Source organism: Diabrotica undecimpunctata, chromosome 3 (assembly GCF_040954645.1).
Source record: "Diabrotica undecimpunctata isolate CICGRU chromosome 3, icDiaUnde3, whole genome shotgun sequence".
Taxonomy (NCBI): domain Eukaryota; kingdom Metazoa; phylum Arthropoda; class Insecta; order Coleoptera; family Chrysomelidae; genus Diabrotica; species Diabrotica undecimpunctata.
The window spans coordinates 23219977-23292065 of record NC_092805.1 but is presented as its reverse complement, the minus strand read 5'-3'; the positions used below and the strand labels follow the sequence as shown (position 1 = coordinate 23292065).

Below are 72089 nucleotides of genomic sequence, written 5' to 3'. Positions count from 1 at the left end.
ATCGACACTTATTCGAAAGAATGTCCTGAATTGTTATGTGTATTTTATCCTATTATATAGTTGTGAGACATGAGCAATAAAAACCACAATGCTTAACAAATAAGAAGAATTCTAATTGCGGTGCTATCGACGGATAGCAATTACATGAAGAGTCGAATGGGGTTTGTGGGGCCCAGTTTTTATTTTACAAAATACATTAAAAAAGATTAAAATAAAACTATTTGATATATGTACAATCTTTTTTATTTCATTTTTAATACATATTAACGATTTTAACCTCCCGCCTATAGTAACGTTTTTTTCTAAATTTAATATTTTTAGCTTTCAGGCTTACTTAAGGAAGTTTAAAAAGTATCTGAAAAAATTTTAATCCTAAAATATTGATTTTATTAAGGACAGATGCAGGGTGTTGATCTTTAAAATCAAAAATAATGTCCTTCTCATAGGACTCTGGTTGCCTACATTACGAAATTAGTTAAGATAAAAAAAATGATACAAAATTAAAGAAGTTAATATGTGTTTTATTTTTGAGACTACAAAAACAAGATTCATTGTTATAACCGAAAAAATGTACATTCTATCATCATCATCATCCAGCCTCAAGAGTCCACTGCTGAACATAGGCCTCTTCCTCATGTTTCCAACCCCGTCTATCTTGCGCCGCTCTCATCCAGTTTTTATTGAGTCTTCTTAAATCGTCATTCCATCTTGTAGGTGGTCGACCGACGTTTCTCTTGTCTTCCCTTGGCCTCCATTCCAATAACCTCTTTGTCCATCGCCCATCTGTCATTCTGGCTATGTGTCCTGCCCATCTCCATTTTAGTCTGGCTATCTTCTCGATGATGTCAGTCACTCCGGTTCTTCTTCTGATGTCTTCGTTGGTTATTCTGTCTCGCAGAGTTATTCCTAACATGGACCGCTCCATTCTTCTCTGCGTGACTCTCAGTTTGGTAGCTGCTGCTTTTGTTAAGGTAAGTGTTTCTGCTCCGTACGTCAAGACTGGGAGGACGCACTGATCAAATACCTTTCTCTTTAGGCATGTGGGCAGCTCACTTTTAAAAGTTTCTCTCAGTTTTCCAAATGCTGCCCACCCAAGGCCGATTCTTCTCTTTAGTTCATGAGTCTGGTTATCCCTGCCAATCATAATTTCATGTCCCTGGGACATGTACATTCTATAAATGTTTGAAATAATAAAAATATGCATTTTCGTGAAAATCAATAAACCAACAACTTGCACTTGTAAAACATAAGAAAATTGAACATTTTCTGCAAAATATTGTTGTTTTCATGGAGCAGCAATCATTTCTGCATCTGTTTTGTTTAGGGGCATAATCTGGCATATGTATTGCTTTTTGTTGCCTTCGTATAACTGATGGTAAAGGAGTAATAGGCGTTCTTCTGTGTTTATGTTTAGGCATTACTTGAACTATATCTTCTTCATCGCTGTCGCAATCGTTGTCTATATCATTTGTTGAATTAGTTTCCCTCCCAATTTTATTTTATAGTGTCTCAATTGCCAAATATTTTTACTGCCTTTACTTCTTTCACGTTGTCTATATTGAAGCCAAACGTTGACGACTGCTAAATCTATGAGGTGGCGAATAACCCGTATTGTCCATTTTTTGGTACGACTACGCGACGGACAAACGAGAAGCATACGATCTATAAATTCACCCCACCCATATTTTTATCATACTCCTTAATTACTTCTGACCAGCAAGCTTGTTCATAGGATTTATTTTTTTTGACCACCGCTTACAATAATCTATATTCTTCGAGGAAAAAAATAGTAGATAACATTATTACTGGTTTGTTGCCCATCCACCGTGTGATGGCTATTTTGCCATCATCTCTGTTTTTAGAATAACTACCCTAAAGAAATTCGTAAATTAATAAAAGAAAAAAGAAAACTAAGAAGAAAATGGCAGCAAACGAGAGCCCCTCGAGACAAAACTAACCTTAACAATGCCAGCCAGCAACTTAAAAGAGAAATCCAGAAAATTAAGAATGAATCTATTAAATCTTATCTGGAAGAGTTAACAAACGACAGCAGCACAGAGTATTCGCTTTGGAAAGCTACAAAAGAATTAAAAGGCCAATATTACATTCTCCTCCAATAAAACTGGAAGACGGTAGTTGGGCCAGAAATAATCAGCAGAAGGCAGAGAGATTTGCCACTCATCTAGAGAACACATTTAAGTTGCAAGATGACCAAGACGATGACCAGGATTGGCCTGAACCAAAGCAAATAGATGAGAATATCAAGCCAACTTCCCCAAAAGAAGTAGCTGAGTTAATTAAAGAACAAATCGACCCAAATAAAGCACCAGGTTATGACCTCATTACCGGAAGACTGCTAAAAAATCTACCAAGAAAAGTTATCGTAAAATTAACAAATTTAATAAATGCTGCCTTTAGACTACAATATGTTCCAGATTTATGGAAGATAGCTGAGGTGATCATGATACCAAAGCCTAGGAAACCCCCCAATGAAGTGACATCATATAGACCAATATCACTCCTACTTGTGATATCCAAGGTGTTTGAAAAACTCCTCCTGCGAAGAATCCTACCAATAATTGAAGAAAAGAAAATAATTCTAGATCATCAATTTGGATTTAGAAATAAGCATTCGACAATTGACCAGGTGCATAGAATAACTGCTATAATTGAAAGATCATTAGAGAAAAGAAAAGTCTGTTCTGCAACCTTCCTAGATGTGGCACAGGCGTTTGATAAAGTCTGGCATAAGGGTTTGATACATAAACTTAAATCATTCATGCCTAAACAATATTCAAATATATTACAATCATATCTAGCGAACAGACATTTTAGAGTTAAACAAGAAGATGCATACACTGATCTCAAGGATATTGAAGCAGGTGTTCCACAAGGGAGTGTATTGGGTCCAGTCCTATATCTAATATACACGTGTGATATACCTGAACTAGAAGACGACACCATAGCTACCTTCGCAGATGACACTGCTGTCTTAGCTGTAAGTGACACCGTCGAAGAAGCTACAGAAAAACTACAAAATTCAATAAATAAAATCCATGAATGGACCAAAAAATGGAAAATTAAACTGAATGAGAATAAATCAGTCCATATAAATTTTACCAATAAGAGAATTAATAATATTCCTATTAGAATAAATGATGTCCAAGTGCCTATTGCAACATCAGCAAAGTAGTTGGGGATCACTCTTGATGCGAAACTTCGCTGGAAAGCTCACGTGAAGAAGAAAAGAGAAGAACTAGGCATCCGGTTCAAGAAAATGTATTGGTTAATGGGAAGACATTCCTCTCTATCCATAAATAATAAACTCCTAATCTATAAACAAATACTGAGACCAGTATGGACCTATGGCTGCCAACTCTGGGGCTGTGCCAAGCCTAGTAACATCAAAGTAATCCAGATATTCCAGAATAAAGTACTGAGAAACATCGTAGATGCGCCTTGGTTCGTTAGGAACAACGACCTTCACCGGGACCTCAAGATGGAAGATGTCAATCAGATAATCAAGAAATTTGCAAGGAGCCATGAACAACGACTCCATCATCATGTAAACGTCGAGGCTATCCAGCTCCTCGATAATACGAACCTAGAAAGAAGGCTCAAAAGAACAAAGCCTTTTGAACTGGTATAATAAGTGAGTGAAAAGCAGAGTAAAGTGTTGTGCGAGTATGCATGCTAAATTTAATGCTAGTTATTAGAAATAATAGGAAAGATACTAGTGAGTAGACACCTAATTTTAAGATTTCATTAGTAATTTAAGTTAGAAACAAATTGATAATTGGTCTTACTGACCAGAGTTTAATGTAAGTACACTTCTGTGTCTTTAGTAAAAAAAAAAATCTCTGTTTTTGATTTCATAAGTACCCTTTAAAGATTCTGAAAAAAGCTTTTTTGGTTGCATAAAACAATCTTTAGGAATCCGGTTCTTCATAATGGTTCCATTTCCATAAAGTCCACGAGACAATAATTAGGTACAAAGCTTTGTGGTAGTCAAATATCGGTCAAAGTATATTTTATTCTCTGGTACCAGTAATCTTTGTAGATACAATACAGCTGACTCTCCTAATCCAAAACCGTCACTAGATAATTGTGGAAATGTTGAATCCCATTGATATATAACACATACAATTCCTTGTGGAGTGGCCAGAACAAAAGCTTTTAACCCTACAGGATTTGGTTTATTACAACAATACTGACGAATTGGACATCTACTGGAGAATGGAATAATCATTTCGTCGATACTTAATGATTCAGTGGGTTCTTGAGAGAAAGCAATACAACTACACCTCCCCTCAGAAGTCAGACGAAGCTTTAAGAGACAGTGGCCAACAGACTTTATTCACTAATGTCAAATTTAAATTTTAATTTTCATTGTAATTTTAGTTTCAAATTATAATCCTACATTAATTTAATTTGTTAGTGTTAGTATTGGGAGTGTTATCAGTGGATAATTTCTCCTCTCATGTATTTGCAATACTTACATTTACTAGTAGCTTGTAATAGCAGAGTGTAAATTTACAAATTTAATAAAAAAAAGAAGACTTAAACATGTACTGAATGTCCATGTTTTATAAATAGCTATGAAAAACATGTGTTATTTTATCTTTATGTTAACATTTTTGCACAACTCAAATGTAGTATCTGCTTATAGTATCTTTTAATAAACAATATATTTCGAAGACTAGTTAAAAACAAAAAATAATTTATCCGAAGCTTATATTCGATTTAATCTTAGAGCACTAAAGAATATTCCAGTAACAAGTAAGAAGCAATATTAGAGAAATATGCAAATAGCTTTACATACATATACTGCGTATATCGTCACCCACCCTCCGGCTGCTGACGATCGCCTCGTTTTGATTTGGATAAAAGACATCACGAAAATAAAGAAAGCCATTCCGCGTATTGGATACAACCATTAAAAACAGTCTGATATGCACAATAAAATATAAAGCCACTTGGTTTATGGCCCTTTTTGATATGCATGCGAAAATATTGGAAGATATATTTCGAAGTTCATCGTGTGCGAGACGCTGCGGGGGGCCGAAAGCTGAAAGGGGGTGGACTCGAACCGTTCGGAAAAGAGACGGGCAGGAACAAGGCCGGAACTTCGTTTTACACTTTTTCACTAGGGTAGTAGTCAATACGTCATGCTTTTTTATTTAAAAGGTTTTTGATATATTTTGATAACTATTATGTAAAAATTAAAACATGAAAAAATCGACAACAAAGTCGAAAACTATGGCATTTGCAGGTAAATACCGTATATGTGTGTTGTCAGTTTTCTTACTGTTGGCTTATTAATTAGCCGAACTTATTTTGCTCTAAAAACATTTTTATACTTACTTTAATATAGAACACACTACAGTAAAACCTATCAATAACGGCACTAAAAATAAAAAATATATTGGTCGTTATATAAAGGTGGCCTCTATTGTCAGGTGTTGCAGTTCACAGATACAAAGACATTTAATTTTATTAATTAAAGCAAATAAAATTCTATACATAAAGGGAAAACTACTAAAACTATTTTAATATACTAACATACATACAAAACTTCATACTATACTAGAAAAAAAAAACAGATGTTATGCTTTTTAAAGTATGTGTCAATATTTGTTTTACATTTTCTAGCTTTAATTCAAGAACCTCAGCTTCAGATTTAAGTAAAATTCGAAGCACATCTATAAAAATTTCACCAATATTTTGCACAATAAATAATTTTCTAGGTCCCTCTATTTTGCACACACTTTGCTCATATTAGATAAAGGGAATTTTGGTGTTTCACATTCGTCTACACTACTAATGTCAGAATTGTCTTTTTCATCAGTATCGCGCAGATCTTTAACGATGTCCGTAGTACTGAAGTTAGCGCTCTCTTTAAGTATATTACTGTCAATGGAAGCAAATTCATATTAATCTAAAATTTCTTGTGGATCTAAAATGTGGATCTTCTTGGATAACTTCAGAGAAAGCGGCTTTAGAAAAACATTTCTCAACTGTAGCAGAAGATACTTTGTTCGAAGCAGCTGTAATTCAGATAAATTGAATAAATTGGATCAAAATAAATTTATATTTTTTTCGCAATTCTCGTGATCACATCCACTGTCAATCAACACCAGAAGTTTGAAATTCTAAATTATTCCTTGATCTAAGAGCTGGCAATTTGAAGTGGTGTTGGATGAAAGGAAGACTATTTTAACATTTTTTATTTAAACTTTAGAATATGACGTGACTTTATCCAGGAAAAAAGCACTTTTTAATTTTGTTTTATGAATTCAAACTAGGAAAGTCCAACGAATGTCTCCTAAAACTTCACCACCGCAGTGGTTAGCCTACAGAGGCGCCACCTGCTTTGACGGCCATGAACGAAAACTATATAATAATATCTGTTTCTGTCCTCTGGGCTATGCGAAATGTGGAAAAGATTAAATCTTCTAGCAAAAGCTGCTATCGCTTTGTTGAATTAAATTACCAAATATATGGCCTAGGAAAACAGAAAACCAAAAAAGGTATATCGATGGAAGGCAACCGTATATACGTATTTCTGACTATTGGTCGTCTTCAGTACGGTGCAGCCAAGCTAGAAAAGGAGAATGTTAACTTGGCAAAGGGTCACTACAGGAGCAATGCAACTAATTTGTGGCATTAGAGTTAGAAGACCCTGATGGCTTCCTTCGTGGCTATTGTTAGTTGTTGCCCTGGAAACCATATATATATATATATATGTATATATATATATACAGGGTGGTCCTTAAGTAATTGTACAAAAAGAAACAGTAGATTCTACACTTTAAAATATTACGATTTAAGCTAAATTGCTTTAATAAAATGTTGATATTAAGAAAGATACAGGGTGTTAAAGTGCAAATTAAAAATTTTATTTTTGGCTATAACTTTCATGTTTGTAAACATTTATGCATAAAAATTTACAACTGGGTACTTTTAAATATGAGAAATTATAATTTGATGCACACTTTGATGTAGCGGATAGAGGGCGCCACATATGCCACATAGGTGGCATAAATTTGCACTTAACTTTTTTGCTCTTTGAGTAAACTGTATTTGTGATACAAAATATTAAAGATACATTATTTCAACAAAAAAAGGTATACCTGTTAATAACTTTTAAACTCAATAGTTTTCGAGATAATCGCATTTTACAAATCAGCTGCATATTTCTGAGTTAAGGCAATTACCCCAGGCAACGAAGGAAAAATAGACAAAAACATTAATAAATCTAAATTTTGGTATAAAATACCAATAACTAAAGTTAATAGTTAACGAAATATTAAATAAAATAAATATATCAGCAGGATAATTAATAATAGGATATGACAAAAAACAGAATAATAGGATTTTACATCAAACATTTTATATTTTATGTTAAATTAAAGTCGTAATCAAAACATTTTGTTTACAAACCAAATTAAGAAATAGTTAAACTAAATTACTAAACTTTTTGTTAAAGTAAGTGTTCGATATGTCTACCATTTTCATTAATTCATAAAAATCATCTCATATTAAATAGCATCATTGGTTCTAAAGAAACTGTTGCAGTATTTATTTCTTCCCATATTTGGTTGCAAATGTTTATGACATTCTTATAGACACGTTGTTTTAATACGCCCCATACACCAAAATCAAGCGGATTAAATTCTGGGCTACGTGGTGGCTATAATGTATAATGGACGAATCTATATCCAAATCTTATAGTATATTATGTCGCAAAGGTTAAATAATGTATTAAACTGTGATGTATCTCATTCATTGGTTACTTATATACACTCATATAAGCTTACGAGTAACTATAATTACATATCGAACAAATGGACTATTATGATAATGATGATAATATTATGAACTAACGAACTAATATTATGCTGAACTAAATTGCCTGTTTGTTTACTATATTTATAACAATATCGGTTATTAGGCCAACGATGATGTTTTTGTAAAAATGCTGAGTCTTTAAGGTAAGATTTGTAGCAAAAGTATTATGAAACAAGACACGTGTGTTATTTCATACCTGTGCTTTAGTTTCCATTTGTCATAATAAAAATGGGTAAACAACAATTTACGTAATGAATAATAAGTATTATTTTGGTTTTTTTATAAATTAAATAATTATATCAATATCTCACCACATTGCCAAGGAATATGACTGCCACGTCCAATCCAACGTTCAGAAAAGGTATATTTAACTATGTTCTCAACGCCTTCTCTCTAGAATGTGGTGGTGTACCATCTTACATAAACCATATATTTTGGTTTTTCAGCATTTTACAATAGGGAAAAAGTAATACAACGCCAGTAGGTATAGAAATTTAAGAAGCGATAGAAAAGGGAAATTGTATACATGATGACGGCCAGCGTCTGAATACGGACACGGCACCTAAAGAAGAAGATGAAGAATATTTTCTCCAATAAGACATTTAGCAGCCATAACAAAAATTTTGTAATGTTACATTATCATCTTTGAGTTGTTTTAATAAGAATAAACTATGAATTATGCTTATCTACAGGTATTGAGTGCTTTACCGCACAAATATCACAACTAAGAATTATGAGGCAGCTGACTTATAAAATGCGATTATCTCGAAAACGGTTAAATTTTGAGGTTACTAAAAAGTATACCTTTTCTTTGTAAAAATAATGTATGTTTAATATTTTTTAACACAAATAGAGGTAACTTTAAGAGCAAAAAAGTTAAGCGCAAATCTATGCCACACCTGTGGCATATGTGGCGCCATCTATCAGTAACATTAATTTATGTATAATATTATAATTTATCCTACTTAAAAGCGTCCAATTATAAATTTTTGTCCAAAAATATTTACAAACGTAAAAGTTATAGCGAAAAATAGAATTTTAAATTTCCACTTTAACACCCTGTATCTTTCTTAATATCAACATATATATATATATATATATATATATATATATATATATATATATATATATATATATATATATATATATATATTCCGAAATATTTCCGCAGTGAGTACAATTAAACATAAAGCTAAGATTAATACTATTACAAGAATTAATATTAAACTCAACAGGCTTCCGGGTTGAATCGCATGGATTATTACTATACCAAGATTTACCAAGATACCAAGAAAAACACTACTAATCTGATCACTAATCAATGCATTACTGTTAGTGGGAACAGCGGACGGTCCATTTATAGCGTCGATGGTGACCTGATGTAAATTGGCGTGGGAGTTGGCGTGGGAGTTAGCGTGGGAGTTGGCCTGGGGGATGATGTGGGGATTGGTGCGATCATTTCTGACAGCGGTATTTTGATTGAAGGGTGGAACGGATGATATTTACTTTATGAGACGTCTTGATGTCGAAAGTAACCGGGTGCCGCTATCCCTTTTATTGAGACAATTTGGCCTTTTAAAAATTTTGAGAAGTTCAAATTGCTGCACAGGATGAGATAGAGTTCTATACAAACGAATATGAATATGCAGAAAATAACTAAGTTATACCAATAAATATAGTTAAAGTATCAGAGCAACGATGTGATTTAATAACGGATAATGTGTTCGATAATTTAAATATGTTTTACTTTATCGCATGGAATTGGTAGCTGCGGCTACCGGCGCACGTCTTCTTCGACAAACAGGAAAATCAAAAGTGGTGGCGAGGTAGCGGGCGCTACCTCGTCACCCAGACACGACTGTCTCGTTTGGCAGATCAGGAACCAATCTGTGACCGGTGGTTGGTTAAAGAATTGTTTTTTCGAGACAATCACTTCTTCATCGTTCATTGTTCACAACATTGTATCAAACATTGTATCAACAACGTTGTATCAATAAAAGTATGTTGATATTTTAACAATATTTGTTGGTAGTAGAAAATACTAAAAGAGATTTAAAACAAAATCTGGAACATTAATAAAAAGTTTTTGAGGGAAAGGTTTTAAACTTGGAAAAACGAACACTGATTGTAAAAATTAAAAGCTTTTTGTATCATACTACAGAGTAATTGAAACATACATGGAGATACATGCATTGAAATAATAGTGGGATAGATGAAGTAGAAGGAAACGAGTATGTTGTCTAACAGAAAGTTTACATTGAAAATGTACGAAAATTTCTGTTAAACTGCCATAAGACCAGCTAGGATGTACGTAACTGAATGTTGGGCAGTTAAAAAGAAAGAGGAATAATTAACGCATGTGGTAGAAATGAAAATAATTAGATGGATGTGTGGAGAGACAATAAGAGAAAATTAAGAATGAGTACATTAGGGGACGTTTAGTAGTGGCACCAATTAATAACAAAATACGAAAGCATGGATTACGATGGTTCGGACAAATTACGAAAAATTGCTGATATGAAAGTTGCTTAGAGGAGTAGAAGATTAAATCTAAAGAAATTTTTGAGGAAGATGACATGTGGATAGGGTGGATTGATATTGGTACTACTCAATGATCCAAGATAAAAACTGATGAAGAAATTTAACAGCAAAGAGAACTTAGGAAAACTTATCTTTATCGTTTATACTGTTATTCTATAATTTTCTATTTTTCCTAGCATTGTGTATTGTTAGTTTTTCTGCTCATTAAATTTCTTCCTTTCGTTTCCTCGCTTTGGTTTCCTTGATTTTTTTTAATGCTGCGTTTAATTTCTTTCATGCTATGGGATTTTTTTTATTCCTTATATTTAAAATCTTCTTACTTGTCACAGCTAAATCTGTAATGATAATTCAATGACAGAAATATGTCACATTATATATCTTTTTAGAGAAATTAACAATATGCTGTATTACTTTATGAATATTTATACTATGCATAACTTTATTTTAAAATTTAATTTTCGTTTTTCATCTTTAATATTTTCTTAGCAAAAATATTTAAAATTTATTCGCTTCACGAAATAATTCTAAAATATGATAAAGTAAAATATCTTCTGCCGAGTGGAATTAACTATTGACCGACACGTCAGTACTGATGGTGGTAGTAAGTCACGACTTTTCAGTTTGATTTTATGATTTTTTGCGATTTTAGCGCTACGTAGATTTTTATTGTCGGTTTATTTTATGGTTATTATCGCGATTCGATATTTCGTGCTTCCTTAAATTCCTCATTCCTTAAGGATACAATATAAAGACGCAAAATGTTGCCGAATAACGTTGTTTTACTACAATGATGGAAAAATGATAGACACAAACCAATTTTTACTATGCCTTCGACGCCGTTTGCAGACGAAATTTGATGGATAATAAAATTTTATTGGAAGGGTGAAAACAAAGTCATAAACATTCGATTGGGGTATCAGAATGACAATAACAGCTTGTTAATTACTTAATATTGATATTAACGGTGCATAAAATTGCAATTGTCAGGTATTTAATAAAACTTATATTAGTTGTTAATTTAAATCATGACTTTCTTCTCTTTGAAGATTTGCTCTTGTGCTGTGATTTTGGTAGTCAGTTTTTCTTTAAGTATATAATTTTAGCTACTTCGTTAGTTTCTAAATTTCTCTTGTCTTGATATTCTAAAACGGCCTATACACGTTCAAGATTTATTGTTCATGTCTGAGTTTGTGCAATATCATTAAACGTGTACCGGGTTTCTCATTATATTTTGACCCCCACTTATTTTCCTTAATTTCGGGAATACAAAAAAAAGTTTCAAATAAAAGTTGTATTATTTTGTCTGTAACTACCAACAATGTAGCAACAGACCAAATTTTGTATACAGGGAGTGCCCAATGCATCTTCAGTGTTTCAAATGGGACACATTGTATTTTTTTATGGTTTTGTGTAGCCCTGCATTTCCTGATTACCAATATATAACATTGTGTAGCACTTTCTATACAATCTGAAGCATTTAATCGTATGAATTTGAGACGATGTCACTTTTGACTTAATAAAACAGTGCAATTGATAGATGTATTATCATGGCATAACGTGATAAGTCTAGCGAACAAGTTTTCAAATCGAAAGGTATATATTAAAAAAGAAATGTTTTTATTGAAAGAAGTGGAATAATAGTAGTGTTCCTAAGACATTTTTAATGTTTGTAAATATGCATGAGCATATACGTTCTGCTACTATTACTTGAGGTCATCAATTTATTGGTAAATTAGTTGTCATTTTAGATTATTAAAGTCTTATAAAGAACTATTATGCTGTAACCTCGGAAACCTTTTTTGGATGATGCTAGAAAGGTCACCAATGGAGACACTGCGGACGGCAACCAGATGGTTCAAAAGAGCGAATCGTGGGTTCAAAACTAGCTTTTGGAACCGGAAATGGGTCCAATGGATGAAATAAGTAAAGGTAGAACAGGATAATAGATATTAGAAAAGATATAGAAATAAACAAAAAGATAGACGGGTAAAATTACCAAAAATAAGGTAAAATAGAAACAGGGCGCCACTTAACTTTTTGGGTTCAAGAAGAAAATTAAGCGCCTTTACGCAAAGATCGCCCTGCCAGAAGTAATATTCTTCCTCTCCAAATTTCACAAGCTTCCTCCTAAAAAAAGTGAGATAACCCCACTTAAAAATGACAGCTCAGCCTGTATGTATTTCTAAGAAGGTAAAAAGTTCGAAAGGTCCGAGGTAAAGAACGATACTAGCAATTTGAAACGTGAGAAACATAAAACTTTCTGAATTACGTTTTCTCAGAAAATTACTATAATAAGTCGGACCTTCCGTATTTTGAGACAGTCGGTATATTCCAAAGAATTTTCCTAATGGTAAACACGAGCAACCGCGTATATATTATTTGCAAATACGGCCATCGGCATCTCAGCAACGGGGGTAAAAGAATTAAAAATTATTTATTATTTTAATTATAAAAAATTGTTACAGTGCATGTTTTGACCATAATAATTTAAAACAATAAGCAAAACAATGAATTGCAATACAGTTATGGATAAAAGCTCTTCGTTAATTTTTAAAATGGAGTTTTAAGTTTAATTTGACGATTACTAATCTTGGTAAGAAGCAACACAATTGGCAAAAAACAGAAAAGAATGGAGAAGACTCAACAAAAGCTAGAATCACCTCCCTCGACTCCTAACAGTAGAAGAGGAACAATTGTGTATAGCATTTTTCACATAAAAATGCTTGCACGTCATTCAAGATTTACGACGTCAGAACCCCACAGCGTTGCCAAAACATCAGAATAGTTAGTAAGTGAGGAATTTTTAAAATGTCAACTATTTGTCAAACTATTAAATTAACAGTAAATACACTTAGTTTTAAGACTACTGCAACACACTAAAATATATAAGAAAACATTTTAATACAAAATTATATATTCTAAATTTTAAACTTACCTGTTTTAGGGCTGTAATAGTAAAGACGTCCCGCCATTATTTCTTGTTCACAATTATCTATCTTACATGAAAGCTTATCAGCTTTCTACAGACTATTTATTTGTTTTGACATAGCACAATCACAATATACAACAATAATTAGTTTTTAAAGCTATTAGTCTAAATTTAATATGTATTTATAAATATAATTTATTAATATATATTATATTATGACCAAATTGTGTAAGAAATCAAAACATAAACAAAATTCTTACTCTAAAAAAGCGGCAACACTTTATACACTTTTGCCACACGTTGAACTGTCAATAAACTTTGAAGTATTCCGGTATCAGTTGCGTACAATTATCTAATCTATTTAATTAAAATTATTATTTTGTGCAATATTAGACTTGAAGAGTTATTTCATAAAATTTATATTATTAATAATAACAAGTGTTTTTGGTTATTTAATCAATATAATTCTAAAATTTTCAATATAATGATGATTACTGATTACTGATTTTTCTGATTATTACACCATGTTGACGCCTATGAAAGATCGAGCAGTTCCGTATGGGTTTCGTATTATTAGCTGTGTTAGAAACATTTGAACTCTAAGGTTAACGTTCTGGAAATTTTAAATACAAGTGACGGCACTTTGTATAAATCGTGAAGTGTTTTACTTTGAAAAATGGTATATGTATGTTGTCGATTGCTAAACTAAAAAAAAATATTTACGCGAATTATCAAGCCTTGAAAATAACTATTTTCTCACCTTTTCCGACCTTAATTTGTTTATAACTCGAAAACGATGCATTTAGAGAAAAGTCACTAAGAACTTTTTCTTATTAGAATGAGCTAATTAACCTTAAAAAAATTGGTCCTAAGAAAAAATAAAATTTTACAATTTGCCTAAAAAAATTCTTTAAATAATTTTTGATCATCATTTTCTCTTGTCAACATGCACTTTTGTTAGAAGACGACTATTTCAAGTAAGATTTTGCATAAATATGAATTAAAATATTATTCCCAACCCGTGCGTTCATACTACCCGCACTAAAACGTAATTTTAATATTGTTCTAAACCTATTTTCTTGTGGCATTTTAAAGTAATTAATGGGAACAAGCTATAATTGAAGGTTGAAATAAGTTTATTGACGTTTCAATTTTCACTTCGGTAATCGTTCTCGGCATAATCTCTCCTTTCGAATATATTTATGCTTTTTTTCCATAAATCCAAAAACACACCGTTGCAGCACATAAAAATAAAAAAGGCAAACGTAAAATTGGGCCTTATTGGATATTCGTTTCAAACCACCAAGCGTGTCTCGTTTAAATATTCGAACAGTAGATACACGACCAAAGTTTTCAATGTTGGTGTTTTTTGTATTATTCAGACGAGCTGTGACGTTCAGGTCATTCGACCCCGTCACATCACTCTAGATGGTTGATTGTTGGGTGGCTTGTCACTTACAAAATCCCTACTAATCTGTACCCAAGAGAACGCGTATTTGATATTGATGGTTAATATCTATGCATGATCTCATTCGCACTCGCAAGGGGAGGAGTAAGGTAGGAACAGGAGGGACTGATAGGGAATAATCTAAAGCCCACGCTGTCAATCGAACGGATCTTCGTTATACAGCCAATTTGAGGATTTTTTATGATCGTCGGTGGATATTTTATATTTGTCGGTTTTGCGGATAGCCGTTTGTAACGGACAGAAAGAAATAAACATATTGCTTCTAATTACTTAAATACATTAGTTCCAAATGCCGATTTATTATTTAAAATGTTACAATACCAAGTTGATAGCAAAAAGGGTTTTGCTAATGGAAACTGAAAAAAAAAAAAGAAAAGTAATTGACACTGTTTTGTTTTAAAACATTTGCATATAATGATAAATTATAATCTAAACTATTTTTAAATTGTTATTTCGGTCTTCTTTGACACTTCACGCCCATTAATCACAACTACAAAGTGTCTAGCCGGTTAATCCCTTAGCGCTAAGAAAGAAAATTCTTTTTATATGCAATAATTTTATTTAAATTTTATTTTATTTTTCATAAATTTAAACCGAAATAAAAAAAAATCTTTTTTTTTAAATGTGGTCCTATATGGGGCCACCAGGCCTTTGGAAAGATCAAATATCAAAAAAATTCATTAATTTGTCATTTTGTCATTTTGTCATTTTGTCAAGCATTTTAGGGAGCTGCGTCAATGAGGTACCTACGTAAGTTACCAAGATATCTTACTGTCCATGAGATTAGTTACTCTTATGCTGTTACCTACCATTTACTAGCTCCTCCACCCAAAGCTGTTGGCCAATAAACGGGAGATTTTCGCCATCTCCCATCCGCCCATTCCGCCAGCTACCCTCACTCCCATCTCCCATCTCCCACCTATGACGCTCGATGTGGTCTTTCCGATAAAAGGTGCTACCTATATGTCTATAACACAACTCTACACCCCCGCTTCTCTAGCGCGCGTCAATGGAGGAGGAACTTTTGGTGGGAGTACGTGTTTATGAAGCGCTACGAAAAGACGGAGGCGATGCACATAAATTATTAGTTTTTGATATATGCAAGTAGTTAGAATTAAAAAAATTAGTTGCGCAGTTTCGACAAAATATATTTAGTTTTTATCAGCAAAAAACAGCAAGTTTTTAAGATTTTAAGGTCGAATGGCACAAATTTAAGTACTAGTTTCTAAGGGTTTCTTCTTTCAATTGTCAGTAGTATTGCGTTGAATAATAAATACTTTTATTGTTATATTTCTCCACAAAAATATCCAGTGGAGCAAGGTCTGGCGACCGATTGGCTATTCTAAGTAGCGCTTTATCTTAATACATTGATTTGGAAGTAGTTTGTTACAATAATTGTAAACGGTCGCATCATTATACTGGTATACTAGTACTATTATACTAATATTATCGTGGTACCAGTATACTTAACCATAGACTACAAATTACCTTCGCATAGAAGATGATTGAAGAATATCAGGCAGGATTTAGACAAAGAAGATCAACCGTCGACTAACTATTTACAGTTAAGCAAGTTTTAAGCAAAGTCTGGAAACATAACATATAGGTATGTCTATAATATTTTCGACGACTTAAACAAACGTATCTTCTTCTTGATGTGCCTATTCGTTACGAATGATGGCGATCATCATGCCAATCTTTATCTTGCTCTTTCTCTAGCAGCGCGGAAAAGCTACACAGATGTTGTATTAAACCAGATTCTGAGGTTCTTTAACCAAGATGTTCTTCTTCTTCCTGGACCTCGTTTTCCAAATATTTTTCCTTGCAGGATGGCTTGAAGGAGAGCATATCTGCATTTATTTCGCATAATATGTCAAAAAATTGTAACTTTCGAGATTTGATGGTGGTCAGTACCTTTCGGTTGTTATTAGTTCTTCTGAGGACCTCCTCATTTGTGACTTGGTCCGTCCACGGGATCTTAAGTATTCTTCGATATAGCCACATCTCAAATGTTTCCATTTTCTGCACATATCTTCGTTCAAGGTCTCTTACTTTTATATCAAGAGAGAGGTTGTGACTCTTAAAGCAGGCCCCCATCTGATTAAAGGTGGATCTAGCTTTTCCAAAGCGTGCTCTAATCTCCTGGTTGTTGGTTTATTCTTCATTTATTTTGGTGCCACGGTAGTTGTAGTGCGTCACTCTTTCTACAGGGGATTGGTTGACGTAGTGTTGACCTTCTGTTATCCTTAAACATTATCTTATATAAACTGATCCGTAAACAAACGTATAACTCAATAAAAAGGGCACACTTATACAAAATATTAAGTGAATTTGAAATACCATTCAAATTAGTTAATCATATCCGAATGACGATGACGGACACAGTGGTTCAGGTATAGATACAACGTGAGATGACAGATCCATTTCAAATAACACACGGATTAAAACAGAATGATGGGCTAGCACTAATACTGTTTAATGTAGCACTGAAATACGTAGTTAGAGAAACGTCAGAAGGTATAAACAACACACTTATCAATAAATCAGTCCAATTAGCAGCATTTGCAGATGAAATGCATATATTTAGCAGAACTAAAGCAACAGGCGAGATTACGTAAATAAAACTTAAATCACATGATAAACAAATAGGACTGTCAATAAACACAAAAAAGACTCAAATTCAAGTTAGCTGGGCTTAAAAGCAAGCAAGCTTAAAAGATAAATTATAGCTTAGCATAAGAATCATCGTAGCCAATACAGAACACTCTGCTATAAACCCAATATTTAAATACCGAGACGTATATCAAAGAACTAAGATTTAAATTTACAAGACCACAATCCGACCGAAAATGAGCAATGGATGTGAAACTTGGATATTGACTCAAATTCTGCAGTTTTTCAACAGCAGGGGCATCTTTAAAAAAAGTTACCGAGATAAATACTAGCCTTTATAAATATAAACAACAGGTGGTAAATCAGATACACTTATTAACGTTTTCAGACACCATTGGCAAGTAAGACTATAATACGTAATTTAACATATGTAGTTAATAAAAGTCACTAATATTTGACATTTAAAATTTTAAAATAGTAGCACAGCATCTGTTTATAAGATAATATAAAATGGTATCATCATTATTTCCCAATGTATTTAAAAACTTTTTATTAGATATTTTACGCAATAATCAAAATGTATATTTATTCCTCATCACGTATATCTGGATTTTATTAATAAATATTTATAACAATTATTACAACCCTTCCAGTAGGGATATCGAATTTTCACACCGTGGCGTGTCTTTGCCGTGTTATTTATTCACTTTGTCCAAGTTATTCCTGCCCTTCTCGCTGTCAGTCCCCAGAGTCTTAGATCAGCGCCTACTTACGTCCTTCATTAAAACATACGTTCGCGCCTAAATCTTAGTAGTTTTCGCCCTAAAGGGTTCAAAACAAGTGAACGAGACTGAGGGAAACTTCCAGTGACGGCGAATACTGGCAAATACTGGTATATTTTAACTACATAATTTTAAACAATTTTTAATGCAAATAAAAGTGTTAGAGGTGTATATGGTGGTAACATTTTTAAGTTTGAAATATAAAATTAGAAATTCAAAGTTTCAGTATGGTGAGATTGCAATAAATATCGTACAATCTTGCGACTTACAGTCGCTTAAAAAAGCACATCATCAACATGTATGCATCCACTATTGGACATAGGTCTCCCTCAGCTCTTTCCATCTGTCTCTGAATCCATTTGTTACAGAAAAATGGAAAATAAACTAGGAAGGAACACTGACTGCCAGAAAAACAAATACGCTTAACCAAACATAAGGAAGTAGAATCAAAACAAAACACATAAAGGACAGTACGCAACCTTTCCGATAAAAATTTTTAAGTAAAAATCCTTTATAAAAGGTATATTGTAACGATGTTCTGATCGTTCAACAGTTCGAACCGTGGGAGTGTCAATATTTGCGCATCCACTTCTACAACGTGACGGCGAAGTGGGATTCGGAACGGCTATTTAAGGCGTGTAAATAGCGAAATTAGACAGTCGATAAAGATACGACCAAACAATACATACAACATCAAGAAGAGACATGTAACACTTTAAAAGACTTCACTCAAAATACGGAGTTAGAAAGGTTCCTAAGAAAAGAACTAAGGGAGTTTGAGAACATAACAGGACCCACCAACTTAATAAGACACAAAATAAAATTGAAAAAAAGTGCGATCCAGTCAAGCAGCCTTATAGGCGGCACAATCCCGCAATGCTACAGATCATCAACCAAGAAGTGGACAAGATGTTAAAACAAGGAACCATCGAACCCTCCACAAGTAGTTGGAGTTCACCGATTGTACTAGTTAGGAAAAAGGATAACTCGTACAGATTTTGCATTGACTTTAGAAAAGTCAACGAACTATCAGATAAGGACGCATATCCGTTACCCAGAATATCGGAAATTCTGGATAGACTTAAGGAAGCAAATTTTATATCGACCCTCGATTTGAAACAGGGATATTTTCAAATACCCCTAGAAGAAACAAGCCGCCCAGTGACAGCATTTAGCGTACCTGGAAAAGGCCATTTTCAGTTCAAAACCACCCCATTCGGACTGCATTCCGCAGGAGCCACTTTCCAACGCCTACTGGATAAGGTAATACCTCCCGATATGGAATTCGCGTTTGCCTACTTGGATGATATCGTAGTAATATCTAAAACGCTCCAAGAGCATTTAAATCACCTACATGAAGTCTTCCGAAGACTGAAAGAAGCCAGATTACAGCTGAACTTCGAGAAATGCACGTTTTGCCAGTCAGAACTCAGATACTTAGGACATGTGGTTGGAGCAGAAGGAAAACGCGTTTAAAGAGCTAAAATCAAAACTTGCATAGGCCCCAGTATTAGCATGCCCCGATTTTTCGAAAACATTTTACCTGCAAACAGATGCGTCGAACTGTGGACTTGGGGTTGCACTAACACAGAAATACGACGGCCAGGATAAAGTAATTGCATATGCTAGTCGAACCCTCACACCAGCCGAGACAAAATATTCCACAACGGAAAAAGAATGTCTATCCATCGTGTACGGGATAAAGCAAATGAGGCCATATATAGAAGGATACAATTTTAAGGTCATATCAGACCATCAGTCCCTCAAATGACTGAAGAACCTTAAAAACCCGTCAGGTCGGTTAGCCAGGTGGAGTTTAGAACTGCAACAGTACGATTTCGAGGTAATATATAGAAAGGGAGTCCTCAACAAGGTAGCAGATGCTTTGTCACGACAAGCACAAGAAAACCAGAGCGAAGAACCGGAGTCGGAATTATTAGCATCAGAGCTGGAATGGTTGGTACGATAATTTATATAGGAATGTACTCCAGAACCCAGACGATTTCCCGGATTTACAAATATCAAACGGGAAATTATATAAACACGTTTGGAGCAGCTGTAATTTAGCCGACCCAGAGTTTAATAACCCATGGAAATTGTGCGTACCAAGATATAAAAAGAAAGATATTTTGGAGGAAAATCATGACTCGACCATAGCAGGCCACTTAGGAATTGCAAAAACAATTTGCCGAATAGCGCAAAAGTACTATTGGCCTAAGATGTTTAAACAAATTGCAGACTACGTTAGAGCCTGTACGAAGTGCGTTTAATATAAACCGTCTCAAATGCAACCAGCCGGGAAAATGCAACCCTCCACTGTAGAAAAGCCTTGGCATACTGTCTCAGTTGATTTAATGGGACCATTCCCAAGATCTGCAAAAGGAAACATTTTCTGAATAGTTGTGCAAGACCGGTTTACCAAATGGGTCGTCGCCCAGCCAATAAGAGCAGCATCTACGAACGATGATAGTTACTTACGTGTAGGATAACCATAAAGACTGGGACAAATTCAGACCAGAATTCTGCTACGCCATAAATTCGTCAAGACACGATTCAACAGGATTTTCACCAGCGCTTCTTAATTTCGGAAGAGAATTAGACACAACAGAGGCGACAAATGGACAAGATATACAGGGGTATGCAGAGAACTTAAACAAGTTAGAAGCGTTGAGAGAACTGGCGAAAGTGCACATGGAACACGCTTTCGAGGACCAAAAGAAATATTACGATCTAAGACGAAGAGACTGGCGGCCACATCCAGGAGATCGAGTCATGAAAAAGGAACACCATCTATCATCGGCTAGTGCAGCTTTCACCAGCAAACTAGCGCCGAAGTACTCAGGACCATACATAGTAACGTCAGTGATATCGCCAGTAATAGTAAAACTGAAATTGGCCGATAGTAGTAGCCGCAAGCAGATGACGGCGCATGTAAAAGATTTAAAACCATGGGGAGGAAGATTGTGATAAAGATACCGAAAAGGATAGATGGTATCACAAGGCTGTAGACGCTACATACACAAAAAAAGGTATGTTACTTTTTTTTTTCTCAAAGAGAAGGGGGTATAACGATGTTCTGATCGTTTAACAGTTCGACCCGTGGGAGTGTCAATATTTGCGCATCCACTTCTACAACGTGACGGCGAAGTGGGATTCGGAACGGCTATTTAAGGCGTGTGAATAGCGAAATTAGACAGTCTTGTAGCTAGCGCTCTAGGCTCCCTGACTCGCCGGTGTAGTGAACCTGCGAGCCAACCCGGACAGAGAGATTTCCATATTGAGGATCATACTCTGTCCTTAACCAAGCGGAACCCATTGGTATTGCGTATTAAACATTACCGTGGATATGCACAGAGCCATCCCGGACAGAGAGATTTCCGTATTGAGGATCGTACTCTGTCCTTAGCCAAGCGGAACCCATCGGTATTGTATATTGAACATTACCGTGGGTCTGCTATTTCATTTCTTTATTAGTAATAATTAGTTTCTTTTCTTTTATAGACGTTCGCCGGAGAACTCATTCATCGCGGGACCCAGACGGGAACGTAGAATTCATTTTATTTTTATTTTATAAGTATACAACGTAGAATTCCTTTTTTATTTTTTATTTATTGTATATATACTAAATAGATTTATTTTTATTTCAAACCTGTGTTTTACTGAGTTTGTCGCTCAGAAAGAGCTACCCATCACAAACTGAGAGAACTGGCGAAAGTGCACATGGAACACGCTTTCGAGGACCAAAAGAAACATTACGATCTAAGACGAAGAGAAAGGAAAGGATCTGATCAGACTGCGCTACAGATTAAAAACCCAAACGGGCTATGTCATGAAGACAAAACGTTTTCGGGAACCATGTTCCATCATCAGTGTCTAGGTGTACATGTTTTGAGCCACTAAATATCAGGGTAAAAACCCGTTAAAAGTTATTTTTTACAATTTAGATTGTATGACTCCGAAGTCATACGTCGCCATGTTATCATATCCACTGATAACTTTAACATCTTAAAATATAATACCAAATAATGTAATCTAAATTGTAAAATATAACTATTAACGGGTTTTTACCCTGATATTTAATGGCTCAAAACATGTACACCTAGACACTGACGATGGAACATGGTTCCCGAAAACGTTTTGTCTTCATGACATAGCCCATTTTGGTTTTTAATTTATATACCTTTTATAAAGGATTTTGTGATACATGGTATACAACCAGCTACAGGAACTTAGTTTCCTTGTGGATCTTTCAGATAAGGTTTTAACTCCAGCCGAAACATCATTGTTGCCAAAGGGAAAAATTTTGCCATTGCACCTAAAGTTATACTCAAGGAAGATATCATCGCTAATATCGAGTCTGCGATTTGCAACTGACCAATCGAAGAAGCTGAAGAAATAAGGACAGAATCAGCAACAATTTTGCATAAAGCTAAGACACCGAAAAATAACCTGATTCACTAAGAAATCCGTGCCATAAAATCGTTAAGCGCAGACAAAGATGTTGTAATTTTACCAGCAGACAAGGGAAACGCCACCGTCGTAATGAAGACAACCAACTGCAAAGCGAAAATACAAAATCTTCTAGATCCGGCGGTATATAAAAGACTTAAAAAAGATCCCACAGCAGTCACCCTACGAAAAATCAATAGACTTATAAAATCTTCGTCCACACCAGAGGATACAAGGCCAAGAATATGCAACAGCGAAGCAGTCCTACCACGCTTGTATAGCTTACCGAAATACACAAAGACGATGTACCTCTACGCCAAATTGTGAGCTCCATATGGTCTCCGTCTTACAGCCTTGCTAAATATCTTGCCAATATTTTACAACCACACATAGAAAAAACGATGCCTTTGTAAAAACTCTGCCCATTTCAGCGAGAAGATCAAAGAAATAACTTTAAAGGAATCTGACATTCTTATTAGCTTTGATGTTGTTTCCCTATTTACAAGAGTTCCCCTAGAAGACGTTCTGAATTTAATTGAGGGACTAGTTTCTAAGGATATGGTGGAATTATACCGTATTCGCCTCACTACCACCTAGTTTTCATGGGGAGACTAGATCTATGAAGAGGTTAATAGAGTCATGTTATAAGCCAAAGGGTATGGTTAAGATACGTTGATGACAATTTTGTGATTTGGGGTCACGGAGTAGAAAAACTTGATTTTCTGTCTTATATAAACACAAAATACGATTTACAAATACGTTACACAAATATTCAATTTACGATGGGAACCGAAAAAGATCAACAACTAGCATTCCTAGATGTATTAGTAAATCGAAAGGAAGGTTACTTAGGACATAAAGTGTATCGAAAACCTACACACAGACAGATACATAAACAGAAACACAAATTATCATCCAGGCCAAAAACAAGATACCATCAAAACTTTGGCGAGCGGGCGAAGATAATTCGTGAACCACAGCATATGCAAAGTGAACTTCTTCATGTTGAAAAAGCGCTCACCTCTAATGGTAATACCAGAAGAGAAATACATAAAGCGAGTAACAACGTTTCTAGAAGAAAAGACGAAGAAACATCATGTATAGGCAAAGCGTTCTTGCCCTATATATCGGAGGGTAACAGACAGAATTGGGCAAATACTTAAAAAAGCCAATGTGAAGACCATTTTCAAGCCAACAACCAAAATCAAGGATTCTTTAAGATCGGTGGAGGACAAACGCGACCCGTTAGCAACGGTCGGAGTATACCAAATGCCATGCACATGTGGAATGGTATATGTGGGAACCACAAAAAGACACACATACACAAGAATAAACAAACATAAAAGCCATTCTCGTTTGGGACATATCGACAAATCTGCCGTTGCCAAACACGCTTTGGGAAGCGGAGAACATCGGAGACTGTTTGAAGAAACGCAGATGCTGAATAAAACCAGACAGTACTACCCACGGATATATCGGGAAGCGGTGGAAATATATAAGAATCCACATAATTTTAATCGAATAGAAGGATTAAGAATTAACAAAACATGCATACCGATATTAAAATCCACAAACACCCTTCCCGCAAATCACGAAAAAAGAAAAGCTACAAACGACGACACGCCCCCTCACGCCAAAACCAGTGGAGGGGAGGTAAGTAGAAAATATAAATATGACCTCCGTAGTACAACGCGGTGTCGCTTGTTCTAGACAGGGGGGATCGGTTTTCTGTGGTTTCCCGATCCCATTGCACGATACCTGTCTATTGTAGAGTTTCCAGCCGTAAATTCACATATATACTATTTATTTTTTTAGATAAAAAATTCTGAAAAGAACCGTTTGACCTTCGCCTTTTGCCGCTGATTGTCCAGGTGCTCCTCCAAAGAAGACCACGAAACCACAAGCGCAAACACCAGGGTCCACAACAAAACACGCCAGTGCACAAAAAAAGAAACACAGAAAAACAAACAATGTCCTGAAGAGGCAGAAAGCCTAAAGCAGGACAGCGAAACAGACAGAACGAAGACCACCCAAAGACAGACAGACAGAACAATAGGTCACAACGCGCCGTCAGTTTCCGCTTACAAGCGAAGCAGTAACATCTCCAGAAGATGCAAACACCTAGTGTTATCGAAACGTCGAAAACTTATCTCAGAAGACAACGGCCTCACAGCCCGAACAAACAGTTTAACAAATTGTCTCGGTGCTTTGTATAAATAAAAGTTTTACTTTTGAAATTTAAACAAATGTTTTACAGCTATTGTTAAATAGATAAAAAAATTAATCATTACCAAATTTGGTAGTTTGGGTCCTTTAATAATAAGTTGTTCAGTGTCCAGATGCCTTTAATCTTTAAAATGTAGTACAGTTTACCTGCCTTAAGCCTTTCTTGTAGGAACACGATAGCGTCTCTTATTGAGTCATGTGAGACATAGGCAGGCATACTCAAGTATTGACCTAGGTGATACCTTATTTAGGTGTTTGACAAGATATAAAGTGAACTTTTTGTTTTGTTATATACTTTTGGGGATGATTAGACCAAATAAAGTCAAAGCATTTATACAACTTCGTCATCAAGTCCAGAACACTTTTTTATTTTTCAGTCCGTGAACACTAAATTGAATAAATTTGTGTCCTAGAGTAATCAGTTAAGGCGTATCATATGCATGATGTAAAAATCGGTAAAACTGAAGCAAAAATGTATCAATCGTCAGGAAGAGTTGTTTTGAAAACAAAGTAAATTAATTTTCTTGTATAATAAAATATTTCTTCTGACCGTTTTACTTTTTTCAAATTTCAGTTAGAAACATCCCACATTTATTCCTGTCACAAGAAATACTCTTTCACTACGGCGCTGGTGATACCCTGATACTCTCCCTTAGGATTTCTGTTCGTCCTTTATTATAAAACCGACAAGGCCAGAAAATTTATTGGCCAACAATAAGATAGTCTTCTTATGTTGCGGTATAGATTAAGTTTATTCAAGAAATTATGTCGGTATTATGTGAACTTAACTTTGGGTGTATGATAGTATCCAAAGGGAGCGCTTTAGAACATTTATTACTTATGCATATCATTAACAAACAAAAAATATAAATAATTTGAATATTGTTTAAATTTTGTGTCATTTTAGTAATTGTTTTCATGATTTTAAAATATTTAAAAGGGTAGGATCATTGACAAAGTTTTTTACTAGGATTGCGAAAGATGTTTTTTCAAATCCATAAAATGAAATGAAATTTATTATTACTGCTGGTAAAAATGTTAGTTAATCATATTATTAAAATTGAAATGTACGATGCAAAACAAGGCTTAAACATTATAGATTTAGAAAAATTTTAGACAACACTGAACCCCAAACAAATTACTGAAATATAAGGGCAACATCTAGTGCTGCAATTAACAATACTACTCTCAAACGATTTTAATGTCTCGAGTAATATTGTTATTGTAACTATTGTAATTTTTACTCCAAACATTATCATTCTTAGTTCAATAGGAGGCAATAGAAAAAACCCTCCAATTACGCAGGAAAAAACTTCTATGATATTTATTTATTAATTGTATGTCAATTGACACATTTACATTTAAATTTACATATATTTTGTATAAAACATAATACATATGTTTACAAACGAACAAGTTATTTATATACAGGGATGAGTGCCTTAAGAACCGGCAAAATAACGCAAAAGATAGAACACATAATACGTTGTAAAATAAAAAGAGACGAAAGTAGTAGGGGTGAGAAATTATCAATATTAACCTATAATTTATTTTACATTACATTAGAATTATCGAAAATTTCCCACCTTTAGACGTTAGCTTATGAGCTTGTTGACTTCAGTCATAGTAATACGTATCACGTAATGTAAGTAAAAACAGTTCAAGTAGGAGTATTTTTTTATTCAAAATTAAAGTATTGATCAATAATAAACTATGATTTGAGACGTCGCATACACTCTTCTCAATACAGAATTATCATAGCTTGTTATTCTTTATTCGTCAACACAGAATTAATTATCAAATTACTACTAATTAAGCTGTTTACTTACATTTGCTTTATTGCCTTCAATCAGTTTTTACTTTATGCGAAATTTAAAAAATGTAAATGTTCGACGTCATACTTGTAATATTATTACTGAAGTCAACTAGCCCATAAGCTAACGTCTAAAGGTGGGAAACTATCGACAGTCCTAATGTAATTTAATGTAAATTAGAGGTTTCTATCGATAATTTCCCACCTCTACTACTTTCATCTCTTTTTATTTCACAACGTATTATGTTTTCTATCTTTTGCGTTATTTTGCCGGTTCTTAAGATACTCATCACTGTATACTATCGACTATGGAGTCGCCATTAGGAAATCCTCTGACCTGCCATGATAGGATCTTGTGGAACACTGTTCTGTAATGTGACAGATGGTTTGTGGTTGTTCGCAGTCACAGAGTGGGTATGGTCGTTTACCTCCTTTGTGCATCATGTAACCGCTTATGCCATGTTGAGTTCTGATTCGGTTCAGAATAGTCCATGTGTTGCGTGGTAAGTCAAAACCTGGTGGTTTTTGTGTGATGCAGGGAAAGCTGCTATTTTGTTGTTCAATCAATTCTCGAGGCCAAGTGGTCGTTAAATTAAACTCATTTTTCTCAGCAGTCTGTGCTGTTTTTATTGACGTTCATTGGGAGGATAGACGGTTACCGTTGGCAGCATCTATATCTTGCTGGATTGGCAGGATTTCGTTACTTAGTATATTTCTGTACTCACTTGTGAGGGAGTGTGTGCGCCGTAGTTTGGGTAGTGGAATGTGGTTCAGTACTTTGAGCCATTGTGTAGGGGTGGATTTCATAGCGTTAGCAATCATTCTCATTAAATTGTTCAATTGGGCATCTAGTTTGTGTATATGTGGGCTGTTAAGCCAGGCTGAAGAGCAGTATTCCGCGGTTGAGAAGACAAGACCCAGGACAGATGATCAGAAGGTGGAAGCCGATCTCCCCATGATTTGCCGCACAGATTCTGGATGATGTTTCTGGATTTAAGTTTTTCCGCTGTTTTTGACAGATGTTCCTTAAAAGATAAGGTTGTGTCAATAGTCACCCCAAGGTACTTTAATGTTTAATCTAGGCGAATGTAGTGTTTTCGATTTCAATGTTGAGTGTTCTTAATGCAAGTTGTTATTTAGGTGGAAACTTGAACCTAAAATAGAAAAACGACCCAGCGATATTTCAAAAATAAAAAACACCATGTTGTTTTATATTAAAAAGTATCCAACAAAAACTAATTTTTATAGCAGTTTGTAGGATATTTTATTGTCCATATTATGATATTCTTCACTTTCTACACTTTTGGTGAGAAATTAAAATTTTTGCACACTTTTGAAGTTTTTAAAATTTGTTTAAAAAAACTGTTTCCAACGCCTTACAATATATATATATATATATATATATATATATATATATATATATATATATATATATATATATATATATATATATATATATATATACATATATATATATATATATATATATATATATATATATATATATATATATATATATATATATATATATTGAGATGATTGGGGTTTAAAGAAAATAATTTATAAATTATATACTACATAATATTAGATATAAAAAGTATTTGGTTATTTTAAGAAGTTATATACTAGAGAATTTAATAAAAATTATTTATGTGAGGGCATTTTTAAGAAATTAGCATGTAATAAGTGTAAGAAATTTTTTTTTAGTAATTATAATGTAGTAGATATATTTAAGTGAGCCATGTGCATAGGCAACCAACTGTACAGTAAGTGACAGACAGAAATTAATAATTATTACGAATATAAAGTGGGGTTATAATAATATGTTGTTTAAAATGTGTAGTTTATTAAATTAGAATGTTAAGGTACTAATTTAAGTGTATATTCTGATCTGAAAAGCCTAAATGTCAACAAAATTATCAATAGAAAATTAAAGAATTCTCCAGAATAGAGAATTTGACCTTTGTTTACGGTGGAACATTCTGGAATAATGGTTATGTCTGTGGATCGAACATATACTTTCCAGAACAGAAGAAATAGAACAAAATCGAATAGGATTTCTTACCAGATGGTTCTGGAAGACTGAAAAGATATAAATACCCGGTGATTTGGATTCAAGGCATCAGTTATCAGTTATGAGTTACAGTTACTATGAAGCAGTTTAGTATGAAAGTTAATTAGAGTTAGCATGAAATAGAAGTCAGATCAATTATAGTCAGACAGAAGGTCCAATTGTTCAATATAGTGAGTTAAATGAAGATTAAGAAACAGTATAAAGAAAATATTATTAAAGATTAAAAATTATGTAATATTATATAAATGGTAATTGGATAATGCAAGAAGTATTAATTGAAAATTAAAATTATATATTTTGTGATTGGATATTGGTATACTGAAAAGAAGAATAAATATAAATGCTGTTTGCTGGTTTGCTGGTTTGCTTGGTGGTTTATAAATGCTTAAGAAGAAATATATTTTAAATTGGTGAAGCTGATAATTGATAAAAGTAATTTCACAAAAACAAGGATAACCGAAGCACGAAGACATTGAGTGGTGATTAGAATCTATATAGTGGAAAACAGTTCATTTAGGCATTCAGTGACAGAAAGGTACAAAATTTTGTTAATTTAATTTAGTTAGTGTCATAACAATTTCAATTTTGAAGATAGTTTGTTTAAATTTTACATTGTCTATAGAATTTAATTAGTTTCATAAGAATTTCAATTTAAAGATAGTTTATTTTAAATTTACATTGGCTAGGTTAGATATATATGTGTATTTCATAATAGATATAATGAAGATAATTTAAAAAAGTACTTACAAACTAATTCTTCAAATTGTAGCAAACCTATACTGGGGTCAAACAGCAAGAGCAAAAATTGGCAACGAACTCACTGAAAGTGTGCAGATCAAAAGAGGTGTCCGTCAGGGGTGTATATTATCCCCACTTCTATTCAATATTTATTCCGAAGAAATATTTAACAAATGTATGAAAAATGCAAATGAGGACATAAAAATAAACGGCGAGTTAACGAACAATATAAGATATGCCGACGACACGGTGATCCTTGCCAGTACCATAGACGAATTACAGCAGGTAATGGAAAGAGTTTATTCAGTTAGTGAGGAATACGACCTGAGCCTCAACTTCAAGAAGACAAAGTGGATGCTGATAAGCAGGAAGCAACAGCCTGCTCGACAGTTACGGATAAGTAACATACTAATTGACCATGTAGAATCTTATGTGTACCTTGGCACCAACGTAAATACAAAATGGGAACAGGCCACAGAAATTAAGGCGAGAATAGAGCGAGCTAGAGCAGCATTTAGCAATATGAAAAAGCTTCTCATAAGGAGGGATTTGTCTCTTCCCCTAAAACTACGTCTAGTTAAATGCTACATTTTTCCGATCTTACTGTATGCTGTGGAGGCCTGGACGCTGACGGAGACGCTCACGAGAAAGCATTCGAAATGTGGGTGTACCGACGCATTCTTCGTATATCCTGGACCGAACATGTCACCAACATAGAGGTAATCCAAAGAATCGGAAAGGAGAAAGAAATCGTGAATACAATTAAACAAAGATTGAATATCTAGGCCACATATTGAGACACGATAAGTACCGTCTACTGCAATTGATTGTCCAGGGAAAAATAGACAGTAAGCAAGGGCCAGGCAGGAGAAGACATTCGTGGCTCCAAAATCTGAGGAAGTGGTTCGGGCTCACATCGGTCGAACTATTCAGAAGCGCCGCAAACAAGATCAGAATTGCCATGTTAATAGCCAACGTTCGCAACGGACAGGGCACTTAAAGAAGAAGAAGAAGAATGAAAAATAAAACCTTACGACACTCACGTAAAATATTTCAAACTGAAAATTCTTTTACTGCAACTTGGAATCAGCGAAATTTTAAACAACTTATAAAACAAAGCACCGCTAAGTAGAAAATAATAACAGGTTATACCTTTCAATGCGAAACTCGCAATCATCATGTAACCAGAAATCTCCAAATTTCAAACTCCCACTTTACAGACATCTTGATGTGATTAGTTAACATTTAATTATAATAGTTATAATAGTTTAGTAAAAATTATAATAAAATTTTTGTATAAATTTTTTAATGAAATACAAACCGCATAACTTTAATAGCACATAAAAATAATCCGCAAAAAAAGAGACCTTACTATAGACGTCAACATAAAAATACATTCTATCAAATCTTTTTCAAAAACTGCTTATTCAGATAAATTAATATTTGTAATCCTTTTACATTGTGTTTTTATGGATAAAAGATATAATTAAATAGTATAAGTAAAACTTCTTTTAATATATATTATTTATTAAAATTGCAAATATACGAGAATCAAAAATGTTTAATCATCCTCCATCTCATCTTTCTGTATAAGTGACGGGGGCAACGTAATAATATCATCAAATTCCTCCCTTTGAATGTCGAGAAAGTGGTTCACCTCTAATATTTTGTATCTATTTCTCTTAATCTCTTCATCATAAAGGTCTTTGATAAAAGTATCCAGCCACGTTCTTGCTCTACTCATTAGTGTGTCTTCTCTATCATCGATCACTTGCATGTGTATATCGTGAGTTGCACCGATCGCATTAACTAAGTTTTCCTTGTCATTCATGATGTTTTTTAGGACATCTGGTACCTGAAATATAAAAAATTGCAAAGTTGTACTAGAAATATAGTATTTAATGAGGGAACTGAATCAGTAAATTATAATAAATCGGAAAACCGATTTGCATTCAGTTTTCTTTAATCTACAAAAATTATGACGAAACTTCACTTTATTACCGAGCTACTCCGTATGACACCTTTTGTTTTCCAGGGAACAAAGTTGTAGGCGCAAAAGTTCCAATTGATTGAGACGATTATGTGTTGTGTAAATTCCGATGGAAGTCATGAATTGCCACTTTTTATTATTGGAAAAACAAAAAGGGCAAGGTGTTTTAGATGCGTAAAATAGAGTTTCAATGAAAATGCTTGAATGACAACAATCGTGTGTAAGGAATGGTTTATTGGCTTTGACGAGAAAATGGCACTATGTAGTAATGATTATTTTTAGTAATGCCAGGAATCGTCATTGTATATATCTCAGAGTATACTTTAAAGAGAAGTGGTGACAGCACACAGACCTGCCTCACCTCTTTTTTAATTTTGATTTCCTCTTCTTGTGATGTGAAATATGAATATAGAATTTTTATATCTCATTGTCATTTTAGTCTATTTGTTTTGCTTTCAACACTTCCATAAGTTGTTTGTCGCTTACTTTGTGACTTAATTTTAACACTCTACGTCCAAGTTTTTGTTGAGCCTGTATGAATCAATTTTTAATAACTTTAGTAAATAATATTCGCCAAATTTAAAATATGATCACAAGACACTTACCTCAACTTCACCAATGTTAACAGCTGTCAAAAAACTGTTACATGCTTCAGACAAATTTTCGGTGTAAACACTTTCAATATCTCTAATATTGGTAAAAACAGCCTGACATTCTTCTATAAATGTATTAACCATTTCTGTTAAATTATGCTCAAAGGTTTGATTGACTTCTTCAAGCTGTTCGAATAATTGCAGTTCTAATTTCATGAGATTTTTCCAGGACTCGTGGAGAAGTTTATCAAAAGTTTCAGAGTAAATTTCAACCTAAATTAGAGAATTAAGTCCAGTTAAGATAAGACGATGATTTGTTAATATATATAAAATTGAAGACAACATCTTAGTTTAACCAAAACCAAAGATGTTAATTGCATGTCAAACATCAAATATTACTTTTTAATTGCTGGCATCAAGTGGCAAGAATAAAAGTTAAACAAGAACTGTCTGATGAACTAAATATAAAACGAAGAGTGAGACAAGGCTGTATACTACCGCCTTTACTCTTTAACTTGTATAATTTAAATAGTGTAGCCGTTAACAATATTAGATATGCTGACCATAACAAATGACTGACGAAAACATCTGAAAACTTTTGCGTGATCAGTTTGATAAAATGTATCTTTGACTAAACATTATGAACTTTAAAATCACTAAAAGGTTAAAGATTAGTTTTATAACTGAATTTATGATTGATGTTACCTGAAAGCAACGCTATGCAGTAAAGGGTTAAAAAGTGGAAATTATGCTGATAAATAAAACACTAATAAAATGTAGTTTATGGAAAAAGAACAATATAAATATATCTAAAACATGGAGATAGTAAGACCTTGAAATAAAAAAATTAAAAAGGAAAAAACCGGAAAGCTAGCAATTTTCAACACTACAAATGCCACGAGGTGTACAATGAAAAAGATTTTATTATTTATTAAGGTTAGATCATACCTTGTCGACATATGTCATGTCATCAATTATAGCATCATCCAGCTGCATCTGTAATATTTTAACTTTAGAAAAGTGCTCTTGCTTAGCTTCGATAAAGGATTCCATATGCGTAATACTCTCTTGCTGGTTCTCCTTTTTAGCATTGTCTGTACTTCTGGTAAACATTTCTATTTCCTCGCATCGCAGGTCGTACTGTCTTTGTCCGATTTCGAATATTTGAATGCAACAGGCAATAAAGTTTGTTTCGAAATCTTTATAAATTTGGTCGAGTTCTTCTGTACCAATTGCTAGAAGAGCCTTGCCTGAAAAGTGAAGAGTTTGCTACTATTTTAACAAGTTCAACGCCGCGCGAATCATTATACCACTCACTCTTATTTTTTTTCACATATATATATATATATATATATATATATATATATATATATATATATATATATATATATAGTTATATATATATATATATATATATATATATATAGTTATATATATATATATATATATATATATAGTTATATATATATATATATATATATATATATAGTTATATATATATATATATATATATAGTAGTGATATAATAATTAGTAACACAACTGAGTTTCTGAAATCAAAGATTTATTAAAACATGATTTATTAACATTATTTACACAATTATATTTTTTAATATATAGATGACAGAAGTGTCTGTGGCTAATGTTCCAGCTAATGTGCTCGTTAAAAAAGCGGGAGAAAATATTCATGTTTGCAAAAGTTTAGTAATCGTCTCCATTTCTTCATCTTGTTCTTCGTCTTCAAGTGTTAAGATTGGAGTCGGCTTAGATATATGGAATAGATTGCACTCTAATTTTCTTCGGTTCACGTTTATTCTGTAATTAGACAATTTTTCTGTAATAGGCTCCTATTTTCAATTCATCAAGTTTTTCTGTTACGGTTTTTGTCATAAATTTGTTTATTATAATTATGAGATTTTATCATTTTATCTAGGGCAATATTTCTATTATTTATCCAATCTTTCTCAGAAGGTTATTTTTTTTAGTTCAATTGGCAACATTTTTGCCATGCATTAAGTATGATAATACGAAACCAGCGATAGTATGCTCTGTTTCATTGTATTTGCGCACACATTCTTGTGCTATTGTTGTCCAGGCAGTTTTTGTTCCTTTTTTATATTTTTTATATGCTTATCGTGTAAAGTGATCTACTAGAAGATGTAAATATTTTTTGGTAGTTCAAGAACTTCCACAACCTCCAATTGTGTCTATGGAAATAATTTTTAAAGATTTTGTGGCTGGGCCCAAATGTGACATTAATCCAAATTTACCTAGTGCTTTTGATTTGTTTACTTGTCTGTTTTTAAACATTTTTAAAAATCGAATGCTATAATCTTCTGTAAGCATGATTTTTTTGTTTCCATGAAAAATAATAAGTTATTATTATTTTTTATATTATCATTTTTTCTTGGTCTTGCAAAATATCTTCAAGAGTTATTAAGAGTTCTAAGTTATATTTTTCAGGCCAGTATTTAACTACAAAATCATATTGTGATAAATAATAAATGTTAAATCACCTAATTCTTCATCCGTTCTAGACTTTATATCTATATTCTCCAATGGCTTGTGTTCAGAAAAAACAGTCAATTTCGTAACTATTAAGTAATGTAGCCAATATTTACCACATTCTTTTATTGTCAGGCACTCCAGGTATATAGCCTTTTTCCTCTTCTGTACGTCATTTAGTTTCTTTGAGAAATAGGCCACTGATATTTCTTCATTGTTTTCCTGTGGTTAATTTAGCACCCCTGCTATTCCCAGTAAACTAGCATCAGCATATAAATATCGGTAGGGTAGGATCGAAGATAGTAAGTACAGGTTGAGTTATCAATATATTTTTTAAATCTTTAAATGTTTTTTGGCATTCTTAAGTCCAATTAAATGGTTGACTTTTCTTGGAAGGTTGTGCAAAGGATCCATTTTTATTGCTATGTTTGGCACATATTTATGATAAAAATTTATCTTTCCTAGAAACTGTTTAACATTTTTCTATGTTTTTGGTATTGGAAAGTTTTTTATTGAAATTAAGTTGTCCTTCAGTAATTTTACACACTTATTTTGTATTACATTACCCAAGTATTTTACTGTATCAGCTACAAACATGCATTTTATAAATTTTAATCTCAATATTTCACTTTAAATAGCTTTAAACAATTGTGCTAGATGTCTGATATGTTCCTGGAATGATGTGGAATAACTGAATATCTCATCTATGTAGTTGTGTTTTCCTATTATGTTACACATTATTCTTTGGAATATTGCTGGAGATGTTTTAATCCTAATGGTTAAGAAGTCCATTGAAAGTGTCCTTCTGGTGTGACAAATTCAGTTCTGTATCTATCTGTAATACGCATAGGGAATAACCAAAAAGCAGAGTTTATGTACAGTGTTGAGAAAAATTTGCAATTTTTTGTCTTTAACATTATAACATTAAATACTTTATAAGTGAAAACGATTGTGATTGGGGCACTACAATTATATTGAGGTCTCTGAAATCAATGCAGAATCTTGACTTTGTATTTTCATCTCTTTTATAAGCTAATGTAACTGGTGCTGCAAAAGTAGGTACTGTAAGATTCTTCTATTAGATTCTTATCTAGTAGCAATGCGATTTGTTTCTCAATCCCCTTTTTATCATCAACTGTGGTTCGATATGGCCTTTTGCTGCAATATTTCTTTTCTAATAAATCAATGTGTGGTTTACAATCATTCACTGTCCTTGCATCATATTTGTCTTTGAAAAGACAGATTTGTTTTCACATATTAATTCATTTATTATTGATTGTTAAGCACAATCTAAATGGTTTTCATGAATTTTATAGTTTGTCTCTTCAAAATGTTCATTGGAATTTATTAAATATTTATTTTTTATTTCATTTGAACTATTAATTTTATTTTTTTCCTTAAAATCAAATTTTATTAGCTGATTATTGTCTGGAATATCAAAAATACGGCCATCTGAAGTCTCAATTGAGGTAATACGGATTTCATTTGATTTGCCGTCTGAGGATCGTAGCATTATGAATTAGAATCTTAATTTTTCCATGATCAAAAACGACATTTTATGTCACTATCACAATGTTGAATATTCCTAACCACAAATAAAATCTTACAGGTTTTTAAATACACTCTGGGCCAAAATTAACCGGCCACCTTAAAAATGGGTAATTTTTGATTTCTTATATCTCCTAAACCTGTTGTCCGATTTAAGTGATTTCCTTAATATGTTATAGCCTTATTCCTTGACAATATTTTTATAATAATATTGTTGCTAAACAGGTAAATTTTCATTGTATACCGGGTGTACGAATCAAACTGTGTTTATTTTTCTTAAAGTTTGCATCTTCCTGTGGAATATTCTAGCATTTGTAGAATACTGAAATTAAATCGCAACTATAGCCTCATGCTTTCTCAACATTTTGTTTGATTGTTTAATCCGCTTATGTTGGATAATACAAAAGTTAGGTGCTTTTACAACTAGATATGTTTTTTATCAATTTTTATTTCCGCGGAAGAGAAAAAATTATCTTTTTGAAAAAAAGTCATTTGTTACAGTAAAAATTCAATGAATAAAATCTTCGAAGAAAATTCAAATTAACAATATTTTGGAAATCAAAGTCTAATTAAAAAAAATTGGGTATCAATAATTAGTGTTGCCGCCTCTAGCCCTTGTGACTTCTTGGAGCCGATTTGGCAATCCATTCATGATATCCTGGATATCAGATTGGGGGATATTGTGTCACCCCTCTACCGCAGCTGTCTTTAGCTCTTAAAAGGATGCAGGGGCTGGTACTCTTGCTCTTATCCATCTTTTAAGGTTGTTTCAGATATGCTCAATTGGGTTAAGATCGGGACTGTGTGCTGGCCATGGTAGAACTTGAATCCCGACCTCATTAAGATACTCACGGGTAGATCTTGCTGTATGGCCACGTGCATTGTCATACATTAGTCTGAAGTTATCACCAATGAATGGTGCAAAAGGCATGACATGGTCTTGGAGAACTTCTTGCACGTATACTTGGGCATTCACACTGGCCTCTACCGAACACAACAAGATCAGTACGCGCTTCGTAAGAAATAGCTCCCCAAATGATTATTGAACCTCCTAGGTAAGCCACTGTTTCAGTTATAGCGCATGCAGCAAACCTTTCATTTTGACGCCTACAGACACATTTTAGAGCTATTCTGCTCGCATCTGAGAACAGTATATTCTTCCATTCCGCCATAGTCCAATTAGCATATTCTCGCGCAAAATGAAGTCTAGCCCTACGGTGTTGTGGGAGCAGTTGTGGTGCGCGAGCTGGACGAAAAGCCCTTAAGTTTATTCCCGAAAGTCTTCTTCTAATCGTTTGTCTACTCACACTAACGTTTCTCACCTAAAAAAAACCACCTACGAGCTTCAGGAGCGGTGCAAAAGCGATTTCTCAATACTTTAGTGACAATGAAGCGGTCATCTCGAACTGAAGTGCATAGTTTTCGGCTTTGACCTTGCCTGCGGTTGTACGATCCTGTCTCCCGAAATCGTCTGATGGTATCTTGTATTGTGGTTCTGGGTACATCGAGTACACCAGCGATATGACGTTGACTGTAACCAGCATCAACTATAGCCACTGCCCTAGCAGCATCAGTTGGAACGAGTGGCATTTTTAAAATCACAAACAATAAATAAGCACTAAACTTTTAACTTAAACAATATTCGCTTACAATGATATAAAATTACAATTTTAATTGTTAATTTTAATTAGAAATTTAATAAAACAAAACAATAATAAAGGTGGTGGTGTTAATTTTGCTGGTGAGTTAAATTGTCTGTATTGATGAAAAACATGGCTAGTTGTTAAACTACCTAACTTTTGTATTATCCAACAGAAGCGAATGAATCAAAAAACAAAATATTGAGAAAACATGAGGCTATAGTTAGGTTTTAATTTCAATATAAATGCTAGAATATTCCCTAGGGTGTATTTCTCAATCGCCGAGACAGAAGAGAGCTCCAAAGATTAACAAACAACTTCGATACAATAGCAAAGAAATACAGTATGATAATATTAGCAGAAAAAACCAAATGTATGACAACATCTGGGGCATATAATGAGAGGAAGCAGATACAGGATAGTGCAGTTGATACTCAAACGAAAGATTGACGGAAAAAGAGGAATTGGTAGGAAGAAATACTCATTGCTACGAAACCTTCGTCAATGGACTGACTTATCCGCAAATGAATTATTATATGCCGCGCAAGATCGAGAAAGATATCGGCAAATCGTCATGGAAACTACCCACGCCTAAAACTTGGGCACGGTACTCAAAGAAGAAGAATGACAACATCTAATTACCCACTACGATTTAAAATTGAAAGTGATGGGATAATAATACAGCAGGAATCAAGGTTTAGACATTTGGAAATAGATATAACTAGTTACGGAGATGTTGAAGAAGAAGTACGACAACAAAGCTTAAAAACAAGTAAAGCGGCGGGATCTCTTAATGACACAACCTGGAAGAACAAACACCTATACAAAAATTAAATATAGTTTAAAATAAAAAAGTTTACAAAATTACTTATTTGGAAACTGTCACAATGGACCAACTAGATCCAGGCATAAAAATAAAACGAAAAATAGCAGTTACTAAAACTACCTTTAAAAAATTAAAATAATATTTTTTTTGCAATAATCATCTTAGTTTAGAATTAAGGCAAAGAATGGTTAAGTGCTATATTTGGTCTGTACTTTTGTATGGAACAGAAGTATGGACACTAAAAGTATCAAGTATGAACAGAACTAAAGCATTGGAAATGTGGATTCATAGACAGATGCTGAAGATACCTTAAACATTAAGAAAAACTAATAAGGAGGGTCAAAAAAGATAGAGAAGTGGTAAAGACTGTTAAACTTCGGAAAATGTCTTATCTGGGACTAAACCTTCAAGGCAAAATAGACGGCTGGAGGTGTAGGAAGAAAACAGGTTACTTGGTTAAAAAACAAACATTCGTGAATGGTCTGAGATATCAAATGCAGGACACATATTACATATAGCAGAAGATCGAGGAGCCTTTACAATGGTGATTGTCAACTTCAGATAACTCTGATATGGCACACGAAGAAAAAGATAATTGTGAAAAGGACACAAGGCGAAACATGAAATCTAAAAGTGGCACTGTCATTATGTTCTGCATCCAATTAGTATTTTTCTTTATCTAACACTAATGAACAGATTATATTACATGTACCAGAAGATCGAGGAGCCTTTACAATGGTGATCGTCAACTTCAGATAACTCTAATATGGCACGCGAAGAAGAAGATAATTGTGAAAAGGACTACAAGGCGAAACATGAAATCTAAAAGTGACACTCTCATTATATTCTGCATCAAATTAATATTTTTCTTCACCTAACACTAATGAATAGATTAGGTAAAATTATTGAAACTATTGGATTTACAAACATCAGTAAAATGGCATAAGAAAGAAAAACACCTACACTGATGCTAAACTTGTAAAACAATAAACAAAAAGGAAACAAAAATGCAGGCTGGGATTTAGAGAAAGGATGTCAAGACAAAATAATGGACAAATTTACCTTCATCATCATTTTTATACATTTCATCAAACAAGTGTCTACTGTTCATATATTCAACGAAGGCTTTTGAGTGAAGTTCAGCGTCAGCAATCTCTTTTTGTTTTGCGCGAATTGCTGCAAATTCCACATCTTCTAATTTTTCAAGGTCGCGAACGTCCAGCTTATACAATGTTTCAGCTTGTTTTCTTTCGTTGTTAGAAATTCTTTTATATTCATAATAATCTAAATTCGGCAAGAAAGCAGCTATGAATAATCTAAAATTAAATAAAAAATTCCAGTATAAAAAAATCATTAAAAATTTATTTTTTTATTTAACAGTATAGAGGAGTCAAATAAAATGTAGTTGACTGGACTATACTTATAAATGAAATTTTCTGATACAAAACAGATAGAACAGAAAGGTTAAAATGTATGTATATATAGGACAAAAAATCAAATTGTCAAAGCAGAATCTAAAGGCCGATTTGAATAGATATTTGCGTTTGGGCAACTACAAAGAATTTTGTAGCACAGACGACGGCTGCGACCTCTAGTTAACAGTTAGAGAGCACAGGAAACAATCCTGGATGGTTTTATTATTGGAATACCACATGCAGAGTCATAATAGTAGAACCAGCTACATTAGCCCAACTGAATTTTCATGTGCACTTTTCTCAAAAGAAAGACGGATTGTACTTTTAATTTATTATATAATTTCACTCACTATTATATAACACTCTGCCTGGGGGTTATAAGCGCGAGGACTGGGTGAATTGAAGCTCAGAAGTCACGTTCATGCCCAAAGCTGGTCCCAAGCCCAAGTAAAAGAGGAGGGTTGATAGGCCAGGTTAGCATCCTATCAATTGTAAAAGAAAACAAGGCTCAAAGAACCGATATATAGCCTCGAAACCAGACGGAACCTAAGATGACGAACCACACAAAGCAAAGAACAACGAAAAGGAAAAATAAGCCCACAATCAGATTAGCAACATGGAACATCACTTCTTTCGACAGCAAAGACCAAGGGATAATAGAAGAACTGATAAATAAGAACATAGACATTTGTGCAATCCACGAAACCAAGAAGAAAGGTAAAGGACCAAGAGACTAGTAACCAATATTTTCTAGCATACAGTGGAGTGAAGAAAAAAGACCGAGCACGAGCAGGCGTAGGTATACTTGTCCGTAAAAAATTTAAAGAGAACATAAATAACTGCCGTTATATAAACATTACAATGGAATGCCAAAAACTAAATGTCATATATATCTATAGCCACGTGGACTGCAAACCCAAGGGGGAACGAGAGGCATTCTACGAACAATTGCAAACCATCCTGAATGAAATACCTCATGAAAAACCCTTAATTCTTATGAGTGACTTTAATGCCCGAATCGGAAATAAAATAGTTTCAGAAGTAAAACAAAGATTTATTGAAAACCATGTCAACACAAATGGAAGACGCATGGCTAATATCTCTGCTTTTAACGAACTGAGAATCAATAAAACATTTTTTGACCATAACCTTCAGTATAAATATACATTTGAAAACTCCAGGGGGCACAAATATATGATTAATTTTATAATCACTTTTAGAAATTTCACCCAAAGCAGATTCTAGATATCCGAACTTTAAACCCAGCAGACGCAGGGAGTGAACACTAGTACTAGCAAAAATAAGAATGAAAATAACACCAAAACATTTACTTAAGGAAATCACCGAGAAAAAATTAAATGTAAAGTCACTGTGGAACGACTCTACAAGAGAAATGTACCAAAGGAGACTAACACAGAAGATACAGCTCAAACAAGTAAACGACATCGAAGATTTAAACGCAAGCTACAAAAAATAACCAAATGTATGACAACATCTAAATACCCACAATCGAAATTGATGGAAAAATAATAAAGCAGGAAGTAAGGTTTAAGTCTGAGAATAGATATATATCTTATCTGAGAATAGATATAACTAGTTACGGAGATGTTGAAAAAGAATTATGCCAACAAAGCTTAAAAGCAAATAAAGCGGCAGGATCTCTTAATGATACAATCTGGAAGAACAAACATCTAAGACAAGATACAAAAACGAGAATCTATATATATATATATATATATATATATATATATATATATATATATATATATATATATATTTAGGGATTCTACAGTATTCACTGCCTTCCCTCGCTCAACCGTTTCCATCTCTCTCTGTTGTTCCATTCTCCATCGTTTAGTCCTCTCTTACTCATGGCGTCGTCTACTTCGTTCCTCCAGGATTTTCGGGGTCGTCCTCTTTTCCTCCTTCCTATGGGGCTCCATTCGGTTATTCTTTTTATCCATCTGCTGTCGCTAGCTCTTCTTACATGTCCATACCACTTTAGTCTTTTTTGTTCTATATATGTTAGTATGTCTGTTTCTATTGATGTTCTTTGCTTTATTTCGTCATTACTTCTCCTATCCATTCTTGTTACTCTGCAGCATCTTCGCAATCATTCCATCTCTGTTGCTATTATCTTACTGCGAGAATCTATAAAGCAGCAATTAGACCTATAATAACATACACGGCGGAGACAAGACCTAACACATCTAAAACGAAACGACTACTAGAAACAACAGAGATGAAAATAGTTCGACGAATATCAGGGAAATGTCTATTGGATAGGGACAGAATCGAAAACATAAGAAGATCATGTAATATAGAAGACATTAATGGATCGGTGACAAAACAAAAACGGAAGTAGAACGAACACAATAGTAGAATGGCAGAGGATAGGACAGTACGAATAGCACGAGATAAGTCACCAAATGGACGAAGAAGTATTGACAGACCAACAAAAAGTTGGTGCGATAATTTAAACAATTTAGGAGGCTAATATTGAAAAAGAAACAGGCTTTAAAGCCTACATACAAGAAGGAAGAAGAAGAAGAAAACTTAACACTGTATAGTTGAACCAGGTCAGGTCACTCTACATTTTAACTGTGTCAGGTGGACTCTGAATATCTACCTGTCGCGTTAAAAATGCGACCTGCATTGTTTATACAAGGTCGCGAAGTAGTAAAATTAATATTACGTTTTAGCATTGAAGTAAATTCCAATTGAACACATGTAAAATGAATTTAGTTTGAATCTGAAAATTTTTTGTGGGTACGTATGCCACATTGTTCTTTTGTGATGCAGTTGATTTCACTGTTAGATGTTGTAACTTACTCCGAGTGACCACCGGCGCTATCGTGAGTCTGTGTTGAGGAGTGAAAAATTAGCTATAGCTCACGCGACTGCTAGTGATAGGGCATTGTGTAGAAATTCAGCTACAGATTCACAGAAGTTACAATTAAGACACATAACAAATATCGGTGCACGGAACGTGAAAGAGCTAAAAATATATACTGGTAAGCTAGCAACTAATAAGAGAACTGACAAGAAACAACATTAAAGTTGCTGAACTAGCTGAAATACACTGGTTAGGAAAAAATCATTTTAGAACGCAGAATGGCAATTATGTCTATTTATCTGGCAGTAATACCCAGAATCTGTTCAGTATAGTCATTGTAGTATCACTTCTTCTTCTTAAAGTTCCATCTCCTATCGGAGGTTGGATATGGTCACTTTGTTAGCTGCTGCTCTGAAAAGTTGTAGTGAACTACAGTTAAACCATTCTCTAAGGTTTTTCAGCCAGGAGATGCGTCTTCTTCCTATGCTTCTTCTTCCTTGGATCCTTCCTTGCATAATAATTCTCAGCAGCTCATATTTTTCTCCTCTGGTTATGTGACCCAAATATTCTAGTTTTCTTCTTTTTATGCTGTTCATAATTTCTAACTGCTTATTTAGACGTCGTAGTACCTCAGCATTGGTAATCCTTTGAACCCACTGAATTTTTAATATTCTTCTGTAACACCACATTTCGAACGCTTCTATTTTCCTTATGTGTTGTTTCTTCAATGTCCAAGCTTCCATTCCGTATAGTAAGATAGAAAATATGTAACATCTTAGAGCCCTCAATCTGAGATGCAACTGAAGGTCTCTGTTGGTAAGCATTGTCTTCATTTTCACAAATGCTTGCCTTGCAGTTTCAATTCGGACTTTGATTTCTCTGCTTTGGTCATTTTTGTCATCAACCCAGGTTCCCAGATATTTATATGTCTCTACTTTTTCTATTTGGGTTTGCTCTATCGTTAATCTTTCATTTCCATGTTGCGTTTTTGAGACAATCATGAATTTAGTTTTTCTCTTATTTATTTTTAGTCCGTATCTAATGCAATAATCGTTAATTCTATTTACCAATTCTTGTAGCGATTCCAGGGTGTCTGCCATTATAACGGTGTCATCAGCGAATCTTATGTTATTTACTATTCTTCCGTTTACAGAGATTCCATCACCCAGATCCGCTATCGCTTCCTGGAATATGGCTTCACTGTACACGTTAAACAGTAATGGTGACAGAACACAGCCCTGTCTTACTCCTCTCTTTATATCTATATTTTCGGACTTTTGTTCTTCTATCTTTATATTGGCCTTTTGATTCCAATACAGATTGATAATGATTCGTAAGTCTCGTCTGTCTATATCTTTGTTTCTCAGTATTTCTATTAGTTTCACTAGTAGTATCAGTAGTATGGCGAATATAAATGATATAAGTAGAGAAAACCACATTAACTACATTTTATGCTAGGAATATGTAGCATGTTTACGTAGTACAAGAAAACAATGTGTATTGACTCTTATACCAACTTAGAGGAACATGTTTAAGATGATGATTTTCATTTTCTTCTTCTTCCTCTTTATAAGCAATTCTGCTTGTTCATTGGCGGATTAATACCTCTATGGAATGTTGTCACTCCATTTTTTGCGCGGTCGTCCGATACTTTTTCTGCCGATTGGTGACGTATCTCTTGCTATTTTGACAACACGGGTCTTCTCCATTCTGCTTATGTGGTTATTCCATTCTTTTTTTTCATTTTGTATATATTCGTTTATGGAATGGAATGTGCGAATGGAAGATTGTTCTGAAGAAGGCTTTGGCTCATAGCGAGCTGTAATGCCACTGATGATGATGATGTATATTCGTTTGTACACTGTACGTTACATTTTCTTCTAATGTCTTCACTTCTCTTTCGATCTCTCTGCCGTTTTCAGTAGCCTTTGCGTTATGGCTGTGTCGGGTCTTGTTTCTAAGGCATATGTCATTATTGCTCAGTGTTAATGTGTTTGTTTTGCCATATAGTGTTATTAAGGCATCTTGCTAGTCTATTTGCTTTTTGTACTTGATCTCTCACTTCTTTGTCCAGGTCTTAATAAATAGACAATGTAATTCCCAGGTATTTTATTTCCATTACTTGTTGAATACTGATGTCATCAATTTCTATTTTACATCTGTTTGGTTCTTTGCTGACTACTATTGTTTAAGTTTTCTGAGATTGGATTGTCATATTAAATTCCTTTGCTCTTATGTTGAATCTGCGGACCAGTATGTGCACACTATCTTCATCTTGGGCTAGCAATATTGCGTCGTCTGCGTAAAAGAGTATTTTTATTTCTTTGTTTCCCATTCTGTATCCTCTTCCTTTGTTAACGCTTTTGATGATTTCATCCATGATCAAATTGAAGAGCATGGGGCTCAATTAATCTCCTTGTCTTATTCCGATGCTTATTCTTATAGGTTCTGTAAGTTATCCATTTATTCTGACTTCCATTTTGTTGTTTTGGTAGATGTTTTCGATAGTCTTTATAATATTTAGGGGAACTTCCCTATTATACAAAAGATTGATTACATCTTTGAGTCGTACTCTGTCAAACGTTTTTTTTAGGTCAATTAGACACAAAAATGCTGATCTTTTATACTCAATAACTGAAAAACTATTGCAAACGACAAAAATAAACATTCTTTATAAACAGCAGTTAAAACGTCATAGTTAAAAAAACACACTTTCAGGATAAAAAAAGTAACAATACTGAATTATTCTAAAAAACTACTAGCTTAATATCTAGAAAGATGGAGTAATGAAGGGTAGGTCTTTACCTAAAATTCAGTAGAGGGTTGAAGATCAAGTGGAAAAAGATTCCAGATTCCCAGAAGCGACTTATTATGTGACCATCATCTTGAATATCTTCTTTGAGGAGAATAATCTCAAAAACGTATAAATTTAAAAAAACTTTGCAAATGGGTTTACAAAATATGGTTTTTTTCAAGCGTCTCTTACCTAAAATTCTCGTCCTCAGTGCATGGATTATAAGCCATATTCAACGACATCAAATTGAACCTTCTTAAATAAAATATCTGATTTTTATCTGAAATTAAATTTCTTCCTATACTGAATACAGACAAGTCTTTTAAATTATCTAGCCCTTCTAGCTTTTCGATCAAATTGTCAAAAAGGTTTAATTTCTTCAGTTTTGTCAAATTATCAAGGTTCTCTATTTTTGCAATTTTATTAAAAGACAGATCTAGCTCTTCTAGATGAATTAAAGATTCCATGTTTTCGATTTTCTCTATGTAGTTATTATTTAATTTTAATTTGACTAGGGATTTAAGTACCTAATAACAAAATTATTATATTAATTACAACTCTCAACTCCATTTAGTATATCTAAGTTATGTAAATTTTACTATAACCTTTAAAAATAGGAAATTCCTTACCCATAGATGATCTATTTTAAGTATATTCATATACTCAAATCTCATTTCTTCGATTTGGTCCATCGGCATTCCATCTGCTCTCATTAATCGACCAACTTCCCCTTTGGGAAACTGTAAATCGATGCACTTTTCTATTAATGCATTGTCTATCACTTTAGGTTCACGAGTTTTACAAGGGTCCGTTACTGCCATCGAATATAGTAAATAAAATTAATAGTATTCTGGTAAAAGCTCTTTTGGGTTAAGTTTACTGAAATTAGAATCTGTCATAACGGCGATTTGTCGATATTTTAGTTTCCACGGAAACGATTATAGCTGTCAGGGATACGGGCCTAAGAAAGTGAACAAAAAAATAAGTAAGATCTGGCTTTAATTGTTCTGGATTATTTTTGAAACTATTTTTTTAATTCTAAGCGAGAATATTTCTGTACCTCAGAGGTAACTATCGTATGTAACATTTTACTAATTTTACAGTAGAGCCGATTTAAGTTTTTTTAACTATTTATGAAGTAACTGTGGAGTTAGTTAAACTTCTTTAAATCATTTTGATGTGAAGATAATATTTTATTGTTTTCCACTACTAATAAATAATATTCTATAATATTATAGTTACTAATATACGTTAGTTTACCCTTGAAAAAATTTACCTTTTATTAGATAGGTTCACATAAAGTAAATGGTAAAAGGCGGTATATCATTGAATATTTTACACATTTATATGTTATATTATACAAAATAAGTAAGAATTGAATTAACAATAATATATTACAAGAAATATAAAAACTATAATTATTCAGTATAAGTTTTGTTTAGAAAACTACTCACTAATATCGCACACACAAGTATTATTGCTCTTTTTGCTTGGAAAATTTAGCGATGTTATTTCCATGTGGTATTCTTCTTCTTCTGGTTCCTATCCGTTTCGGATGTTGGAAATCATATTGGCAATCATGACATTGCTCGCTGCGGCTCGAAACAGCTCCGTTGAGGTTTTCTTAAACCATGTTCTTAAATTCCGCAGCCATGATATTTTCCTTCTACCGGGTCCTCGCTTACCTTTAACTTTACCTTGCAATATAGACTGCAGCAGGGAGTAACGGTGCAATTTTATGCGTTTAATCGTAAACACAATCTCTGGTACCTTCTTCATTTTTTCTAGAACTTCTTTGTTCGTGATCCTTGCTGTCCATGATATTCTTAGCATTCTTCTATAAAGCCACACATCAAATGCTTCAAGTTCTTTAATAGTGGTGTCTGTAAGCGTCCATGCCTCCGCCCCGTACAACAACACAGAGAAAACATAGCATCTCAAATGTCTCATTTTTGTATCTAGGGATATGTTGTGACTTTTGAAGATGGCGCTCATTTTGTTAAAGACCGTTCTTGCCTTTCCTATCATCATCATCATAAGTGGCTCGACAATCCGTTGTGGATCTTGGCCTGCTCACAAAGAAGTCGCCACTCCTGTCGATTCCTGGCAACTTCCCTCCATCTTCTAACCCCTAGAATCTGTAGGTCTTCTTCCACATCATCAATCCATCTCATTCGTGGTCGTCCTCTGCTTCTTGTGCCCTCTGGTTGTGAAAATGTTAATCTCTTCGTGTATTCGTGATCTGACATCCTAGCAATGTGTCCAGCCCATCTAAGTCTCTGCACTTTAACGAATTTCACAATATCTGGATCGGTGTATAACTGATACAGTTCAAAGTTGTATCTTCGACGCCATAGCCCATTTTCTTTTACGGCCCCAAAAATCTTTCTAAGAATTTTTCTCTCAAAAATACCAAGAAGTCTTTTATCATTTTGAGATAAGATCCACGTTTCAGCCCCATATATCAAAACTGGTCTTATTAAGGTCCTGTATATATTAAGCTTTAGTGCACGTTTTATATTTTTATTTTTTAAATGTCTCCGGAGGCCGTGAACAGTTCTGTTTGCTATTGCTATGCGTCTTTTTATTTCGTCGCTTGTCGTGTTTGTTGCGTTTACTAGCGATCCAAGATATGTAAATTCTTTGACTTGCTCAAAGGTATGGTTGTTAATTTGAATTATTTCTTGGATATTTCGAGGGTTTTTAGAAACCAACATATATTTGGTTTTTTCCTCGTTTACCACAAGTCCTAATTCACTTGCTGCGTCCGCAAGCCTTGTAAAACACTGCACCATGTCTCTCATACTTCTGCCCACTATAACTATATCGTCAGCGAATGCGAGAATTTGCGTCGATCTATTGCTTTTCCTATGCGGCACTTTATTTCCTGTACATTGCTCCACTGTTCGTTGTTCGTTATTCGTTTATAATAGTTGGAGGTATATGGTGGAGGAGGCATGTGGTATATTCTTGTAGAAATGATGGAAACATGGAGGCATCCACTGTAAACTTGTCTGTAGGTCATTTAACTTTTTAGATTATATGGGCCGTAATGCTTTACGTACAGGATGAATATCTGTTGGTCAGTTGGTTCCTCTACAAGAATTTCGATTTAAGTCTATCATCTTTAAAGTCCCTTGAAAAGACTAAAAGTTTTCTAAAAGAGAATCACCAGATCCGACAATTGTACTTGCCGATGAACTGAACTTCAATAAGGAGGAAATCTTCTCTAGAAAACATCAAATTCCACAAGGTCATCTGGAAGTAGGTCAAATTCAATTCCCTATTAAAAATTGTATAAAATATCTCGGTACTTATTTAGACAGAAAACTTCTATGGAGGGATCAAATCCATCAAGTCATAAAAAAGTCTGAAAATGCAATGAATATTCTAAGAGTCTTTTGTAGAACTAACTGGGGCGCTAATCCAAATGTAGCACTTTTATTTTACCGTACTATGATTTGTCCCATTTTTGATTATAGTTGTCATTTGTATGGAACTGCCGCAAACACACATTAAAATAAATTAAAAATACAAAAAAAAAATTCCTTCGGCTTTGTCTAGGATATTTGAATTATACACCCGTTAATATAATGGAAGTTTAGGCGATAATCACCTCTGAAATTTCGATGAGAGTTTTTAAGTGATAAATTCATTACTAGAGCCATAGGGAAAAATACTAACTATCTACACTACAGGATATTCATATTTTATTAATTTTAGGTCTAACTCATAAATATTGGACAAAGAAAAACTGTTCTCTTCTGGTAAATAGTTACTTGAGGATATCTCAATGCCGACATACTTTCTATACGTATGAAAATCAAGTTTCACCTATGTATTCCCATGTTTTAGAAGAGCTTTTCTCAAAACATATTAATACCTTTTTATGGCCAGTAATTTAGATCCAGTCGCTTTTCAATCATTTATACGGCATAAATGGCCACATTATCAGTTTTACTATACGGATCTAAAGTACAAAACAAAGTAGGATGTGCATTAATTAATATTCAATGTGGATTTAAAAAATTATTGAAATTGCCAGCTAAATCATCGATATACACTGCTGAAATGACAGCGATTCTTCTTGCATTAAATTATATACATAGTAACGAACCCTACAGCTGCATAAAATTTACAGACAGTAAGAGTGTCGTCGACAGACTAACAAACGTACATAGGTCCAAACAACTAAATCATATAGAACTAGAAATTATGACTATTTACAATAAAATTACAAATTTAGGAAAAAACATTATTATATCATGGATAAAGGGACACACGGGCATTAAGAGCAATGAAATAGCAGATACCCTAGCCAAATTATCGAAACACGAGAACTGGAAATAATTAGAAACAAATGCAGCCTGAAATACCCATAAAAAGATGGTTTCATACTCTATCAAATCGCCATTTCATAAGGGTTATAAACAGATTAAGATCTGATAATGCTCTTACCCCCTTTCATATGTACAAGTTGGATCTCACGGAGTCACCAAATTGCAGGAGTGGAAAAGAAGGTAACCTATTACATATTTTCCTTGAATGTTTCCACGAATCAGTAAACATAAACAAATTTTACGATAATCTTATTATATTAAAAATTCCACTTCCCGTCTACCTGAACAATTTGATTTTCTCAAATATAAAATTATATTTAAAATAAGATATAAATTGTAGCTTTAAAACCAACCCCTTACATTTAAGTAAATATTGTATTATATTATAGCAGAATATATATATATATATATATATATATATATATATATATATATATACAATTTAAAAAAATATATTAAAGAATTAAAAAACAAAAAAGAAGATGTAAGCCTCCGAGATGTTGAATCGGGTTATATCTTAACGCAGGAAAAAAAAAGAAAAGAAGAAAAAAAAAGGAAAGAAAAAACAAAAAAAAAATTTATTTAATTCCTCTGATTGTAAAAATTTTTTGTCTTTAAATTTGTCTGACTAATTGGCTCGGTCAAAGCCATCAAACTAAATTAAAAAAATATAATTATTTTCTTTTTATTAACGCTACATTATTCTCGAATAGTGATTTGAAATGTTTAAAATCCTTTAACCTCATATCATATACTTCAATTACATCTTTAAATTAACACTGCCTGACAAATTGCTGCCAGTCCCACGGCACCATCATGGTGTTTGTTTTATCAATTTTCTTTTTGGCTCTCTCTTTAACAGAATGGACTCCGTCAACCTCCATATGAGTGTGTCCCTTTAATTAGGGATGGGAAAAACCTACCGGTTTTAACCGAAAACCGGTTTTTTTACTTCGCAATAACCGGTTTTATCGGTTGTTTTTTTGTCCCGGTTATAACCGGTTTTTTATTTTTAAAGTAAAAACCGGTTATTAGGTTTTTACCTTGATTAGGATTAGGTTAGGTAATATTTTGGATACCAATCATAATTATTATTCACAAGTAATTATTCCATAAAAACCATAATTCAAATTTTACTTTATTTTATAAATACAGAAACAAACTGAAAGTGCAAACTCACATCAGCCAGACACAATTAAGTTTTATTATAATATTTCGTTGAAAAGGTATTTGTAGTCGTAATATTTACATAAGAAGCGATCTGGTACTATTTTTCACACTTGACTCTTGACATTGAAAGTGGGAGAATGCCTTTTTCTGATTACCAAAAATAATGTTTTGACTATGAATATCGAATTACCGATTATGAATACGAATCTCCAAGGATTTCCCTACGTTTTAAAAACGATACACCCATACAGGAAGTATTAAATAAGTTAAAATGTATCTGTTATACAAATATACAAACGTGTTAAAAGTAATACATGATAAATTTTTTTTTGATGGTAGTAAAAATAAAAGATGAATTGCATTATCCAATTTATTTTTAAGTTAAATATTTATGTTGATATAATTTTTTTTAAATCCCATTTGAAAGATTTTGGGAATTTTTTTATAAATTGAAATGGTTGGGGTGGGGAATTTTTTGGGTTTGGGAGGAGAGAAAAATTGGTGGGTATTTTAGAAGATTATATTTTTAAATGGTAAATTAAATTTGCATCATTAATTAAATACAATAATTGCATATTATATTCTACTCTCATAATATATTCAATGAGAATAGAACCTGAATTATTTTAGCTCTCTCTGTTGAGCAGTAGTATAATAATTTTGGTTTACTGTTCTCTACATCTGACTACTGAAATTTTATCGCCTTTCGATGAGGCCACAAAGGAGATCTCGGGTTCCCAGTACATTACTGCTAGCCATGTTATCCCCCTTGTGTCTATTATCGAAAGATCTTTAAAAAACCTCAAGCCCAACCTTAGTACAGCCCAAAAGTTATGCCAAAAGCTTATAACTAGCCTTCAAGAGTGGGGCACTAAGCTTTTACGAAAACCCCTGCTTTGCCATGCTACAATCACGGACCCGAGGTTCAAAAAACTATATCTGAATCCGTTTATGGCGGGGACAGTCACATCCAATTTAGTCTCGGAAGTTAGGATGTATCTTACCAAAATCGGAAAACTTTCTTTTTCCTGCTCCATCTAGAATGAAGAAGCTAAAGTGAGTTTAAAATCAAACCTTCTTTGGTCTTCACACGATCTGGAGTTGGTGAACAGTGGTTCCAGTTCTGATTGACTCTATATCTGCAGCAGCCTTTGCTGCCGAGATTAAGTGATCCGTTTTCATTCTAGGAGCAGAACAGAACCTGTATGCCAGGCTTGGCTTTTATAGCTAAAAAATACATGTCGTTGGTTGGAAGTTCGGTGGCATCAGAGAGACTGGTGTCATCATTGAATGATATTGTGTCAGATGAGAGAAGCCGCTTGACCGACCAACATATATATGAACGAGTTTTTCTCCATAGGCTTCATGAAAAATACTGGCCAACATAATGCTAAATCCATTTCATATAATATAACCTATTTATAACCTTCTAACCTATACTTTTTACTTAAAATATTATTTCATTCTACTTATATTATACTTTTACTGTATATTATTGTAATATGTATATATTAATCTTACGCTATATTATATTTAATAATAATCAATAAATATATAATAATAATAATAAAATAATAAATAAATATAATAATTAGTAGAATAAAATGGTTTTATCAAAAATTGTGTTTTATTTATATTGATGTTCTTTTGATAGTACTATTTTTGATTATATTGATATCGAGTCGAATGTAGTATCGCAAACTAAAGTGCATTGTAAATGTAACTTTGTAACTTATTTTATTAAAAAAAAACCGAAAACCGGTTTTTGGAAAAACCGGTTTATTTTGGCCGGTTATAACCGCCAGGTTAAACCGTAAGCAAAAAAAACCGGTATAACCGAAAACCGGTGTTTTGTCAAAAACCGCCATCCCTACCTTTAATAAAAATTTGTGATTTATATTTTTAAATGTTGGGACACAGCGAATAAGCCACATGTACATAGCAACTATGGTAAAGTTTCTATTTTGGTCTGCACAATTATCTGCCATATTGTAAGTTCCTCTATATTTGAATTTGAGTTAGTTAAAGCCTACCTGAAACTGCGCGAAGAAATTTTACAGGCTCAACTGTTTCATCCCACATTGCACAATGACTTTTTCCTTCTGTTGCGTTTAATATCGTGAGGTATAATGTCCATAATTTTCTGAAATACAACGACTGAGTATTTGTGAACAATGGGGTTGGTAAACATTTTTGTAAATCTACCATTTTAGTAATTTTCTTCGAATTAATTTCCTTAGAAATATCCTTATCAGCTACTTTTAGAGTATATCGGAGACTGGCTTTAGTGAGATGTTCCTCATATCGTGTTTGGATTACTTGTTTTTCACCTTTTTTATCCTCAGTACTTTTATTTAATTTTCATATTAAATGGTCACATGTACCATTAGACGGTTGTTTAAAAGGATATGTTTAATCCTTTATTAAAAATTTTTTCGTATAACCATTTTGTCGCAATAAGACTTTTATTTATATTGTCATCTATACATTTATTATTTTATAGCGAGTACATCTTTGAGATATTTGAATAATTCAACGATTCTTGTATCCGTTCTTTTTGCTAAAGCGGTTCTCACAAACATATCTGATACTCAGAGTGTATTTAAGAAGAAATGTTTGCAGATTGGTATTTTAGTACCTCTTATAACAAAAAAAAAAGAAGAATAGCCTAACGTTACATTTCGTCGTGGAGTATTTAGGTTTGTAACCAACCTTCGAGAAACAGGTTTTTTTTTCAATATTGTTGGATACAAATTGCCGTTTGAAATTATCAGAATTTTCTTCACGCCAAAACTTGTCAAATATGTTCTGCCTATCATCATGGAAAATTTTTCGGAATACTTTTTTTTGCAGGATGGCAGACATTTTATTGCTTTTGCTGCTCTTTTGCTATTAATTTTGCATTTTTAGAAATATATTGTTTTCCTGCTAGCTTATTTCTTTTGCTGATGTTGTACTTTCAACTACCATGATCACGCACTCGTTTCCTTCCCCTTTTTTTCATTGATACAGTTAATGCGGTATATATTATTTGTCAGATTATTCTACTGAGCCATGATATCTTCACCATATGAGTCTGCAGATTCTTCATCCATCTCATAATCCGGATCTTAGTCTGAATCGTCAACATCTGAATTTATGAAATTGCTCTTAATATCAGTCGATTCTTCAGTCATGGAGTTGTTCAATTCAGGGAATACGTTCATTACATTGTCCCCGTTTCTATTAGACGGTGTTTCTTCTCTAACAATCAATAACAAAACATATTTATGCATTTTCTTATAAATAAAATAAAATTTTATTTTATTTTCCATCAGTGCCTAAAAACAATATTATGTATCTTAGAAATAATTTTATATTCTTAATTTCATACCGGGCATATGATGAAACCAGTGATCATATAAATGAGATAAGTCTACAATAAAATTTTATAATTGTTTCTAACAAAATATAAATATTTTTATGCAGGCAATAACATACGAAACTACCAAATTATATAAAATATTTTTGTTTACAAGTGTAAATTTTTTAAAACTCATAAAAAACTTTTTGTTGAAAGATACATGAACATGGTGAAAGATACGACGTACTTTAATTGATTATATAAGAAAATATCTAAGGTAGGAAAAGTATGGGAAAGGGAAGAATCTCATGCCTGCGTAACTTGAGGAAATGTTACGGATGCACATCAATCAAACTATTCAGAGCAGCCGCGTCTAAGATCAGAATAGGGATGATGATTGCCAAACTCCTTAGAGAAAACGGCACGTAAAGAAGAAGACTATTTCTTGCATTTTTTCTTTTCCAGCTAATCAATAATTTTCTTCATTTCTCTTAATTCGGTTTCCATTTGTTTATTTTCTTTAGCTACTTTTCCAAGCTCATCTTTTTTTTTTCGATATATTCTTTATTTATAGTGATTTATCTCTTTTTTTAAATGTTTTTTGCTCTATGTTAGTTTCTATATTGTTTCTATTATCCATGCTTTGAGATATTTAAATGCAAAACCTATGCTTAATTAATTTTATAATAGCAAACTACCCTTTTCCTGAATGAATAAGTATTACTTATTATCTCCGGATTTCTGTAGATTGAAAATTAATTCCAAATTGGAAAATGGAAATAGAAGACAAAGTGGAGCTCATGGAGAGCAAGCGGCAAAAGGACAAGGATGGAAATTAGTAATGCGAGTGTGGTTCACCGATATATCCAAAACCCGCACGATGGACTCCGTCCATCCGATGTCGACAACTCGCCGTATTTAATGCTTCAAAGAACTTCTTTTGTGTCGTCCTGATCTCTAATCTCTGATAGGATATCAGCACACCTCAAAATGTTAAAATTTTGACAAATAGTATTTATTTTAGCAACAACAAAATATGACTAATTGGAATAAATAAATACCAATAAAAAAAATGTGCCTCCAAAAAAGTTTTCCTTCTTAACAAAATTAAAAATCAATTGAAAAATTCAACAATATAATATATGATTTTTAAATTTATTACATTTATGAGAGAATATTTTATCTATTTATGATTATTCATCAGAGAAATGCCAAAAAACTTACGGAATTTGACATACTGCCACTGAATCTTTCTGGATTTTAAGACAAATTATAATAATATTCGGGACTACAGTCGAACCCGCTTATTAGAATACCGGTTATGGGAATATCCCGATTTAAGGAAAAATTATTTTTTTACGTACAATTTTCTAAAAATTCAATGATATCTGGTTTATTAGGAAAATCGTTCACGAGTACCCTTTAAAAAAATTGTTGGAAAAGCAAAAGATGCCGATGTATCTGGCATTTTGTAAACCAGGGGAAAAGGCTGTAGGCCGATGGAAAGCATAAATTGCCCTACTTTTATTATTTATAAATCAAAAAGTCCAAGGTGTTTTAAATCCGTAAGATCATTGCCCATAAAGTACAGTTTTAATAAAAATGCTTGGATGACATTAATCCTGTTTAAGGAATAATTTATTGGCTTCGACAAGAAAATGACAGAAAAAAATAGAAAAGTTCTGTTATTTGTTGACAACTACTCTGCCCATAAACCTAACGTGAGGAATAATATAACAATCCATTTCTTGCCCGCCAATACAACTTCACTTTCAACCGATGATGGATCAAGAAATAATTTCTGCTTTTAAAAACATTTTAGAGAAGAAAATTTACAAAAAATTATGGCAAATATGGATTTTAATGACTCGATATCTTCAGCTAGTTCCAGTAATATGGAAAGAAAAATTTCAGTTCTTTCTCCTATTCATATGAATATCTTAGCTCTAGAACAGTGTCACATATGTCTTAGGATTTGGTTATGCTTCTGCTTCCAAATTTTTTTGGACTTCTGCAACTATTTTATAATTAATGTCGGCTTAGGTCTCTTGTTTAAGCCTTCGTCCAATTGGTTGTGTCATTAAGTTTTAAGCTAGATTATTGAGGTAGTCTGTTGGTCTCTGTTCATATCGCTGGCAGAGTTTGGTGACTCCTCCGTTGGCAATTTTTGTTTCGATGTCTCGTGCGACGTCTTGTTTGGAATGTACCATGAAGCGTTGGATATCATTCGGAGGACTTTGGATTGAAATTTTTCAAGAATTCCAGTACTGGATCTAGCTGATGTTCCCTATAGTTAAATTGCATAACTCCAAATGTGTTTTAGTATAACTTTACAGGGTGAGTCATGAGGAACTTTACATACTTCTACCATATGTAGAGTCCCTCAGGGAGCATATCATGTGGCCACTAAAAAATGTCAACTCCTCTTCTTTATTAATTAACAGGGTGATTTGTGTAATTGGCCATTTATTTCATTTTACTGTAGTGTTTATACGGCTCATTTGATTTTTTTAATTTTTGCATGATACAGTACACTACTATCAAGCATTCGACTGGTATTAGCTAAACTAAAAAATTCCAGGACTGGCTTTGGAAAAATTAATTTAGGGATTCGTATTAAATATTACACCCTGTATAAATTTTTTTTTAAAATGCAATAAGTGATTTTCAAACTACATATATAGCCAATGAAAACGACATATGCGACAATGTTGTCGCACTTTTATTAAATTTTTAGTGAACGATCAAATCTTACCAAAATAGAACAACCATAATGAAGTATCAAATTATAAGGTATTAATTTAAACAAATGTTATAAATTTCAAACATTTTAATTAAAATGAGTTCCTACAACATAATCTAATACGTAGAAAATTAACATCTTTACTGTCACTTTGTATTATCTCTACGATAGAATCAATTGTTTTTCAATTTTAAATTTTTACTCATAGATCGTATTGGGGCATTATTTTCGATAAATAATAAATTAAATTGATTAAAAAGTCAAACCTCTTGTATGTGTTAGTTTTTGTTGATTGTAAATGATCAAAATTTTATGTCAAATAATAATACATTGCATCAACTGTACTAAATAAAAATAATTCTAAAAAAGTTTAAAATGAAGGTTGGCGTTGACCGTTTGACGTTTCTTGATATTTTATACCCATTGCCATTATTGTCATTATCAATTGTTATTTATGTGTACAAGAATACATATTTCTTCTGTCATATCTACGTTAAGTAAATTGTGTTAGTTTTGGTAGAGCTTTTGTTACTTTCGTTCAAAATGCCACATCAGTTTTCGACCACAGAATATGCAGACATAATATTTGTTTATGGATTCTGTAATTGGAATGGTAGGGCTGCTAGTAGAGAATATCGCAGAAGATTTCCTAATCGTCAAACTCCCAGTCATCCAACATTTGGGTCAGTTTTTAATTATTTGCGAGAAAATGGCAATTTTTGCTAGTGGAACAACAGAGCGACATGTAGATGAAGCGCAGGAAGATGACATTATGGACGCCGTTCCTATGAACCCTACAATAAGCACTAGACAAGTAAGTCGAGAACTTAATGTTACTTAATCAAAAGTAAGTAGAGTCTTACAAAAAAATAATCTATACCCATATCACATTCAAATGGTTCAGCGACTACATGCTGGAGATGAGATCGATAGGTTGGAATTTTGTAGATGGATTAACAATAATCGACCAACGCTATACAGGACACTATTTACAGATGAAGCCCAATTTACCAGAGACGGGATAAATAATTCACGAAATTCACATGTGTGGGCAGAAGAAAATCCCCATGCTATTCGAGAACGTCGTTCTCAGTTAAGGTTTTCGGTTAACGTGTGGATTGGTGTCATAAATAACCAATTAGTAGGTCCTCACTTTTTTGATGATCCTTTAACAGGGCAGGTCTATTTGAACTTTCTACAAAATATTTTGCCGAATTTGCTTGCCAACGCGAACGTTGCTATCCGAGGGATGTATTTTCAGCATGATGGGGCACCCCCACACTTTTTACTGGCAGTGAGACAACATCTCAATAATGTTTATGGCAACAGGTGGATAGGACGTGCAGGTCCTATTTCGTGGCCTTCAAGATCCCCTGATTTCAATCTCGTTGATTACCATATTTGGGGACGATTGAAGCAACTAGTTTACGCAGTGAATATTAATAACCGACAACAATTAATTGATAGAATTATACATTGTTGTAATAATACTAGAAACGATCCCCAGAGTATCCGTAATTCAATACGTCAATTAACAATTCTGCAACAAAAATGTGTACAGGCTGCAGGGTTCCATTTCGAAAATCTATTTTGAATTATTTTTATTTTGTTACCATTATTGTATCTTTTCCAGTTCTAATTTATGGGTTTATCATAACTATGTACATATTTTTAGTTTTTTTTTAAATTGTTCTTCGTTATTGTTAGTAGTTACTGTTTTTGTTGTGCAGTGACTCAGTTTATCATTTCAATTAAAATGTTTGAAATTTATAACATTTGTTTAAATTAATTACCTTATAATTTAATACTTCATTATGGTTGTTCTATTTTTGGTAAGATTTGATCGTTCACTAAAAATTTAATAAAAGTGCGACAACATTGTCGCATATGTCGTTTTCATAGGCTATTTATGTAATTTGAAAATCACTTATTGCATTTTAAAAAAAATATATATACAGGGTCTAATATTTAATACGAATCCCTAAATTAATTTTTCCAAAGCCAGTCCTGGAATTTTTTAGTTTAGCTAATACCAGTCGAATGCTTGATAGTAGTGTACTGTATCATGCAAAAATTAAAAAAATCAAATGAGCCGTATAAACACTACAGTAAAATGAAATAAATGGTCAATTACACAAATCACCCTGTTAATTAATAAAGAAGAGGAGTTGACATTTTTTAGTGGCCACATGATATGCTCCCTGAGGGACTCTACATATGTTAGAAGTATTTAAAGTTCCTCATGACTCACCCTGTATAATGTCAAAGCTTTGATGTCGATTGATAGTTTTGACTTTTGGCCTACTAACCAGTATATTTCGTTAAGTTTAAGGCCCAGTTATCTTCGCTTGGTAGCTTTGGAGTATTTTGTATAAAGGGCATCATTTTAAACTTTGTAAAATGCCTGGGAGATGTCTAAAAAGATTCCTGAGAAATATTTTCTGTTTTTCAGTGATTGGAGTACGTGTTAATAAACCCGATTAATTTCTTCAGCGGTAGCGTACTGTGGCCTAAAGCCAAACCAGTGATGAGGAATTATTTGTTTGTCAATTAAAATTAGCTCCATTCTCGATAAGAGCAGTTTTTCAATATTTTATACTCTATAGGGAACAGATTAATAGGTCTGTAGGACTTTGTTGCTCCGGGGATTCTCTGGGTTTTGGAATTAAGATTACATGCGCTAATCTCTAAATGAAGAGCAAATACTCTGTTCTTAATAAGCAGTATACGTCAAGATCATACGCTGCTCACTTTTTGATATTATTAACTTCGTTTAATGTAAATTTTTTTGGAGGAGTTTTAAGTTAATAGGAAGATTCTAGATAAAGTTGGATTTCAATATGTATATTAATACGTTTTTCTGCCGGAAGTGATTTGAAAACCCTTTTGATATTCAAGGAAAATATTGGCTTTTTCTTTATTATTTTTTATTCATGCATCATATTCAGTTCGAGAGTTGAAGAACTGATTGTCTTGTGGTGCTCTCGTCAACTGCCATCTACGTTTCTTAATAATTTTTAGTTTGATTTTGTAGCGTTTTAAATTTGGTGGAATATTTTCGTTTTTCTGTTTGCAAATGAATTTTAAAACAATCAATATATTATGGCATTTTAAGTTGAGATTCTAAATATCAAGTTTTGGTATTCAGCTGTTTTTGTCTTTTGTCGTTAAAACGCAATAAACTGGAATATTTAAAAGTTGTTTCGAGTCCCCTAATATAATATTGCAAGTCAGGTATACGGTTTTTTTAAGACGTATTAACTGAGAATATTTTTTGTCTTTGTTTACATTAATATTCCCCTATTCTCTGTATGTATTGTGAGGTAAAAAATTTCCAGTTAACCAATTTAAAAGTAAATACTCAAGAAGTTTTTTGTCGGTTCGTTGCTAAGAACGAGGTCAAAAAAGGGTAGATTGTTTGTTTTAAGTTTGTAGGCAAAAACTAGCTGTGAGACGTAAAGGGAAATTTATTTTGCGTTGAAATTTGTAAAATGTAAGGCATCGAGGAGTCGACATTTAAGCCCCAAGCAGAGCAGACAGACGAGATTTTGAATCGCGAGTCGATTCAATTTTTTTGTGTAATATCTTAAGACCGGTTAAGGTGATGATACTCTATGCAATGTGGCAGTTTAGATAAGAGTAATCACCCATAAGATTTGTGCAGTACACCGGCACTGATGAAATTTGGAAAATGTTTATATAGAATGTCCCCGTCGACAGCTTGATTTCCTCCATCAAGTTTCTGTTCCAATCGTTCCTGCCTACGTATGGAAATGGTTTATTTTTATTCAAGTTGAGAGTTATGTCCTTTGCAGCTCCAGTCCCATAGATGTTAACAAGTTTTTTTTGAAAGTTAAGTGCTAAACAGTGAAATCAGGTACCAATTAACATTTTAATTTTAAAGTAAAGACAGACATTTTTTTGCTAAAACAATAATTGCTTTCATTAAAATTTAAAGGATTTGTAATAAATAATAAATTGTAAATTTTATGGTTTAACAGCTGTCATTTTAATTGTTTTTTTTTTTAATATAATGTTAACATATGACAGCTAGCTTTGTTCTTTTCGATATTCATTTGTTTTGTTTGTTTAAAAAAAAGGTTAATCTCTGTGCGATAACATTTGTAAGTTTTGTAGTATCTCCAACCCCTTTGTAAACGAAGTTTGTAAACGGACACATGTAAGTTTTTTATTCTGTATTTGGCAACTATTTATATAGTATATTTTTTGTGCCATTTTTATGTTTGATAACTGTTTGTATGAGACAAAAATAAACGTTTGATTTGTTTCTATGATCCTTTGTTTATTTTAGTTTAGAAAATCTCCTAACCCTTGTATGTATTTTTGATTTTAGGGAAGAAGAAATTTTCTTTCTTTTTCCAGCAGGAAGTTTTCTTCGAAGCGGCATCCAAATTTAAATAGCTAGAGGTAACCTTGTCTGCCATATCTTATTTCATTTTGTTCAGGAGATTTATGTAAGTACCCTTTCATTTTTTTTGTAGCTGCCCCAATCCAACCCATTTATTTCACTTATCCACGACCCCAGCTCTCCAACAACCAACTGAGTGTCGTACGCACTAGTAGCGTTTATTTTGCTTGCCCCATAGTTTTTGTCCCCATAGTTTTTTATCTTCGCCCCATAGTTTTTGTCCCCTATTTCTACCCCTATGTTCGTACCCTGAGGTAGGCAAAATTTTTTTGGTACAATTTTATTGGGTAGTTCATAAAAAGGTCGAATTATTTCCTTGACTATTGTTGATTTCCAAGCAGTCTTTTGTATGGATTAGTAAAGGTATGGCATTGTCAATTTCCAGGTTAGTTTTAAGTGAGATTTTGAGTTCTAATTTATTAGTTAATAATTCTCTAAATTGTTCCCAGTTTGTGTATTTAATAGTTATTGCAGGAGATGGTGTTGTGTTAAGGATTTTTAAACTTGCTTCTATTAAAACAAAAAAATGGTCAAAAGACATATCGTAACAAGAAGAAGGCTTTTTGTTGGTGGGTAAACCCATGATGACACCAAAATCTACTACATCTGGTACTTTATATCTGTCGGTACGTCAGTAGGTAGTGTTACTCGTAGCTATGTTTTGAATATTGTTTCTTTGAATACCCATATAAAGTTGCCTTTCTTTTGGAGAAATAAGTCCATATCTCCAGTGTGTATTTTTAGCATAGTAGTTCTCGCATGGTAAGAATATTTTTCTAAGAGATTTTAAGAACCGTTTGATTTTTTTTTCTTTATATTATGTTGTAGTAGGCAGTAGACGGTTGTTATTGTTAATGGCCATTTCTAGTCAACAACAGATAGTCAGGTGGCTTGTTAATAGGGTTTAGTGGTTTTTCTGTACTACTGATATTTAATTGATTTCTTGATTATGACTACAGATCCGCCGTATGCCATACATATATTTGAAATAAATGTGGTTGGTAAAGTGGGTTTCATATAGCAGCACTATGTAAATGTTATTATTCATTATGAAGGCTTGGGTATGTTGGGTTAGATCGTTATTGTTCCATATTGCCACTTTAAGGAACCTTGATATTTGGACAGTGTATCAATCACTGTAGTCAAAATTTTTATCATCGTACTTGTTTGTTTAATCAGATCTTTCATCATTTGTTTAAGCTTTGGTCATAACACCTTTGACTTTGGATGGTTTGGAGGGAGAAGTAAACCTAGAAGGAGTCAAGATATCCAACTTGCCTTTTGCAGACGACACCACAACTTCTAGCCTCTTCTCGAGAAGAAATTACTAACTTATTAAAAAATTCGAGGTAGAAAGTGCCAAGTTTGGACTTATAGTTAACTACAACAAAATCAAAATTATTGTTATTGATCACCAACAATACTTTCCTGAAACCCGAACTATTGCGGGGTGCAAGGTAGTCTCCTCTACGATATATCTTGGAGCTCTAGGTAACAACACAGGTAGTTGTGAACCTGAAATTCAAAGACGCATACATCTAGCCTGTGTAGCAATGACTGAACTGAATGGGGTATGACGTGTTCGTCATTTACTATGACAAACAAGAAGAGGCAAATTTCAATTCTGATCTTTTACATATTTGACTATAAATGTGAGATATTGACAGTCACAGAATCAGATAGACGAGACATCGACGCTTTTGAAATGAGGATAAATGAAAACGACTGCTTCGAATTCCATGAACGGCTCGCCGTACGAATATCTCGATTCTAGATGAAATTAAACCAAATCAGCGACTCTCTAGTACTGCCTACTCTAGAATTTTAAAGTTTTTTGTCATATCCATCAAAGCGATCACAAGATGGAGCTGCTGGTCGTCCAAAGAAGACCTCAGAGTCAACGTCAACGCGGCAGATCTTCACAGCGATGGGCAGACATTACAAAAAAGCTTCTGAATAAACAGTAAACTGAGGCAGTACATGTAACAGAGGATCGAGACTAATGGAGAAATATTATTCAAACTATCAAGCAAGCGACATCGATAATAATATAGAGAAATTTTATTCACGCTTAAAAGATCTGACAAAAATCGTTATCAAAGTCAACTTAATAATGAGCGATTTTAACGAAAAAGTAGAATATGAAATGAATATTTTAGTATGAAATAAAAGAAAAGAAAGACGTTTTCTTACAACACTATCAAGAGAATGAACTGGTCAATAAAAACTACTAGTACCACTTGTACCATGCTAAAGCAGACTATGTCTGACCACAAGCTACTTCTTGCCAACATTTAGTGAAATTGAAACAGAAGAAAAACAGTAAAATTACAAGAATGGATTTATCAAAGCTTAAAAGTCAAATCTGCCAACATCCAATGAATTAAGCGATTGCTCCAACATTAATAGAAGCTACCAAAAAATATTAGTAAGATACGGAACACAATGTATTTAGCAGAAATTTATGCAGGCGAAAAATTGTTAGTAGAAAAAAGCTGAGTGTAAAAAAGGATTGGATAACATCAGATATTATACAACTTACAGAAGAAAAACAAAAATATAAAAATACAAATAAAGAAAAATATAATCAACTGAAGAAACCAATGGAATGCATAATCGAAGAAGCTAGAAAACGCTGGATGAACGAAAAATTAGGAGAAATTAAATTTAACACACGAAAGCAAATGCCACTAGTTATAAGAAACTGAAATTCAAATGGGGAAAGAATTGCAATTATCAGATCAACAAAAACTTACGAGAACTATTAGAGAATTTTTTTTTTTTTTAGTAATTTTTATCAATGGTGAATATTTGTTAAGTCTTTCACTTAAAAACTTTCTATGAGTTTTCAAACTGCAATCATTCCTGTTTTATTAAATTAAGATTTTTGTTACCTCTGGTTGGAAAGATTGGTCGTCGTCTTTAATTAGCAAAGACAAAGAGAGTCAAACCCGTATTGTCGATGAATAGGTATCGCTTATGTACAAATATAACCCTCCGATACAACGACAGCCGCACACTGTAGGTTCTCCATCTCTTTTCGACTTCTCCAAATGTCTATTTCATTAACTAAAACCTTACCAATGACGTAGAAGACAAAACCGTCCACTACGTATTGGTTTATAAAAATTTAGGAAATATTAATGAGAATAATTCAACAACGTTTTAAGACCAAAATATTTCCCAAATTAAAAAAAATAGATTAGCTTTTAACCCATAAAATTTGCCTCAGTCGAATTTTTTTCCTATTTGATTTTTTCCCAAAACCAACGTTTTCCTTTTATATCTAAATCCATTGTTTAATGTCGTTAGTAGATATTATAGTATATAATATAATTAGCATTTTTTCATTTCTCTCTTAGATTGATGTTTCTTTTGTTTACGAAACTTGAAATCACGATTTTATAATAATGTACAGTATGATACAGATCTATGGAATAAATTCAATATTTCAGAAACAGACTTTAAAAAAATCCTAAAAACTCGCCAATTTAAATTTTTGTGTGACCATGAATTGCTATTTATGGGTTGGACATTACGTCATTATTATTCGCTGTGTACAAGTATTTGGAGGGGATACGAGAAACGATCGTGCGCGTTTAGCGGTGAAATCTTGCAACTGTGTTAGCATATTTCATAAGTAGTTATTGAAGAAAATGCGATTTCGCAAACGCTGTGTTATAAATTGTAAAAATAGAACAAAAAATAGTTAATTCAAGTTCTATTGGTTTCCAACTTCTAAGTACAAATTAATGCAAAGAGAAAAGTGGATTTATATCAGAATAAAGCAGAAGTAAGTAACAACCCAAATTCTGCATCCTCAAGCCCGATTTCGTAATAAGTTTCAAGTGAACATTAAATTAAAGTTAACTTTAAAGTGTAAATTTCGGTAATATTCATGTTGGTTCAAGTTTGTTTACAATTTTATTTTTTTTTAATTGAAAAAAATGCTAAATATTTCTTTTAGTTCGGATTACGCCGCCCAAAAGTTGACAGGAAAAGAATTAATTAATTTAAACCAATATGATGTATGTTTTTTTAAAAGGTTTGGATTGACAAAAGATACAGTTATGCAATTTAGTCTAAAATGAACATTAGTTAAAGTTTACTTTAGGTTGTCATTATGAAATCGTCACCTTCTTACTTAATCTGCATTGCTCATTTTATTGTAGATAAAAAGGGAGAAAGTAAGCTAAGTTCTAATTATGTATCAACAATATTTTCATTAAAATTGGAGCATAAATTGAATCAAAATGCATCTCTATATACAAAAAGCGTTGTTTATACAAGAGATCACCATTAATTATAGATAATAAGCCCATCAGTTCTGTGAATGACCTGCATTTAAAGAATTTGGAGTCAGAAATAGCAACCAATTTAATGAGTGAAATGAGTGTGATATGATACAAGATATGATACAAGAGTCAGTAGCTGGTACGGGTAGGAGTAAAAGTGACCAAGCATGTCAAGTTGATATTTTTGTTCGTTGTGATAGTGTTGAAACAATTCTGTGTTGTAATAGATTTATTTTTGGACCTAATTCTTGTGAAGCAGAAACTGAAACTGAAATTAATGTACCACAAAGTGAATTAAAAATAAATAGCAAAAAAAATTCATTCAAAATGTGGTACACCACAAAAAGTTCTTGTGGATACAGCAGTTGGATCTGATATTTCATACAATCGATTTAATGGTGATAAAATTCGTTTTAAAGGGACTGTTACAAGTGATAAACAATTAGCAGATCTTGCTCGTGTATCTTTTGATACTTTTAACTATTTATTAAATAAAAAAGGTATTAAAAAAATGTTCTGATATCCAAAAAAATTGGGCTATTTATTTTTCTTTTTAGAAATAAAAACTGCTTTAACATTTGCAGCAATAAGTTCAACGTTTTTTATTCATCGAACAACAGTATCCATGATCTTTTATTTAACTTTAGATAATTTAGCTGAAGTAACTGCAACATTAGTGTTTTGGCCAGATAAATTAAGTGTCCAGGCAACAATGCCAGATTTCTTCAAACCAAAATATAGCAATACTCGTGTCATTATTAATTGTACTAAATTTAAAATTGATGTCCCTTCTGCAGTAGATGATCGTGTTTATTGTTATTTTCATTATAAAAGCGTTTACTCTCAAAGTATTAATTGGTATTACTCCCAGCGGCTTCATTTTTACAAGTTAATTATTATTTACTATGTAATCCTGATTTAAGGCTCCCCCAAACCAACGCGAATTATTCGCAGCGGATTCGTGACGGAAAGTTCGCAGTCGAATTCCTGACGGAATTCGTAAAGAACTTCATATTGAAGCGAATATATTCGCGTCATACTCGTATGTGTCTAGTATTGAGAAGAGTTGGTGACAACGAAAAACAAAGAATACTACTCAGTGATCTCAATTCTTCACAAAAATGTATACATCATCAGATGAAGAAGAAGCTCTTGTAATGTTAGCAATGGAGGACGACAATTCAAGGTAAAATTATTATCTATAGTTATCCTAAAACAACAATATGGACTATATTATGAATTTAATCTTAGGAAAAGAAGAAAATGGGTTCATGATATCAATCTAGAAAGACTGAAATGTGGGGAATATCACACGCTGATGCCTCAATTACGAAAAGACGATAAAAGATGCTACATTTATTTTAGAATGACAATAGATTGTTTCGATGAACTGTTGCACCTTGTAGAAAATGATATTAGAAAATCAGACACGAATTACCGAGAAGCTATTTCTCCCGAAGAACGGTTGGCCATAACATTAAGGTAAGAAAATGAAAAAAAACTGCAGGCATTATTTATATCATTAATTTTCTACAGTAAAAGAGAATAAGGATCAAAATAACTCTAAAATATACTTTATGTATTATAAGGGTCAAAGGAATTGACATAGTTGGAAACTGATGGATTATGAGAAGCTGCTTGGTTGCAACTCTGCGCCAAGTTGTGTAGTGTAACATAATTATTTTCACAATTCACTTCATAGAACCCAGAAGTATTCGATTGTTTAGGTAATGCAGTGTCATTTGGTGAAGGTAGGGATACAACCGAAATACTTCCGACGGAAGAGGGGTTTCGATAGGTGTCTGTACTTTCAGCTCTAGATTGATGGCTATTCAAAGAACTTTCCTCCAATTGAAGCAACTCCTGCTCCATGATAACTTGCGCAATCTTCATTTTTGTTTCAATTTGCCTTCTAGGAGAGAAAGATTTTACCGTAGAAGCATGAGCCAAAAACAGTTGATCGGTAGCATCATGCACTACTCTCTTTTTGCTCTCAAAATCACTGATCATATCTTTCACAGATGTGGATGGCTCAGAATTGCGTTTTCTGTTTGTTCTGCCTGTAGAAGGAGTTTCATTTGAAAGAGTAACCCTAGAAGCTTCATTTCGAGTAGGTTTCGATGAGGAGGGTTGAATCTTATTCTGGGAATCATCTGTCTGAGTTGTTAGTAGATTTTTACTACACGTTGGTTTCTGTACTGCGGAATTTTCATCCGTTAATATATTTTCGGGTGATTCTATATTTGGGAATGCTTCAGATTCTTGTGTATCAACATCTGTGACATTGGATGCAGTCTTAGCAAAATTTAGGAACGGTTTGAACGATTCCATATGATCTGTCCATATCCATTTTTTTATCGCTTGCCGCTTGTCCAGTTCTAGTTTTATTAGTTCTTATGTACTTAGCGTACGTATCGCGCAGATTCCTCCATTTTTTTTAATCTCATCCCCTGAAACAAAATACTCTTTTTTAGGTATCTGGCTACCGGAGATACATTTTATACAATAGGCCATAGTTTTAGAGTCGGGTTTTCGACTGTAAGTGCCATAGTTGTAGAAGTTTGTGAAGCTTTATGTAGAAATTTGCAACATATTTACTTGCCCGAACCAACTACAGAAATATGGAAAAAATCTGAAGAAGGTTTTAGAAATACCTGGCGATTCCCAAATTGTATTGGTAGCATCGATGGCAAGCATGTTACTATCAAGTGTCCAGACAAAACAGGATCTAATTATTGGTGTTATTTGAATAAGTTTTCTACAGTATTAATGGCTATTGTTGGCCCAGATTATAGATTCATTTCAGTTGATATTGGCGGTTTTGGTAAAAACAGCGACGGTGGAATATTCGAAGCTTCCAACATAGGAAGAAGATTTGAAACAAATCAGATGGGTGTACCTGAGCCGAAAAATCTCCCAGGCCAGAATGAACTTTCCCCCCATGTCTTAATTGGAGACGAAGCCTTTGCACTAAAACCATACTTGTTGAGGCCCTTTCCATACAGTCAAAGCAGAACAGATATTTTCAAGGAAAATTATAATGTGAGGCTCTGTAAAGCGAGAAGAGTAGTAGAAAACGCTTTCGGAATATTGGCACAAAAATGGCGTATATTCTACAGACCAATGGAAACAAAAATTGATACTAGTATTCTCATTGTGAAAACTGCATGTATTTTGCATAATTTTCTAAGGACAAAAAAATGTGATGATAGATTCATAGAACTTTTAGATCCACCAGAGCCTGAACTTGGAGCATTTCAAAATTTGGACAATGACCCAAGGAGAGCTGCAAGACTGGCATTTTCTGTTCGAGAAAAATTTGCCACGTATTTTAATTCAGGACTATGAATAGACTGTTCACGATGAAAATAATGGACCCTTCTTGCAGTAAATATAGTATTGTTTAGGCCTCTGCTTTTCTTCAGTCTTAGATGTAGAAAAATAAACCAATGCAAATCGTAAAACTACTCACCATTTTCGCCTATTTCTTCTCCTATTCTAGTCCAAATCTTGTCCTTTTTCTTTACATTTTTATAATCTTCATGAGAAAGGTCATAGAGAATAGGATACTTTCGAACCAACTCAATAATTCTCTCCATTTTCAATTTTTTCACATGCGAGACTACTGCGAAACTGATAAAAACGCTGTCGAGTGCGAACTAAGATTCCGGACGAATAAATACGCAGACAAAACGCATGCCCGAACGACGAAAATCGTACTTGTCTGAACTTGTATACTTACCACAGTGGAAACAATTCAATGCGAATCGTATGCGGTACGGAATTCCGCAGGTAATGCGAATTTTCCGCGTTGGTTTGGGGGAGCCTTTAACTGTCATCACGGCATCATGATTTTTTCTGACAGATATTCTCAAGTTAAAGTTGATTTCATGTAATAGTATGAACTATCTTACAAAAAAGTCATCCCAGGAATGCAACTCAGTAATATTGGCAATCAATTTAAAGTCGTCCACTTTAAAATGCATAATATATGTTTGAATTGTCAATATGAATGATTCAAATAAAATTAAAATATTAGAATTTGTTACCAAGTAACAAAAAACAAAATTTGTTTAATTTATTAATGTTTGTATTTTGAGAACGATTTCCGAAGTGGAAATTTTAACGTCAATAAACTTATTTTAAACTTGAATTGTGGCTTATTCCCATTAAAATAATAATTCCATTAAAGTGACACAAGAAAATAGCTTCAGAATAATATTAAGTTATTAATATAACAATAATTATTGTATTAAATAAACAAGTTTGTCACTTTATTTGCAGTTAATATAAGACTAAAATATTAATAGTGCTAACACCTTTGCTGATTTGTGACACTAGGTGTCGCTCTTCGGAACTTGCCCGTAGTGAATTGGCGTAATGACGTAATCGACGATTTTTTAATACAAACCGAAATCTCGGGAAACCTCATTTCAAAAATTCCACTAATCGCCTTTGCAAAGAGGTAATATTTAAATATTTATTTCTACAGGATTAACCAAAATATGTACTTAATTAAGTAAAATGAAATTAAAATTAATACTCATTCACTGAACTAAATTACACTAAGGAATGTCACTGCGAACAAAACAAAGTTTTGTTTTTGGCTGGTTACTAAAAAAGAAATACATTGATTGATAACAATGTGGCATTTTGACCTGAAATTAATTATAATAGTATTAAAAACCATTAGATATCAGAAGATTTCTCCTTCGAAATCGAATCGGGAAAATGTCAAATCTGTGCTTTCTATAATTTTCAAAGCAAAGACGATAAATGAACTGGCATGAGGAATCTGCAATTGCACAGTCGTTTTGAAGATTTTTTCCCATTTTTTGTATGATACCGTTTTAGTGTTTTTTTCTCTATTCGGCGTATTTTATTGGCCCATCGTCTTGCATCTTCGTAGATAGCTCTTCTTTCTCTGATTCTTTTTTTAAAATATAGCCATAGTGTTATGGATTTCTTTTCTGTATGGGCTCTTTATATCGTCATTGAATCATTCTCTTTTTGTTTTTATTTTTTTGATTCTATCTCATATTCTATTGTTATTTATATTTAATTAGTTACATTCAAAAAGATTTCCTGTTACGCCCATGTAATTCTAGAGTTCTTGAAGAGTTGATCCACCCGTATGTTCTTTGACACGACAAAAAGGGTTGCAGCGAATTTCAAGAATTTAAATTCACAAAGGGCTGAGGTCTCTTTTCGATGTTGCTAAGGGTAGCATTTTTTATTATCCTTTTCGCTTAACTTCATACAGGTAGTTATTGTAAAAAATATTACAAATTTTTCCGTCGAGGCCAAAGGAAATGCCTGAAATGTTCTTTATTGTTTTCTGCATAGATGCGGGTTTGGTCGTTTTTCGGCTCAGTTTAAATATTTAGAATTCTGGAACCACTCTTTGAAAATAAATTTGGGTTTTACGTAGAATATACATATAGTTTATCAGGAGGAGCTGTATTAAAAACGAATATCTTACTAAAAATTAAAAGAAAAGGGCGTACCCTTCATGGAAGATAATATTAAACTTCATCATAAAATAGGGAAACATCTGGACAGCTACAGGATGGGTCATGAGGAACTATTCATACTCCTATCTGATATGGAGGCTCCTATGGGGAACAACAAGTGATCATTAAAAAGTATCTGAAGTATCTGCTCCCATTGTTTAACACTAGAAGCACCAGCATTTGTGCATACCTAGAAGCACCACCGGCGATCAAAATGACGGATATTAGAATTTTCTATTGCCAGCCGTTTTTGTATTCTTTTTTATTTGATAAAAACCTATATTGAGTTAATAACTAATAATAAAGGACATATTTAATATATTTAAATAAATTATTTAATTATTTAAGTACAATTTATGCAGTAGCAAAATTTTTCAATTTTGCTTGTACATGAGCCACACACAAATTTTTTACATATATGACAAATTTCAAATGTTTTATTTTTGTTGCAATTCCCTGTTTGACACTGCTTACGTTTATTATTTGGTGGTTTTTTGTACCTCTTGGATTTGTATCCGTTGAAGTTGTCCTGCCCTTAGTCATGTGATCTTCTCGCAATTCTTCTGCTAACTGAAGTAGGAAATCCTGCCTAGATATTTACTGCCCGTAACTTTCTTATACAGAAC

General features: G+C 33.2%; 1 protein-coding gene across 1 annotated transcript; it reads right to left on the bottom strand.

Annotated features, from left to right (window-relative positions):
• Positions 1-31010: 31010 nt before the first annotated feature.
• LOC140435517 (dynein regulatory complex subunit 3-like) lies at positions 31011-46557 on the bottom strand. The gene is made up of 6 exons (XM_072524257.1): positions 46260-46557; positions 45823-46157; positions 39648-39901; positions 33016-33317; positions 32080-32340; positions 31011-31339 (listed from the first exon to the last, which is right to left on the bottom strand). Exons 1-6 carry the CDS (start codon positions 46449-46451, stop codon positions 31046-31048), a joined length of 1638 nt encoding a protein of 545 aa, XP_072380358.1. The 5' UTR covers positions 46452-46557; the 3' UTR covers positions 31011-31045.
• Between the last annotated feature and the right edge of the window lie 25532 nt (positions 46558-72089).

What these genes read in the sequence shown, in the direction of transcription:
- LOC140435517 (XM_072524257.1), bottom strand. Translation starts at nt 46,451, where the DNA reads ATGGCAGTAACGGACCCTTGTAAAACTCGTGAACCTAAAGTGATAGAC. An exon ending in TTAAAATAGATCATCTATGG is followed by an intron (nt 46,158 to 46,259) that starts GTAAGGAATTTC and finishes TTTTGTTATTAG; the next exon opens with GTACTTAAATCCCTAGTCAA. An exon ending in GTATAAAAATGATGATGAAG is followed by an intron (nt 33,318 to 39,647) that starts GTAAATTTGTCC and finishes TTCACTTTTCAG; the next exon opens with GCAAGGCTCTTCTAGCAATT.